The sequence below is a fragment of the Micrasema longulum genome, unplaced genomic scaffold, assembly GCF_059751315.1.
Source record: "Micrasema longulum isolate JH-2025_06_02 unplaced genomic scaffold, ASM5975131v1 h1tg000112l, whole genome shotgun sequence".
NCBI lineage: Eukaryota > Metazoa > Arthropoda > Insecta > Trichoptera > Brachycentridae > Micrasema > Micrasema longulum.
In genome coordinates, this window is record NW_028277318.1 from 25,007 (window position 1) to 96,418 (window position 71,412).

The 71,412-nt window shown below is 35.4% G+C and overlaps 7 protein-coding genes across 8 annotated transcripts; 2 read left to right on the forward strand and 5 right to left on the reverse strand.

Annotated features, from left to right (window-relative positions):
- Positions 1-8,984: 8,984 nt before the first annotated feature.
- Positions 8,985-14,973, reverse strand: LOC148284526 (uncharacterized). Its single transcript, XM_088238726.1, has 3 exons — positions 14,505-14,973; positions 10,946-14,048; positions 8,985-10,770 (listed from the first exon to the last, which is right to left on the reverse strand). The coding sequence occupies exons 1-3, from the start codon at positions 14,971-14,973 to the stop codon at positions 8,985-8,987; spliced, it is 5,358 nt and encodes a 1,785-aa protein (XP_088094852.1).
- Positions 14,974-16,488: 1,515 nt separating this feature from the next.
- LOC148284527 (TBC1 domain family member 31) lies at positions 16,489-18,939 on the reverse strand. The gene has a single exon (XM_088238504.1). It carries the CDS (start codon positions 18,656-18,658, stop codon positions 16,706-16,708), a length of 1,953 nt encoding a protein of 650 aa, XP_088094630.1. The 5' UTR covers positions 18,659-18,939; the 3' UTR covers positions 16,489-16,705.
- A 630-nt stretch (positions 18,940-19,569) lies between these two features.
- On the reverse strand, positions 19,570-27,325 carry LOC148284528 (uncharacterized). The gene is made up of 7 exons (XM_088238734.1): positions 27,308-27,325; positions 27,104-27,226; positions 26,896-27,024; positions 23,635-23,699; positions 21,568-21,745; positions 20,489-20,858; positions 19,570-19,859 (listed from the first exon to the last, which is right to left on the reverse strand). Exons 1-7 carry the CDS (start codon positions 27,323-27,325, stop codon positions 19,771-19,773), a joined length of 972 nt encoding a protein of 323 aa, XP_088094860.1. The 3' UTR covers positions 19,570-19,770.
- Positions 27,326-28,019: 694 nt separating this feature from the next.
- On the reverse strand, positions 28,020-34,559 carry Rpt1 (26S proteasome regulatory subunit Rpt1). The gene is made up of 10 exons (XM_088238620.1): positions 34,298-34,559; positions 34,164-34,201; positions 33,887-34,060; positions 33,638-33,777; positions 32,634-32,802; positions 32,396-32,528; positions 32,110-32,236; positions 30,993-31,089; positions 29,822-30,030; positions 28,020-28,256 (listed from the first exon to the last, which is right to left on the reverse strand). The coding sequence occupies exons 1-10, from the start codon at positions 34,371-34,373 to the stop codon at positions 28,112-28,114; spliced, it is 1,308 nt and encodes a 435-aa protein (XP_088094746.1). The 5' UTR covers positions 34,374-34,559; the 3' UTR covers positions 28,020-28,111.
- A 990-nt stretch (positions 34,560-35,549) lies between these two features.
- bur (GMP synthase burgundy) lies at positions 35,550-56,396 on the forward strand. Of its 2 annotated transcripts, none has more exons than XM_088238607.1 (15): positions 35,550-35,692; positions 39,946-40,068; positions 40,527-40,713; positions 40,864-40,981; positions 41,269-41,425; positions 42,238-42,381; positions 43,720-43,816; positions 44,526-44,769; positions 45,829-46,009; positions 46,290-46,424; positions 46,613-46,784; positions 54,021-54,138; positions 54,233-54,347; positions 54,447-54,638; positions 54,975-56,396. In XM_088238607.1, exons 2-15 carry the CDS (start codon positions 39,967-39,969, stop codon positions 55,074-55,076), a joined length of 2,064 nt encoding a protein of 687 aa, XP_088094733.1. In that variant the 5' UTR covers positions 35,550-35,692; positions 39,946-39,966; the 3' UTR covers positions 55,077-56,396. The 2 variants fall into 2 exon arrangements, with proteins under 2 accessions (XP_088094733.1, XP_088094738.1); XM_088238612.1 differs by lacking the exon at positions 35,550-35,692 and adding an exon at positions 39,387-39,452.
- A 116-nt stretch (positions 56,397-56,512) lies between these two features.
- Positions 56,513-58,983, reverse strand: Mcm10 (minichromosome maintenance 10 homolog). Its single transcript, XM_088238594.1, has one exon. The coding sequence runs from the start codon at positions 58,847-58,849 to the stop codon at positions 56,609-56,611; it is 2,241 nt and encodes a 746-aa protein (XP_088094720.1). The 5' UTR covers positions 58,850-58,983; the 3' UTR covers positions 56,513-56,608.
- A 1,935-nt stretch (positions 58,984-60,918) lies between these two features.
- LOC148284532 (uncharacterized) lies at positions 60,919-69,659 on the forward strand. Its single transcript, XM_088238517.1, has 5 exons — positions 60,919-61,472; positions 62,855-62,983; positions 63,319-63,481; positions 65,462-65,770; positions 69,334-69,659. Exons 1-5 carry the CDS (start codon positions 61,198-61,200, stop codon positions 69,505-69,507), a joined length of 1,050 nt encoding a protein of 349 aa, XP_088094643.1. The 5' UTR covers positions 60,919-61,197; the 3' UTR covers positions 69,508-69,659.
- The last annotated feature ends 1,753 nt before the right edge of the window (positions 69,660-71,412 follow it).

The window sequence follows — 71,412 nt, forward strand, 5'->3', positions numbered from 1 at the left end:
GTTTTACCAGACTAGAGCCTTAAGTGTATAGTACGTTCGAATGCTTAATAACCCCATGTTAATGTGTTAATGCCTGCCGGTGAACCAAGTTAAAATACTAATTTTGTTTACGTTACTATGCACACTGGAATAATTTAAATTAAACCTTATTATTACGCACACATAAAGCCGAGGGTATCGAAGATTTGAATAGACTGTACGTGTGCGGACAATCACAGAATTCAACTCTATGTGTAGGTACCAACAATACTTTTCCATTAGTGAAATTCAAAAAATGGAAATTCAGGTAGCTTGAAAAACACCTGATGAATTAATTTCAAAGACAGAAATAAAACACAAAGTTTCAGGGATCATTGACCCGATAATGTGATAAAACTTTTCAATAGCATTTTGCTCAACATAAATACTACATTAATTATAGTCTTAGCAAAAATGCAGTCACGCAATTTGTTACTGAAGAAGTAGTCTTAGTATTACATGCATAATTTGATTGTGGCTAACATACTTATGAATTTTAACGCTAACTGTGTGAATAATCTAATAATATACGGTGTAAAATATATTACTATAATTCGGTACAATTTTTATACACGTGTAAAATACTAACCTGCATTTCTAAAATAATAACGATTTCGTGACATTTGAGTTTATTAGAACAAGCTGAGCCATGTTAGATAGAGAGTAATCTCATCAGATGAAACTCCATATTCATGTTCAAATGCTCTAGTGTTATATATAGGTAGATTCCTTGCTCCCGGTGATAAATATGTATTGCAAATGCAAGAAATTTATAAATATGTCTAAAACATTTAAGTTTGCAAGTGAAAATTCTTGATGGAAGTTCATTGTAATTTATTATATAAATAAAAGACGAGTGATACTCATTAGTTAACCCGAATTTTTTTTTTATAATGATCTTTAAGATAAAAATAACGTTATTTCATTTACTTTCATATAACTTTGAATTATCTATTCTTACCTCTGTTTTGTATAAAAACATTGAACTCCTTAATAAAGAGATACCAGTCTCGAAGATGTCGCGAAAGCGATGAAACCGGTCACTGGATATTCGAAATTTGTGGATTAAAGTATCACTCGTCTTTTATTTATATAATAGATTATAAATATGTAAATTAATTAATAGCATATTTTGATTCTTCCAAAGGGGGTTTTTTGAAACAAACCTTTCTTAATGAATCAAAGAATTCAGTTTTGTGTTTACAATATTTTACGAATCTTTCTGTTTAACGTTCGAAATTAATTAAAATAAGTACATAAGACATAAAAACATTAAAATATACCTAAATATATTACGTAATAAAAAAAAGGTGATTATAAACTTAGTGTAATGTTCACAACTATCGGTAACCTAAGATAAAGCACGGAGTCCACTTTTTGCCGTTTTCAAGTTAAAAACGCAGAAATTATCGCAATAAGCTATTTTATATTTGAATAAAACCCGAAGTCCACTTTCGTCATAAAAATGCGTTTTTATTTTGAAATTAAAATCTGAAATTTACTTTATTTTAATGGAAAAAACATCACTAGTCCCAGACTAGTTTTTATATGTACTATTGTTGTCAAAATAATATTTTTTTTACATTTAAAGTTCATTATACATTGAAATTACCTCATTTGATTCAAAAGTTGTGATGTTTTGGAAATCACAAAATCTTGTTTCCTGAACATTTCGTCCGAAATTTCTTTCGTGGTTTATCCTTTAAGGTACAAATTTTAAAATCCAACTATTTGTCATTTTTCTCACTAGACAAACAAGTTTACACTTGCTATTAAATTAATAGTTTAAGAATACGATTGGTGTTTAATTTGATAGAATCGATAAATTTATAATTTGTAAAAAAAAACATATTCGATTTTAAGACTTTATTTTCTTATAATTTCGTTGATTATCAAAATATTTGAAGTGCGTTTTATTAAAATTGAGTAATTGAATTCAAGACCATTAGAATTGTTGTGAACCCCTTAACTCATATCATAAGGCTGTATGTACCCAGAGGCCTTCAATATCGACATACCAACAATTCCCACAAATAAAGTGAATAATTATTTTTGCTATTTACTCATACCCCGCTAACTTACCTCTTTATCTTTTTTTAGTATAAAATTAATTAAATAATGATACACCCATATAGATGACAACTAAAAGTAACTCATTTTGTTTTTATATATAATCACACTATAACATAAAAAAAGTTACAGGGTAAATTTAATGTCATTTGCATTTACCACTTTTTTTTTAAGTTTACCGATTTGTTCGTATTATATTGTTGATAAAGCGTCCTTTTCATCGTATTCCGTAATAGAGATCATAGTATAATATTGCGTAGGTAAATATTATGCTGAAAATATTGCTAACCAAGAAGTGAATAGACAATAATATATACGTACTATATGTAGAATGAAATTACAATTTTTAATTACTCACATGCAAGCGACGGATCCTTCTGTCGGCTGGTTCCACTCTTCCGGGAAGAAGACGTAACTCCCATCAGGGTAACACTCACTCCCGCTGAGGTGTTGACCTCCGTTGAAGATGAACTCGCTGCAGCAGAGAGACGAGTACCTCCCGCTGTCTTCCTCACACTGACAGCAGCTAGGACAAGCCGCAGGAACGAAGTCCTCGTAGCTCATCTCATCAGGGGGAGGAAGGAACAGAACGGAGGATGGGCGTCCAGCTCTCTCACTATATCCCGTACTCTTGCTTCCAGGATACGTACTCCACACGTTCGTGTCTGAAGAGTAACCCGGAGACGAAGGAACCATCGTGAAATGATCGTTGTATCTCACCATGGTAAACTCGTTGGTGTTTTGAATGAACGTATCCATGTACTCCTGCGTGTATTTCTTGTACAGCTTCTTCTGGCGTTGGTTCTGGATTATGTGCAGACGAAGAATATTTAAAAGACACATTTTTATTTTTATTCTGATAGAACGCTCACTTATATGACATTATTTTCCTACCGAGAAACCGTTACTTTTTTCACAAAGTGGTTTTAGTTAGGTGTCACTGCGGTTCAAAGTTAGATGATAAACACAACCTTCAGCAGACACCGCGCCGCGCCGATACACTTCCACGCGACTTTCCTAGTACTGAAATTTTCCCGCGTACAGAACACGGAAACTGTAGCGCCGTCGCGCGCGTGGGGACTATTTCCCTATCGTATGATAATGACTACAAGAAGCTCGTTCAGACTCTGCACAAGTTCGCATGCCCGGGGAGAAATTATTAGCTGATATTATGCTAATTACCTAATGGTTCACTCGCGACTGTCACCCCGCAGTACGGACATGAGTGCGGCGTTACTCGTTCCGTTCCTTCCACGTTTATCTTCTGCATTCGTGCGTCGGCTGCTTACCGCTTGCTGCTTGGCTCTTCGAGCAAACAATGCATTATTATGGTAATATATTCATAATACATTATAGCATTATTACTTCACTCCAACGAACTGTTCGATATGGCACATCCACACTGTTTTAATTACCTTATTAGTCTTCTAAACGGCACCATTTTCATCAAATGCATCTCATGAAAATGTGGTTTTAGACTAAATTTGATTGTTTACATAAATAATATCACAATATGTTTATATATTGTGTTTATTAGGTATTCAATCGATGTTTTTTTTTTAATTAGACAAATGCGCGCAACGCGTAAGCAACCTTTCGAATTAATGAAAATCATAAGTGAAAATGTCCGTAGGCAAGGGTGGAAGGAACACTCGAACGATTCTCCGAACGTGCCTTTTCCGCCACAGTTACTGTACAAATGATCTGTTAACAGAGCGAGCTACTGGAAGCAGAGCCCATTCCGCCATCGAGCCATAATAATTACAAAAAAGCTAACGCCCAGCTGAGTTTTATCATCGCTTGGCGAACTATCGCGGTTAAAGAGAACGAAATAAATGAATTTATTTTTCCGAGCGTTTCCGAACGCCACGAGTAGCGAGAAAAACAAACGCATCTTTGAAAGTAGATGGATGTTCATCACTAACAGGACAGCCGCGGCATTTATTATTTGCTAAATTATAACAATAGTATAACGGAACGGCGCGATGACTAGGGAAGTCGTTTGCTTTAGAGATTGCAGCAATTACGGCCAAATTCGTGCGACAAAGTGTAGTGTATCGTCTCGTGCTGGTAGATTCGTGTACACGCACGCTTGAAGAGCCACTTACACGTAAGAACATTACTTCGCACAACTCTCCAACAACCTCAATTATTGAGCTTCGTTTGTAGTGTAAACATTCGTATGTTCCAATATTCGCGTATTCTAATTACATTGCACACCAGAAATTTACCGCAATATTCAATTATCCATTAACATGCAATTAATCAAAATATAATATTACGAGTATGTGCGGGTGTCGGTAGTTGGTAATCTGAATCTATTACTAATAATATCATCATGACATACACTGTGGCGCAGTTGATTAGACGGCCAGCTGTGAAACTGACGTCGCGGGTTCGATTCCCACCAGTTGCAAGAAAAAATCCAACAAAGATTTTTCTCATTAGGTCTGGGTGTTGTAGTGTATTTTTAATTACCTCCTTCCATATCCCCTCTATCCCACCTGCTGACAAGCCTCTTAATAGAGGCTTAGCGGGTTATTCCTTTAAAAAAAAATATCATCCTCTTCATCATCCTATCATCATCATCCTCAAAGTTCTTAACCTTTTATATAAGTCCTAAATTTCTAACCCTTGTTCAAATTTAAATTATGGGCAGCTTCTAACTTTTTTTCATCTTGATTCTCTGACAAAACGTAGCGATGTAAAATTTCTCTATGAAATATTAAACTATATAGTAGTTGATACTAGCCTCAATAAAATACAAATAAATGGGGGATTGAGAATACTCAAAAGATCGGGACATATTTAAACTGCCTTTGTTTTCAGGGAAAGGTTTCTCACCACACACCTATGGCCCGCATGTATAGAGAATATAATATATAGGTACTGCCGAGAAAACAGAATTGGCATTTTTCATGATACTCTCCCAACTTTTGCGAATAATCTCTTGGGAATAAATTTTAGGTAATAAGTACACACTTGTTTTCCATTGTATTTTCCACTGTATAAGAAATTGTTTAAAAATACATAAATTTTAAAAACTCAGCAACATATTAATTCTATCTATCTTGTGTAATTCTGTAATTGAAGATATATATGCATGTGAAATTGTATCGACGAATACTATAAAATTATGTGTTTTCTAGTATGCATCTTTGTTGAATTACCTTATAAAATAAAATAAATCATTCACATTCCTATATCTGATCCAAATGGTGCATAGATCACTGAAATGGAACACCAATCGCAGCGTAACTTTATATCATTTTGTTACATGAAGGTAAAATTATGAGTCTTACGCTTCAGGTGCCAGTCGGGGGACAATGAAATATTTCTATGTAAAAACCTTGTCAATAAATATTTCATGTCATCCGTGTCAGAAATCAAACCTGGGACCTCTTGCACGGTAGGCAAACACGCAGACCATTAGACCACGAGGTAGACAAACATTCAACCCTAATTTAATAATTTGTTTGCCGTGTGGTCAATTTTAGCAGGTTTTTTTTCAAAAACATGAGTGTAGGTACAACTCGTTGAAAATTTCAATATGTTTGTGTATCCTAAGAACCCAAATATTTATTTACGTGTAGGAAAAATATCAAAAACAAATATCTTAAAAAAGAATGTAGTATTTCGTTTAAATTATTTATTGACAATTCTTGATGGAATTCCATTGTAATGATGTAATAACTTATATTTACATATAAGTTATTAATTTAAAAAAGACTGGTCAGTCTGAAGATGCCCATTAGAGGGTGAAAGCGCTAATTGGTCAAAATAAATAAGTGGAAGTGTACCAAGTATTTTTTTAATTAATAACTCATAGGTAAATATAAGTTATTACATCATTTCAAGAGTGTAGTAATTTTCATACATTGCAAAACATTTTAATATTAACAAATTGATATTTATAACGGACATAAAGAACATTTTTGAAAAGTTAATATATAAAAGGACATAAACAAGGTATATGACTAATGACCATTTATACTGATAAAAGGATATTCATAAAGTTTTGCTTTTGACCTAACAAAGCTCAGCCCAAATCAAGTGAGGGTTATTACTAGTGCCCTTACAGGGCACTGCAGATTGAAAAAAACATCTTGCTAGAATGAATCTGTCCGAAACTTCTAGATGTAGGTTCTGCAGTGCAGATGAGGAAACATCTAAACACATTATATGTGATTGTGATGCTTTACATCATAAAAGGAGCCTCATCATCGGGGGACCACTGGTTAAATCTGAGGATGTTAAAGAGCTTGCCCCCTACTTAACACTTTGTATCCCGGAGCCGTGTAAACACGTGATTATATAACCATGCTTTGTGTCCCGGTCCCGCGTTTTCAGGTGGTTTACCAGCTGTCTAAAAAGGTGCATTTTATTGACATCTAGTGCTTTTATTAGTACTTTTTCGCTGCTGGTAAACTACGTAAAAACACGGGACCGAGACACAACGCGGGGTTATTATAATCACATGTTTACACGGCTTCCAAATACAAAGCACAAAAAAAGGAGTGAGACCCTGTATATGTGCGAACATTGCAATGTGGCTCTCCATAAAGGCCAATGTTGGCATCATACAAAAATGACTTATTAAATTATTTCAAATAAATATGAGAATTTTTAATTGATTTAACTCAGTATTTTCATAGTTATGTCACTTTTAAGAAACCCTTCACAAAGCATGAACTTTCACAAAAATGGGCCGGGCACAGGGTAAATTCTATGTGTATTCGGCCGGTACTCAAAGTGTTAATAGCCCGACACTTTACGTATCTAGGCTTGGAGGGGGAGATTTAGCAAAATATAAACTTTTGCCTTCCACCAGTAGCCAGGCTTTTTTTTTTTTTACGTGAGCATTTTTTTTTAAACATTCATTTAATTCCCGCCCAGCTCTTTATAGACCTGGGCTTGAGGAGACTAAGGGCGAGAACTATTCACGGGGACCCGTCACAATAGATCTTCACAGGTCGCAGTGATGTCAGGAGCTTGCATAGCACTGACCCCCACCTCTAAGAATGTGAATAAGAATAGCCTGTTATTGGTTGGTTTATGTGATAACTTAATGCACTGTATAACATTCACTTTTCTTCCTACGCTGCATTTTTGGATCATTTTTGCTATACGGGAGGTAAGGTGATCAGTCTTACGATTCAGGTACCAGTCCAGGAGCAGTGAAATACTGCAGTGTAGAGCCATCTTTAAAACAAATATTGAATTTACGTCCACCCTGCCGGGATTGAACCCCGGGATTCAAGCATGATAGGTGAATGCGCCAACCGCTACATTATTAGGCGGACTTATCTCCTATTAATGATATCTTTTATTCGTTCTTAATTTTTTCGTGCGTACCTTATCGTTTCCTGTAATCTTTGTGGTAAATTATAATTGCAAAGGGTCCTTCTCGTATACAAATAATATCGTCATCTTAATTTGTAATACTCGTAAGTACACAAATAGACAAAAATGATATTTTTGCGTTTTCTGTTAGGACTTCAAATAATCTATATATATCAAATTTATGTATTCGTACCACACTTTGCATTATTTAAAAAATGTATCGAAAAATCTTCGTCTAAAGGAAAAACTGTTTGAAAAACTCTTCCCAACAAAAATAAATTTGGGGCTATGGGACCAATTTTTCAAGTTAGGCCTACGATATCACTTACGTGAAAAAATGTAGAAAGAAAATTAAAAGGAAACATGTAAGAGGATAGTTTTCAATCACTGGTCGTGATTTGCTATGTAGATTTAATTTATCAAACATCTACATCAAAATCAAAAACCCAATTTCAGTACCTTAATAAAAGTAAAATGTACACTTTCGTCAATTAACAGGTCGAATATCTCCGACTGTAGGTACTCAGCTAGTGCAGGGCATCATCTGTCCCTCTGTTGTCACGGTACAGCGAACTTGACTCTGTGAGAGAGAAAACAATCGATTGCAAAGCCAATATCAAGGCAAGTACCTGCCCATGCTTAATGGTTAGATATCCACTACGATCTGTGGAGAAAGGAGAATTTCGCTCTCGAGAAAACAAGGCAATATTTATAATGATCCGTCACGTCGCGTCGCCATGTTCCATTAAAATTATAGTCCGCATGAAATTGCGAGCAGTATTCAAGTTTCTTGGCCGATTCAAATTTGCGGTGAATTCCATCTGTAACGTACGCGTTACCACGATGAAAGTTTCGCCGGTTCGTCACCCGCGTCTGCCGCAGTCAAGCTTCCCGGCGTAAGTGGGAAGCCGCCCTCCCAGACAGAGCCAAAGACAAAGTCGGAAGGTAGGAGCACAGCTGCGCCGACCGCAAGTCAACCTCAATAGCCCTGAAAAGGACTTTCCACCCGGTCCAAGTGGTGCAGAGAGGCGAAGGCAGTCAGCAGGCAGAGCGGAGCGAAGAGCGAAGTGCAGGAAGGCGAACAGGACGGAGAACGGAATAAAACACGTGTGAACTGTTCAGAGTTAGGAACTCAACTGATTTAATATCTCCAATTGACCGCCTTATAAAGCGGTGCGCGTCGGGCTCCGTGAGTCGGCCATCCCACCCGCGCCGGCTGCCTCGGAGTGGTGGGGGTAATCTTTCCCCGCCACTCGCTACATGCCGCCGGCCGCAGGTGGCGTAAATACGGGCGCTCAATGCCCGTACGGGCCATTTCGTCGGCAGCCGCGACGCGCGCAACATGACATTTACATAATATATTTTTGTACATTTTATTCATTTTAACCTAGCTATTTTTCCCCGGTAATACTGAGGCCAGGCTCGAAAGTGACCATTTTATCTTTATTGAGAGCCCAGCCATCAGTTCTATACATTTACCGGGGATCCTTTCTAATTATTGTATTATTTTAATTTATTCGATTTTACGCGTCCGGAACACTCCCCCCGTGCAGCTAGTCTGTACTATTTTCCTGCTGGGCGCGTTGTTCCTCTTCCTTCATTAGTACGGCGATCTTCACCGCTGGTCTGGTGTAGGTGCCGTTGGTGGTCCGCACCTCGACGACTCGTACTTGTCCGTCAGCTGCTGGTTCTGCACGGGTGACTCTGCCGCGAGGCCAAGAATTCCGCGGCAGATTTGGGTCCATGATGAGCGCGAGGTCCCCGACCTGTATTGGAGGCGCGGGCTCGCGCCATTTCTTCCTGTGCGCCAAGGTGGGAAGGTACTCCTTCAGCCATCGGCGCCAAAACATGTCGGCCATTTTCTGGGCGATCCTCCATTGCTTATGAAGGCAGGCCCCTTCTTCCTTTTTGTTATAATATGCCAGAGTTGGCTGTGTATTGGCTGACCCGAGCAAGAAGTGGTTCGGGGTCAGCGGTGCTTCGTCGTTGGGCTTGGTTGACACATGCGTGAGCGGGTGATTGTTCACGGTGTACTCTGCTTCAGCCAATATGGTTTTGAGGGTCTCCTCTCTTGGAGCCTGCTCGTTGAGGGTTGCGTGGAGGGCTCGTTTTACAGATCTCACGAGTCTTTCCCACGCTCCCCCCATATGAGGTGATGAGGGCGGAATGAATTTCCACTCAATTTTGCGAACTGTAAGTTCGGCGAGCATTCTGGGGTCCGCCAGGAGCTCGTCTACGGCCTGTTTCAGCTCTTTGTCCGCTCCCCTAAAGTTGGTAGCGTTGTCCGAGTATAACGCGTGTGGGCAGCCTCTGCGGGCGGCCATCCTTCTTATGGCCATTATGGCGGAGTCGCTTTCGAGGGACGACGCTAGCTCCAGGTGGATCGCGCGTGTGGTGAGGCAGGTGAACAGTGCCCCATAGCGCTTTTCTTTTCTTCGGCCGTTGGTGATCATCATCGGCCCGAAGAAGTCAAGCCCGCAGTGCGTGAACGGCGGCGTCCTGAAGGCCAGTCGGGCCTCAGGCAGTTGCCCCATCAGCGGGGGTTGGGGCCGGCTGCGCAGCATTTTACACAGCGGGCACCATCGTGTTATCTTCCTCACAGCCCCGCGGAGTCGCAGGATGAGGTAGCTGGCTCTCAGGTCGGCGATCGTCCTCTCGACTCCCGGGTGGCCACCCTTCCGGTGGCTGTGCGTGATCAGCAGCCGGGTGTATGGGCAGGTCCCGTCCATGATAGGCGGCGCGCTGCAGTCCTCTGCGAAGCTCTGTGCCGCTTGGATGCGCGTTCCCATCCGGATGACTCCCTCTTTGTCTAAGAAGGGTGCCGCTGCATGGAGGCGGCTGTGCGGCGGGATAGGCGCCTTTCGTCTCAGGAGCTCCAGCTCTTCTCCGAAAGCCGTCTCCTGGGACCGCTTCAGCAGCATGATTTCTGCGGCCCGTGTTTCTGAGGCGTGAAGTTCAAAGGTCCCCCCTGGGGACGGTAGGGACTCGTGGCGGCGGCATCGTGCGATGAATCGCAGCACCCATGCCGTCGCCCTGACGAGTCGGGTCCACGACGAGAAGCGCTGCACCTGGGGTAGGGCCTCCGTCCGTCTGATGTGGCCCACGAAGTGGCGGGGTTGTTTCCGCTCCAGCGTCTTCTCGTCCGGTTGTTGTAGTAACTTCTTCTCTTTCGGCCAGTCGGCTTCCCCTTTTCTCAGGAAGCCGGGGCCTCCGAACCATAGTCCCGACCTCGCAAGGTCGGGTGGGCCCTTGTCGCGGGTCCCTATGTCGGCTGGGTTGTCCTTGGTGGGGACCCATTTCCAGTCCCGTACGTCTGTGAGCTCGTCAATCTCGCCCAGCCTGTTTGCGACGAACGTGCTGTACCGCAGTGGGTCGGTTCGCAGCCAACACAGGACCGTGCTCGAGTCCGTCCAGAACACGGTTTGGGTGATGAGAGCTCGACTCTCTTTTTTTTATGGTGGCGGCCATCCTTGCCGCTAGTAGCGCTGCCTGGAGTTCTAGTCTAGGCACTGACAGAGGCTTTAGGGGGGCCACCTTGCACTTCGCCATTGCGAAACTTGTGGTATCGGCCCCCACAAAGTATGCCACTGTGCAGCATGCCTGCTCTGACGCGTCGCAGAACACGTGCAGTGTCACGGGTTCTTTCTGCCCTTGCAGCGAGCATCTCGGTATTGTACAGCCGTTCGCTGCCAGCAGGTCGCGCCATTCCAACCACTTTTCGGCGTGGTCCGGTTGCAGCGGTTGGTCCCAACCTGTGTTTGTCCTCCAGATGGCTTGCAGCAATATCTTCGCCCGTATCGTGAGGCACGCAATGAAGCCTACTGGGTCGAAGATACTCATGGCGGCGCTCAACATGCCGCGCTTGGTGGGTCGCTCCGGGATGGCTGCACTTTCGGCTCCGTGCCGAAATATAAATAGGTCGCTCTTGGGATCCCATACGATCCCGAGGACCCGCTCCGTCATTACTTCTTCCCCTATGGTGACTGCTGTATTGGCCCGGTCGTCGGCCTTTACTTCTTCCAGGACATCTGGTTTGTTTGAAGCCCACCCGGTGAGCCGGAATCCGCCATTGCCGAGTACGAGGCTAACATCTCGTACCAGGCTTGCAGCTGTTTCTTCGCTGTCTGTGGCGTCTAGGTAGTCATCCATGTACATATTGTGCTCGATCGCCTCTGCTGCGGCGGGAAATTCTTTCGCGTGTGCTCGTGCGACTGTGTTTCGCACGAATTGCGCGCTGCTGGGTGAGCACTTCGCTCCAAACATCATGGACGCGAAGACAAACGTGTCGGGCTCCTGCCCGTCCTGCGTCCGCCATAGGAACCGCTGCGATTGCTGGTCGGCTTCCCGGATTCTTATCCGCAGGAACATCTCCCGTATGTCGGCCGCGATGGCTACTCGTCCCTCTCTGAAGCGGATCACGTTTCCGAGGAGGGATGAAAGCAGGTCAGGTCCCGTCAGTAGATGGTCGTTCAACGCCGTCCTCTGGAACTGGGCGGCGGCGTCGAACACGACCCTTATCTTGCCAGGCTTGTTGGGGTTTGTCACCGCGAAGTGGGGCAGGTACCATTTGCGCGAATGGTGGGCGTCTACCTCCTCGCGGCTTAGTTTGACGGCGTATCCCTTTTCAATGTAGTCCGCCATCTTGGCGCGATATGCGATCGCCAGTATCGGATCCTTCCGTAGTTTATTTTCCAGGGAGTGCAGCCGCTTCATGGCTGCTTGCCGGTTGCAGGGCAAAGAATCCCCGTCTTTCGCCCACAGTAAACCGGTCTCCCATCGTCCGGATGGTAGTTGTGTGGTTGAGCTGCTCATGAGCTCCGCCGCTCGCACATCTGCGGCGCGGCAACGTTCCAGGGTGGTTACACCTAGCGAGTCAACGGCGAAGCTCTTCTTTACCAGTTCCGCTAAGTCCCTTTCACCCTGGCCGTCTGGGGGTAATTCAAAGGCGGGGTGCACAGCCCCGCCGTAGGTGACGGCTCCTAGGGCCGTCTCGATGGTTAGCCGCCCGTCCTCTTGTAGGACTGGCGGGCCTGTAGATACCATTAGGGTGGCGTAATCAAGACCGATTAACATCTTCGGCTTGATGCCTGGCCCGTGTGTCTTGGTGCTCTTTCGGTTGCGGTGCGGCAGATCCATGACCCGCACCGTCTGTGCCTGGACACCAAATTCTTTGTTTCCTTTAACGAGGATTACGGATACACGCTGTGATTGTAGCGTGTCCGTGTTCCCACTGGCACCGATGAGTCTCAACTCCTCGCAGGCCCCGGTGGCGCCCACTGCACGGGCGACATCCTCCTCGAGGAGAGTTACCGATGAACCCTCGTCTAGTAGTGCGTGGATCTCCATTGACCCACGCGGGCCCTTCAAGGTTACTGGCACTACCTTGAAGGTCACTGGGACTTCCGTTCGCCTTGTCAATAAGACTTGCTCGTTCGGCGTACTGTCCACTCTCTCGCGGTGTAGCGACCGATGATGCCGCCCGTGGCACTCGTCGCACTTCGCCGCTTCACAGGTGGTCGTTTTGTGTCCCGGTTCTAGGCATCCGTAGCACACGAACTTGGCACGCACAATTGTCCACCTCTCCTCTACCGTTTTCCGGAGAAACTTCCGGCATTGTCCGAATGCGTGTCCACTCATGTCGCAGAACAGGCATTTTTTGTCCTGAGTGAGAAACACGTGCCTTTCTTGGGTACGCCTTTTCTCCACTCGGGCGGGTTCCGTGCTGATCCCGATGCAACCCGCATTCGGTATTGCACCGGTCAGTCTCGCTAGCCACAGTGCCAGATCCCTGGGGGTAGCTTTTCTCACGGTATCCGCTCGTGACATAATCCACATCATCCTCTCGACTCGTGGCAGCTTCTGAGTCATCTCGGACAGAAGCTTCGGGGAGGAGAGGTGGCTTCCATCGAGGCCCTCTACGGTCGATACGACGTTTCTTATCGCGACCGCGTAGTCCGTCAGGGCCTCCAGGGATGCGTTGTCGGCCAGTTTAGGGAGTTTTCTTATCCGCTCCAGTACTCTGTCCACGACGATCTCCGGGTGTCCAAAAGCGGCCTCTAACATCTTCACAATGTCCGGCACATTTCGGGGATCTACCAGCAAAGACGACACTGTGGCCTTGGCCCGTCCTGTGAGGGCTCGTTGCAGACGGAGAATGTTCTCCGCGTTTGTAAGGGAGCACATCTGTGTCGATTGATCAAATTGCGCCTTAAATATTCGCCATTCTAGCGGGTCGCCGGAGAATTGCGGTAGATCCCTAGCGCCGGTTTGCCTCGCCATGAACGTGTGCCACTCCGGCGGCTGTCTGTATTTCGTCACAGGCTCGCCGGTGGCACCCGGCGGCATGTATTCCGTGGGTAGCCCCTGTTGTACCCACGCGCTCACCGGGTCACGAAACTCGTAGCCCCCCAGTGGTATAGTACGTGCCGCTACGGGCTCGCCTGGCCCGGCGGCGTAGCGTACGTCGGCGTCCTCCCTTCGGCTGTGTGCAGGTGGCGCCTCATTGTCCCGATGCCGCTCATTGTAGCGGCCTTGTAGATGTGCGTTTGTCGCTCCGGCGTAGGCCGGCTCAGCGGCGTAGCGTGTGTTGGCGGGCTCCTTCATCCTGGAGTCCGTCTCTGCGACCGGGTGCCTCCGTGGCACCCCGTCTCTCACCCGGCCGCTGTCGTAGTGGCTCGGCGGAAATGTGTACGCCGCTCCGGTGTCCTCCGGATCAGCGGCGTAGCGTGCGGTGGTGGCCTCCCTTGCTCTGAAGGCTGCTTCCGTGTCGGCGACAGGGCGCTTCCATGCGGCCCCGTCTCTCACCCGGCCGCTGTCGTAGTGGCTCGGTGGATGGATGTACGCCGCTCCGGTGTCCTCCGGATCAGCGGCGTAGCGTGTGGTGTGGCGTGCGGCGGCGGCCTCCCTTGTGCTGAAGGCTGCTTCCGCGTCGGTGACAGGGCGCTTCCAAGCGGCCCCGTCTCTCGCCCGGCTGCTGTCGTAGTGGCTCGGCTGCTGGATGTACGCCGCTCCGGTATCCTCCGGATCAGCGGCGTAGCGTGCGGCGTGGCGTGCGGCGGCAGCCTCCCTCGTACTGAGGGCTGCGTCGGTCCTAGACGCGTCTGACGTCAGCGGCAGCGGCTTGTGAGCCGGTTCCGACGTCCCGTGCGATGTGAGGTCCCTCTCGATGGTGGGCGTGAGGGGGGTTGCCATGTCTCGTCTGGCGTCCTCTCTCGCGTTGGCGGCCTTCAGCGCGGCGATGATCTCGTTGAGGCTGCTCACCTGCCTCTCGTGATGCGCCTCGCGTTCCTCCATCTGTCGGCGAAATGTCGCCGATGAGATGGACCGCTCCGAGGGTGCGGATCCCTCGTCCGAGTCCTTTTGTTCCTCCAGAAGTCCTTGATGAGGCTCCTCCTGGCAGTCGTGTGAAGGCCCTGGCTGGGGCTCCTCCTGATGTGCTCGTACAGACCCCGGTTGGGGCTCCTGAAGCTCCTCTTCGTGCTCCGTGCCGGCGTCTCGACGCGTTCCCGAACGCGTCGACACAGGCGATCTGTTGACCGGCATGCTGTAGGTGTGTTGTAGACTGGAGACCACTGGCGACGATCCTTAGCTCCGAAGGACCAAATGTAACGTACGCGTTACCACGATGAAAGTTTCGCCGGTTCGTCACCCGCGTCTGCCGCAGTCAAGCTTCCCGGCGTAAGTGGGAAGCCGCCCTCCCAGACAGAGCCAAAGACAAAGTCGGAAGGTAGGAGCACAGCTGCGCCGACCGCAAGTCAACCTCAATAGCCCTGAAAAGGACTTTCCACCCGGTCCAAGTGGTGCAGAGAGGCGAAGGCAGTCAGCAGGCAGAGCGGAGCGAAGAGCGAAGTGCAGGAAGGCGAACAGGACGGAGAACGGAATAAAACACGTGTGAACTGTTCAGAGTTAGGAACTCAACTGATTTAATATCTCCAATTGACCGCCTTATAAAGCGGTGCGCGTCGGGCTCCGTGAGTCGGCCATCCCACCCGCGCCGGCTGCCTCGGAGTGGTGGGGGTAATCTTTCCCCGCCACTCGCTACATGCCGCCGGCCGCAGGTGGCGTAAATACGGGCGCTCAATGCCCGTACGGGCCATTTCGTCGGCAGCCGCGACGCGCGCAACATGACATTTACATAATATATTTTTGTACATTTTATTCATTTTAACCTAGCTATTTTTCCCCGGTAATACTGAGGCCAGGCTCGAAAGTGACCATTTTATCTTTATTGAGAGCCCAGCCATCAGTTCTATACATTTACCGGGGATCCTTTCTAATTATTGTATTATTTTAATTTATTCGATTTTACGCGTCCGGAACACCATCTAATGACAATAATCCATTGTATTTTCGTTATTTATTTAACGTTTTGTACATGCATATTTGTACATTGGCGGACTTATCGCCAAATTACTTAATGGGATAGAGCAAGTTTTGTTAGAGGCGTTACCTTCAAAATCGTATTTTACCGGCCTTAATAAATAATTCATTTTTATCACGCATGTATGATGTGAGATTATATTTTTATTTTTATTTACTTATTTAATTTTTTGTACATAATGTAAATTGAACGTTGGCGGGCTTATTGCCAAATGCCAATTTCTTCCAATCAACCAATAAAATAAATGTTTTGTTTTATATAATTCAAGTTACAAAACATATTCAATGAAAAATAAAAATAAAGAAAGCTAAAGATATTCAAAAATAGAAATAATTCTATTTGCATATAAATTACCTTAAATCAATACTATTGCTCAGTGGGAAAATGAATAAAGAGAAAACGAGGAGAGATTAAGGAAGAGAAAGGAGAGGTTTCTTCAGACCCGGTAACAGATATACTGTAGAAACATCTTTAATAGTGGATTGGAGATGATTCCATAGTCGAGCCGCATGGACACTATATGAGTTAGAGAAGAAAGAGGAATTGTGGATGGGTATTAAGAGGGTGCTTTGAGAATTAGAACGAAGAGGTAAACCATGAACTGATAAGCGTTGAAATTTTTCATTGAGATATATGTAGTTAAATATAATATTATAGGAATTAATAAAAAAACAATGTTTTCAAAATCAGCTTTTTATATTGATCCAGCGATTTAAAACATACATTGTACTGAGTGTTGCTTGTGTGGATTATATAAAATAAAACAACAAAACATATAAATAAATATACACACACCAATTAGAAAATTACAATTTATTTTTTTGCCTATCTACACTGCTACCTTAAAACACAGTATTGTAAATATTAAAATTCATTTTAGGTATGATATATGGCTTAGCCTGCCCTCAATTTGCATTGTGAATAGCATAGCCCCTTTCTTAAAGGAGAAAAGGATTTTAGGTACTGTCTTGGATGTACGTCTTTGGAAGTACTATTTAGTAAATCGTATGTTTTTTTAATAAAATAATCCATATTGGTACAGTTTTGGGTAAAATAGAAATCTTCGAATTGCTTAGTATTGCAATAACCTTTCAGAGCTTTTCGGTGTACGATCGAGTACGCTACTATGGCCATTAAAATAAACGCGGGCTCATTACTAAGAATGTGATCCCAAAGTTTCAGCCACTCCGCTGAGGAAAGAACTTCGCTGAAGACACTGGTCATCAAGCTAAATGCGTACAGTTGAGTTGTTACTCCCACTGCACATAAATGATTCAATAAAGGCTTGTCATGCTCTTCTAGGATATTTTCGATTATGGCTAAAACGTTTGTTGGAGCCAAGGGGCAACGCTCAAACCAAAGTTGACAATAGTTCTTCAAAATGGTTGCAACCGCCTCAAAACAGTACAACGGATCATGATGCATTATCTTCACAAAGGGAAAGACGAAAATATGCAAGTAACCCAGTTCCGTTAGCATAGGGCACCAGTAATTTAAAGAAGAAACTACTCTCTTCGTATGCTTCAAATAAATACTGTCTTTTATATTTATGCATTTGTCCAATAATCTACAATTTGGATGCACTGGTCTACTTATCAAATCGCAGTACGCTTCGTAATTATTGGGAGTTTTCAGCAGAGCCTTCCAAATCATCATACGGTTTTTATCTGGGTATTCGCAGAACAATTTTAAAATTTTACCCAACCGATACTTATTTAAATATTCATCAATTTTATCTCCTCTTTCCTTCTCGTTGTCCACGGCTACGGGCTCGAATGTAAATTTTCGTTTTTTCTCTTGGCATTTTTCGCTGGATTTCGGACATATTGTTTTGGAATCAAATTTCATGAGCAATTGTTCCGATTTAAATATATTTATTTGTCCAAATTTGAGAATGCACGCCAAATATTTTCCACTTCCGCTAGAAACTATTTTATTAACGCTAGAAACCTCCGTCGGTAGAGAGCAAATTTTTGTAAACTTTTCTACGTCTAGTAAATGTACAACACCCCGGTTCGAGAGGACTGCTATGATTTTATTACACCCACCATCCAGGGGTTGGGGTAAAAAGGCAAGTTGCCTTACCCCATGCACGTCTATCTTGTTTGTCTCGATACATTTAAGTGTTTGCCAGTTATCGGCGTGATGTACACTCAGGGAAGTGCATGTTCCGATGACTAAAACTCTGCCATTTGCGGTGTAAGCAAAGCTTCGAATCTTCCGAAACTGCGTAGGAAGGTTGATATTTGCAGGTTTCAAAGTTTGCCTGCCCCACATTCGAAAAGTATCGTTTTTGAAGCATGCGAGTATGTGGTCAGACACAGGTTGAAACGAAATTTGGATAATTCTTCCAACACAAAAATTAAGTTTGAAATAAAGTGTTTTTCCTGTCAATTCCCATATGATCGCTTCTAGTCCTGTAGAGGTAAGGAGGAGGTCATGTTTAGAAGAAAATGTTACCATCTTTATTTCACTTTTGTGACCGGAAAGTTTGCTTTTTAATTTCCCACTGACGACGTCTATAAATAGTATATTAAAGGGACAGTTGATTGTGGCTAACATTAGAATACTTTTTTCATACGGAGTAAAGGCCATGACAGAGCTTGGTTCGTGACCCGAAAGTGTCCAATATTCACATGCCACCATATCGAACATGAATATATTTCCATGCTGGTCGGAGCAGGCAAATCTGTCGCAGGTATCAAATACAGCTGACAAAAAACGAATACATTTAACTTTGTCAAATGACGGACATATTGTGTGGTGGACTTGAAGAATGTTGCCATCGGATAGTTTATACTTTAATTTGAAACGATGTTTCTTAACTTCTAAGCACTCTGAATTCATTTCTTCCGGATAACAAAAAAAATCGTTTATTCAAATGTACACTTTTTAATTGACTAATTTTGAACGATCAAATAATTTGAGTAGAGAGAACGAAATTTTCAAACATGTCAGTTATTTAACTGTGACCAAAAAATAACACATAACATGAGCATGTTTTAATTCTTAATATTTCACATATTTGTGTAAAGTTGCACGTGATCTTAATTTAACCGGAATTTAGCAATAAACTTTCGATTTCAATATAAAATAATCATTTATCCGATAGCATTCCAGCGGTACATTTCCAATTAGAACTAGAACTGTCAAAATTTAAAACATTCACTACCGCACTCTAGCGGCAGGCATGTAAATACAGTTCCTACATACATATTTTACATGCTTACGTATTATTTTTATAACCTTTTATATTATAACATTTTTAAATAAACGAATAGTTTTTCTTATTAAATTATTATTATGTAAAACGAGATTTTCTAATCTGTGGGTTATGAATTTATTATTTGTTTATTATATATATACGGCCTAAGCCAATTACAACAGTTATGTTTAATATTTACCAAAGGAATGTCTATTTTCTATGCTATGAATAAGTAGTGTAGTGTCGAGAATCCAAAATGAGTAGTTACCTGTATAGATATGTAGTATGTATACTTATACAAGGGGAGAAAATCAGGAATAATAATATTTTTATGTATGTAATAATGTATATTACACATGTTGCGATTGGTTGTGGTTTGTTAGAAATTAGAAGACAAGAAGTAAAACAATTATTAAGCTTTGAGAAATATGTATTTTTCTAATTATGTTTACAATTCATTTAAAAATTACAGTTTAAGACTCAAATATTCACATTTACAATAATGATTACAAATATATTTTTGTTACACAAACAAGATGCTACAAACTAATTATAAATATTGTGTATAAAATTAAATTACTCTTTTACTAGCATTGAATTGTTATTTTAAAAATTAAAATTATACGACAATTCATGTAACATGTGCATTATTTTTACGTATTATCAAAAATGTGTTTAGAAGCAAAAACTTATTGTTAAATCGTCAAACAAAGTAGTAGCTGTAAGTATAAAATGAATAAATAATCTGGAAATTTCATTTTTTTGGTACAGAATATCTAGGAATTGTTGTCTTCACATGAGCATATAAACCAATTTTCTTCTTGGGATCACCATCTTTCTTAGCTGTAAAATATAATAGTTTTTTTTAATGATAATGGAACGCAGTATTATTATTATTTGTATTATTCAGTGCTTTGATATGTCAAATATAAACCAGGCAACTAGGTATATTCTTCATTTAGAGAAAAGTTTTAAAAAATCATTAAATAAAAAAGAGGAAATATATAGTTACAGTCTGTCAAAAAGAGTAAAAAATAATTCAGAATGCTGCGCTGGTGTTCCTATGCTACTACTTAAATCATTGAAATAGAGCAGTTTAACCAATCATAAAATACGTCACATAATTTTATGATGGCCAGCAGAAGCAGTTGTAGTTTTGATTTTCAATGTTTGTACTCTTTTTTCAGACTCTGCATAATGTGCTCATTTAAATTTAAATACTCCGTTTTTTTCTATTTTGACCAACTAACCCTTTTTGCATTTATTTAATTTATTTCACCATTTTCTGTTTTATTATTTTTAACAAGAACCTACACATTTACATCTTGCAAATAAATCAAATACTGATGAGCCAAACATTAAAATATTCTTTGACCATTATTTAATAAAAAAACATTTTAGAAAAATCACAGAATCTTATAACTATTATTGTATATATTTATTTAAGATAATGTACATACAATTAAACTTACCAGATAGTCTTAAAGATGCTCTCTCATTTAAAGACTTGTAGGTTCCTGATATTTGATTCTCTAAAACTGAACCTAAGCCATTATCTTTCCTTCCGCCTAGAGCACCGAAGTTTGGACTTATTCCCGTTAGAGAAGATAACTTCTTTGGAACACTTCTTTTCAAACTGTTTGTTTTGGCAACTTCATTTCGAGTTGATTTGTTAGAACCATATAATTTGTTAGTGGATATACTAATTCTCTTCAAACTGGTACTAGGTATTCGGGACTCTTTGACTCGACTGAGATTTGGACTTGACGCATATGGTAATGACGATCTTCCCGATAATATTGATGTAGATTGACCAATGCTATTTCTTCTATATTCCGTGCCCTAAAAACAAAAAATATTTAAACACATACAAAACATCTTTAGAGAGGAAGAGTTTAAAACTGGTAATCCTAGTATGGAAAAGATCCACCTCTCGTGGGAAGGAGTTCAACAGACCAATCGTCCTCTTCACAGCCATCATCAAAGGTAAATTGATCCGGCATTCAGGAAGAACAAATGGTCTGTGTTGCCTAGCTCTTAAGTAGTTGCTCGGTACATATAATTTTATGCACTTCAAACTGATTATAAATTAACCCGTTCAGAGTTTTAGAAGTCATCATAAACCATCCATATTTAAAAGTAACAGTGATGGGTTCTTTGTTACATCTTGTAAGTGAAAATTGTTTATGAAATCCTTAAGGATAAATAGATTTACTCGTCAATACAAAGACATGGTTGATCACCTGTACATAATTAACAGGTTTAAGTTATGAATATAACATACACATTTAAAAATAGTATCCATTACCTACTGATATCAAAAGTTTTTTTTGAATCACTACAATAATAAATAAACTTAGATAAAAGTCAAATATTTTTTTTATTTTTTATAAATCATTAAAATCTTTTTTTTTTCGTTTACATGATTAAGTTTTGCGTGATAAAATGACATTTTAAAAACAATATTCTGAGCACAGAGAATTCTTTATATAATACTAATAGACTGCAGGTTACATACGATTGTTTTAAATATAACGTTTCATTAACATACCTTGGGCTGTGATATTTTGGAAACATCTATAAGTGATCCTGCTGGAGACATAGTAGATTGTATATTATCATCTTCAAGCATTCTCGTAGCCTGTTTAATAATAGATATTAATTCTTCTGATAACTTTTGAGCGTCATATAGTTTGTTCAGGGCAATTTTCTCCATATTTTGAACAGGACTAAAACAAATAATAAAAATAATTAAATATTCATTTTTTAAAAACAATTTGTAAGAAAATAAAAACATGTTTTTTATATTATATTAATAATTTATTGATTAATTGTGGTAATAGGGTATATTATACAAAGGAGAATGTAATTATTATTGTTATTTGGGTTTTATAAAAAAATAATGGTGAACTTCTTATTAATGATGGAAAAAATACATTTTATGTATGTAAAATTTTAATCACTTTAAACAATGAAAATATCATTTTTTAATTACTTAATCCATACCTAGAAGTTCGGGCTTTGACAAAATCATTTGTGGTACACATGTCTAAAGTAGGGCTAGTGGTGTATGTATTTTGCCTAGTCACCATACTAGTTTTCTGAAAACAATTCAAAATCATGTGATTGAAATATTTCATAAGTTATTATAAACCTCTATACTAGTAGGTATTACCATTTTTTAAAACTATGTTTCTTTAATACAAAATAAGTGTTTTGTGTTTTTTCTCGTGTTACTAGAAATATATGTATATTTTTTAAATTAATTTATTTATAAATCCTTGCGGATTACATTCATTTGACAAAATAATTAATTTTTTTAAATTCATATTCTATGGGTAATGATAATATTTTTAACATCTTTTGTGAAGGTTGTCCGAGTCTTCTGTTTAGTTTTGTCTGGTAGTTTATTGTACTATTTCAGTCCCTTGTTTATTAGTCTCAACTGTCCTTGTCTCGTTTTAGAATGTTTATTTTTTTTTTTACGGTTCCATACAATAAAAAATATTATAATATTAAAAAAATAACAAAAACATCGAGAAAAGTATACAATGGTAGACAGTATTTATATATAAAAAAGAAATATTACATCTGTAACAAATATAAATATTTACCTTTATAAAAGAAAGGTAAATAAAAGAAAATAGCAGTTTTTAAAAAAGAGGAAGAGAAGAAAAAAAAAAGTGCTTTAAAAGGAAAGTTAAAAAGTTTACTTCATGGTTTATATAAATATTAATATTAAACAATAATAAATTTAAAAAATAATTATACACACAAGAGTAAAGAATTAAAACAAAAGTGAAGAACTAATCATTATTTTAATTGTTAATTAATGTTGTATACGATATTGTTCTGATATTCTCGTATTGGGTCCATGTTTACTACATTTTTTTTCAAGTTTTAGTTTTTCATCTACAATTACATCAGTAGCTAATTTATGAATAAATTTTAAGGATTCCAGTTGAAAGAGTTACTTTTTTCTTTGAAAGCAATGTACCAGGTTTCGGGACTATTGGATCAAGTTCCACGTTAATCAGTGCATCCAATGAACGATATCGACTTGGAGTTTCTGCTTTAATTTGTTGTAATCTGAAAAAAAATCAAAGGTACATATTAATGTGAAATTATAAAACATTGAAAAAAATGAAAATAAAAATCGTCGGGTTTCTAGCACAAGTTGGTAACTAAAAATTTTCCAAAAATGAGATGTGTTCATAAATAGAATTAATCTTTATTAATAAAAATATTTCGAATTTTAAAAATACAAAAAATAAAATTTCATAATGTCCAACTTCCAGTTTTATTTGAATTATTGATTTGGGTGAGCTTTTAACTTTGAATGTGCAATATCTTACAACTAGTAAAATGAAGTTACCAACTTACTTACTAGAAACCCGACAAAATGGGGGCCAGTCCCAAACAAGCTCCTAACGTCACTGCCACCTGTGTAGATCTATTGTGACGATTTCCCGTAAATTAATTATTGACGTCCAAGCCCAACTCTTTGATGAGCAGGAGAGAGTTCTCATATTTATTGTTAAATCTTCTCCTCCAAGCCAGAGCCTCCAAGCCAAAAGTCAAAGTAAACGAGTTATTAGGTAGGGGGGAGAGCTCTCACATCCTCAGGTTTATCCAAAGGTCCACCGAGTACGCGACTTTTTTCGTGATATAACCCTTTCGCTCCTGGCCAACACGTTTGTGTGGGTACAAACAAAAATTCTAATTGCCTTCCATATTCTTTTAGATCCTGGCCACAACGATTGTTCATGTTACTGGCCACTTAGAACATAACATATTTTTTATATGATGGCTCCAGTATCCAAAGTGGAGAGATGGTCCAAAAAAAAGGAGAGTAAAAAAAATTCTGAAAAATATCTCAAGAGCGAAAGAGATATAGCATTAAACTTACATAACATGTGTAAAAGTCATCATCTGCACTTTAGAACCTACATCTAGAAGTTTCAGAGATGTGCCTTTTAATAAAACCTTGGTCTTAAAAGTATTTCAATCAAATAAATTTACACAATTAATTTGATTTGAAACCAGTAAAATTTTTGGAAAACAAGTAATTGTTTGTTTCTATGATTTACTGAAATATTTTTATTTGGAGTAATTTTTAACAAGTCTGAAATAACTTTAATTTATATTGGATTTCTGATCTGCGATCTTTGACACTACCACAGGACCACAACTCGGTTCCTATGATTTGATAAGTACTTATTTATATCTTTTTTTATTTTCATCATTATACTTGAAATGTTAGACTCCTGTCTGCGTATTCTATAAATGTGAAAGCACTACAATCAATCATATGAATCATAAACGTATTGATTGTCCATTATTGTGATATTTTTTTATCAAAGTAATCATATTTGATTAGATTGAATATGAATGAATCATTTGAAACATATAAATTAGAATTGTGGATATACTTACTTGGAAACTGTAAAAAATAAAGCAAAAAAATGCCCTGGCCTAATTGACTTTCATATTCCCTTCTCAAAGAATTGCATTAAATATTTGTATCTGTATACAATGTTTATAAAAGGTACAGAAATATTTACTTAATACTATTTTTTTATTTGATTTATTTGGAAAAAACAACAGCTATATAAGAATGTAAAATATAAAAAATAGTACATACATCCAGTTAAAGTTTTTCGCAAGTATAATAAGAGAACATGTCACACAGTAAAGAGAAAAAAAAATAGATGAGGCAAGAGAAAAAAAGAGCATTAAGGGATGAGGAAATAAAGTGATGGAGAGGAGGAGAGGGATTTTCATAATATAGTTGACCGATTCAAAATTTTCATATGATAATAACATGAATATAATTAAAGAAACATAAACTTATTTATTACACACAGACAAATGTTTCATTTTACAGTGTTTCAAAAAGTTTTTTTTTGAAGTTACAAAATTTTAACATATTACATTTTCAAATTCTTAACTTTATTTTAGTTACGCTAATTTGGATTTACACAGGAACAGATACTTACATGTTTGGAGGTGTAATATTAATGTTTGTAGAACTTTGTGACAAATGACATTGCACATTCGCTTGGTTTAAATTGCATTCATCTTTAATTTTATTTAACTTAGCGTCAATTTCATCAAATTTATCTAAATTTCTTTCTCTGGGTGGGGAGATCAAGGCGGATGATGTACCACGCACAACATCAACGAGAGATTCAACAGTTTTTTCAATAAAATACATAACATTCTTGGGAAGCTTCTTATTAGTAGCAACCCCAGTTTCCTGTTAAAAAATACATGTACAAGAAGAAGTACCTTTGTAGTAGCTCATCACAGTCATAATAACCATAGTAACAAATAATAAGAATGATAATCCAAAAATTTGTATTAGACATAGAATTAAGAATAGTCCAGAAGGAGCGTAGAATCATATTTGAATACATCAGACTGTGTCCAATAATCCTCCCACCATGCCCTATTTTCGCCGCGCGCATTCGTGATGTCGCCGTGTAATGTTGCTTTGCGGGAAAAAAAATAATCATAATACAAATGTAAGGTAAAAAAAAAGAAATCTATTAATTTCACTAAAATTTTATTGTGCACGCGGAAACATTGATTGACACAACAGACTAGATAAGTAAAGGGTCATTCAATAAGAGTAATTGAATTAAAGAACTTTGATCTTGAAATATAAAACAAATTTTATTTTACATAAAACGGATATTTTTATATCATGTTAAATAATATTTGATGTTTTAAAGATAATGTCGTTCAAATGTCCCCCACGGCGTTGTTTAATTCAATATCTAATTTTCATTAGTTCTTCCATTAGATGAGCAAAGTAGGGTAAAAAAAATTCCATTTTGTTTCTTCGACAATCTGACAGATGGAAAAATAATTCAATTTTTAAGTAATGCATTTGCTACTTAAACATTCGTTTGCTAATTACACATGAAATGTGATACCATCCTGTTTCTTTAAGATCCTAGCAGTATTTCTACACTTTAAAAGGACACAACACGGCATAGTTGAATTCAAATCAGGAGTTGTGTACTGAGCGACGTTTACAATGAAACTAATGGGTCAAAACGTAAACCTACTCATTTATGAGTAGTTTAGTCGCCTTCTGTTTAATGTGCGTATTCGATTTCTGGACTATTCTTAAATCTATGCTATCAGATCTCTTTTTGGTGCATTTTTGTGTGTATTTGTATATTTATTTGTTATTTAAAGCAGGCATATAGGTAATTATGAACTAAGATTCAAATTCAATAGAAAGCAAAAGTATAACCAAATATGTGTGATATGCTTCGAGTAATAATACTCCAACCGCTTATGGTCGCCCATATGGACAAAAACCATTCTATGATTATCAATTACAAAGATAGCTACAGTTTACAGCAATTCAACCGAAAGTGTCTGTTACACGTTTGTTGTTAAATCAAAAACCAAACTAAAAATTTAAAAAGCTTTTGCTTGGTTCAATAGAGCGATAGGGCTTCTCTATAAGCGGGCGTATTATCACTCTGAGGTATAAATATCAAAATATTACACTTATGAGTAAAAAATATTGACAATTATATTGACACGTAAAGAATAATAACATTTTAAAAAAACATACTATCTTGAAAATGTTAGAAAGTAAAAAAGACTTCATAAAGCCATTACGAAAGAAAACTCAAAATTTGTATCCCAACTATATCCATCGACCTATTCTAATATCCTATGTTATTCTGCATGCGACTAAATATTATAGGCACTCAAGTATTTCACTAACTTAAAGCACACAAAAAAATATCTGACTGCAGACCAGAACAAAATACAGTGTTTTATTCTAATCGATTCTCAGTCATCTTCACAATGAAAATCAATTTTTAAAATATAAACAAAGTTTCTTATTTACCAGTTTTTTGGTCTCTATTCCCCCACTAGTTCCAGACATTTCCCACTTTTCAATGTCTTCTTTTCCTCCATCACGCCAACAATAACAATCATCGCTACTGGATTCTAAATGAATTTTTTTCCCAGAAACCTAATAAGAATCATCATAAAATAACTTATTTATTTCATTTTAGTTTGAAGACACATGTTTGAAGATAATTTCTACTTACATTACATGTGATATAAATGGATCTCCCAACAACTTTATGATCTTGTGAATCATTTTCATCTTTTAATTCAAAGCCCACATTTTGCAATATAGTACACAAATCGTATATATCCAAAGGCAGGTTCTAAAATAAAATTACTGTTTTAAAATATTTCTGTGTATATTAGCAAAGTATTTGCATTAAACACACAATATTTTAACTTACTGATTTATTTGAATCCATCACTTTTTATCTATATCTCGAATAAATTGTATAAATAATAAACTCTGCACATAGCTGAATTACAAACACTATGTTACCATTTCTGATCTGTCTTAATCTACCCACGATATTGATTAGTTGATCAAATCAAAAATGTCATAAACAATTCATGATTTATTTGGCATGTTAAAAAATAATTTATTCAAGAAAATATCATAAACAATTTAAGTGATTAAATGTTTTCTTATTTTAATAAAAAGAATAAGGGACATGACTAAAAACATGTGATTGATTTGTTATTGATTATTGAAAATTTAAATATTAAAAACGAATGTATATATTTCTTTTTGCACTTTACATAATTTACATTTTGCAATTTTTAGATATTTTCGGTCTATCTGCTGCAAAATAGATTGAAAAATAAAATTAAACGGGGTTTTATTTTTTTTTAAACTTGAAATAATATTTACTATCGGGAAAGAGAGGGTTACGTGGGAAAATAAAAAAGAAAGAAAATATAAAATAAAGAGTAAAAATATTATTGTAATAAAAAAAAAGTATTTAAAACTTTTTAATATTTATTGAAAAAGTAAGACATTTACTTATATTTTTAATTTACTTCACATGTTAAAATTCATTTTTAGGAAGTTGTTTATAGTTTTAAAAAAAAAACAATTTTAGGTTTTGTGAATGAGCGTAAATAATACAATTATTGTTAGCATTTGAAATATTTATTTGAAATGCAAATGATTACATTACATAATATACTTAATAATTATTATATAAAGCTTATGACATAAAAATTATTTAGTTATATGTCATGTATCTGGGAGTAGCTGAGAACTTAGCATAGGATTTGATGACTTTATTTACAGCTTCCAGGAAATCCTTCTCGGTAGCGACCTTCCTCCTCGCTCTGATGGCAAACATACCAGCTTCAGTGCAGACAGACCTGAGTAAAAAAAAAACAATACTCATTACCAAATTTTTGGGAAATTATGGATCAATTAATCAAAATAAATTTGTGATAAAATGGAATCAGGTATAAACTGTAAACAACAAGACAGTATAATCATAAAAAAAGAGATATCAATTTATTCCACTTGTCTTGTATTTTTACATAAAAAACTAATTTCTCTCAAACAAATTTAGTACACCGGGGCCCGTATTACAATGGGAAGTTAATATTTATCTTCAATTTTATCTACAAAGTAAAATTCCGTTTTCTGTATGAAAAGCAGAATATCCATACATTTTTTTCTTTTAAACATGTTCAATTTTAGGTTACCGATGAAGATACTCCAAATGTTTATGAAAATATACTCATTTTCGTACACAAATATCGGTTTTTCTTTATAGACAGTCGAAGATAACTCTGTTAACTTCCCATTGTAAACGAGGCCCAGGGAAATCTATTTTAAAACATAATATCTCACAAAAAATTGTTTTTTTCTTGAAATTAACTATTACGTTTACCGTTTTAGGTCTGAATTTTATTTATAATTTTAAAATTATTTAACATTCATATTTAATGAACACTAGATCACAAACTAATAATAAATCGATCAAGTTTCTGAAATATATGTTTTTATCTTACAATACATGTTTATTCTTCAGAGTAATAATTTGCTCCCGCTTAAAAGATCCCGCCTAAAGCTCTATAAAAAAATGTTTGAAATTTTTGGTTTGGTCTTTAGTTTAACAACAAACAACCTGTTTCGGTGTGAGCTTGCAATTCTCAGTACCTACGGCCTGTTGTATTGCTATAAACTGTAGCTAACTTTGTGGTTGATAATCATAGAATGATTTTTGTCCATATGGGCGACTCTATTAGCCAGTGGCGTATTATTACTCTGAGGTTTATTTAATCGAATTAGTTTCATTTTAGTGAAATAAAATAAATACTTGGCTTAAAAGTCATATTTCTGACAAGAATTTGCTCTAAAACAAACCAACCAACCAGAAGCCAAATTTCAAACTAAAAAAACCTTTTCCGTGTTATGCTGACTAATTAGCATAAAATACAGGCATACTTAGGGATACCAGTAATTAAAAAGTGAACTCGCCGCTTTTTAATTTCAGAAGGTACTGGAGTAAATAAATCTTACATTTTGTGTATATTCATATACATAATATACACAAAATTGAAGTGATTTATTTTACAATATAAGGCATTTAAATATTTAATAATATCTTATAGTATTTAAGTATTAGATAAAGTACGTATGTAAAGGAAAATTTTGCATGATTTTGTTATTGCATAACCTGCACGAATTGAAATTATCAGACCATATTAATGAAAACTGTACTATTGGAGGGGTTGTATTACTGCAGCCCGCAATGGAATAACTAAAAAGCTTGCCTCGCACACAAGCGTTCTGGGTTCAATTCCCATGAGATTACAATAATTAACCATTTTTTTTTTTAGGCTTAATGTTCTGTACTGTAATTCACCACTATAACTGGACCTCTCGGATGGTTAAATTTTAAAATAAATAGATACAGTAATAATATTACCTGATCTCAGCTCCAGTAGAGTTCGGACAGAGGCGAGCGAGCAAGTCAAATCGGATATCGCGCTCCACACTCATGGACCTGGCGTGAATCCTGAATATGTGTGTACGTCCCTCCAGATCGGGGAGACCAAATTCCACCTTACGGTCAAGACGGCCTGGTCGCATCAACGCAGGGTCAAGTGTGTCGGGTCGGTTCGTCGCCATGAGAACCTAGTTTTTTTTTTAAATAGATTATTATAACTTTTAAGGAAGATTATCTTATCTATTTATTTAAATGTACAATACAGCACTACTGCCAATTACAATGTACATAAATTTTATTATTAGGTAATTACAAAAACATGTTTAAAAAAAAAAGGACAATAGTTAAGGTCTAACATATAGTCCATAAAAACAATTGTAAAACGAATAAGTCACTAATACATATTATGATACATAGTTAGAGAGGGAGAGTCTAAAGCTGGTAATCCAAGCATGGAAAAGATCCACCTCTCTCGATAGGCTATTCAACAGACCAATAATTCTCCCCACAGGCATCATCAACGGTAAATTTGCCCTGCATTCAGGAAGAACAAATGGTATGTGTTGCCTAGCTCTTAAATAGTTGCTCGGTACATATAATTTAATGCCCTCCAAAATGTTGGAATTGTAAATGAACCCGTTCAGAAGTATAAAGACCATCATAAGTGCGGCAACGCTCCTTCTGGCCTGCAAACTTGTGATAGCAAGCATACCTAAAAGGAACAATACTGGGTACTGCAATGGGTAGTATCCATACTCTCTCATGTAGAGGTAAAGAAGAAACTTTTTATGTGTAAACTCTAGGAGACTTCTGCGTTTGGTTTATTATAGATCAAGAACTGTTATATTCATGTAGAGCAAAGATGTTATGAAATGTACAAAACACAACTTTATTCTTAAAAGGTAATTAAATTAATATTTTATGCACTATGAAATGAACGCAGCCGATCACAAAAACATGCAGCGAATTGTTTCAATATAATAAAATTAGCTTCTAAAAATTAGACACTAAAATGGTAGGTATAATGTTAATATTGACCATATCTGAAGCCACTTTTTTCGGTTAAATCGGTCATGTGCATAATTAATTTAAAACAAATATTTGTCATTACCGAATGTTCATTCTCATGTTTGAAATACATTTTGCAAACCTTAATATTTCCACGAGGATCGAATCCATCCAACTGATTAATAAGCTCCAACATGGTACGCTGAACTTCATTATCGCCTCCCGCTCCATCATCAAACCTTAAACAAGGGGCATAGATAATATCTCCAGAAACGTAATGAAATTAGTTAGCAATGAATAATAATAATTATAATTATGGATAACTTATATAGCGCCATTTTCGTAATATAATACCTCAAGGGCGCTTTACAAAGTGATTATATAAAGATATAAATTTAATTTTAACTTTTTAATTTAAGAAAAATAATGTACTTTTTCATACTACTTTTCCACCACATGTTAAGAATTTATTCAAATGATTTAGAGAACAAGTGGGTTTTAAGTTTCTTCCGAAACATCACTTCACTCTCACAGTTTCGGATTTCTGCTGGGAGAGCATTCCATGCCGTAGGGCCTGCGACCGCAAATGCACGTTCGCCGAATTTAGTGCGCTGTTTGCGTAGAGGCATAATAACTTTTCCTTTCGACGTAGATGTAGCTGATCTAAGTGTAAGACGTCTGTCAGCCAGTTCATCTGGAATGCAGAGCTCCCTTAGATATTCTGGAGCAGAGCTGTGCAGTGACTTATACATAAGCCAACAGAGTTTGTATTCCACCCTCTGTGGAAAACGTAGCCAGTGCAATTCCCGAAGTAGTGGAGTGATATGACTGAATTTAGAGATGAATGAATGCGGCATTGAAAGCCCCGCCCCACCCACTTACCCGGATACTTTGGAACTTGTGGCCTCTTTTCAGATCAGCACAATATGTAGCAAAAACTTTTTTTTAAATTATAATTTAAATGATAATGAATGGTAAATTATATATCTTTTAATTCTTTATTCATTTTGGGATTTTTTTAGAAATTTTATTTACTGCTTTCAATGCCCCTATCGCCGTCAGAGCAACCGAAGTATATGTAGTTAATTTTTCAGTCACCCTCAATCTAATTTTCCCGATTCTGACAGCGATAGGGCATGTTAGTTCATTAGCTTGTTAATAAACCGGAAAAAACAAGTCCAACCGGGAGGGTCAGAACCATCACCACCACCCCTTCACCGACCAAATAATTCAATAAAAAAACTGGATTGAAAGTTTACCTGGCTCCGCCGATGGCATCAATTTCATCAAAGAAAATTAGGCAAGCCTTTTTGCTACGAGCCATCTCGAAGAGTTCTCTCACCATCCTGGCTCCCTCTCCAACATATTTTTGCACCAACTCGGATCCTACACAACAGAGATTCATTAGTACTATAGATATTTTGGCATGTCAAAAAAAATACTAAAAAATAAGTCCTTGAAAAGTTTCTTGAAAAATAAGATAATTTATCTAGGATGACAGATACAGATTTTTTAATCAAAATATTTATTAATCTAACTGCTTACCAATAACCCTAATGAAGCATGCATCCGTTCTGTTTGCTACAGCACGAGCACAGAGTGTCTTTCCTGTTCCAGGAGGCCCAAAGAGAAGAACACCCTTCGGTGGCTCAATGCCCAAGTTAACAAACTTCTCGGGCTGAAAAATTAAAAAAATTATGTTGGTACTTATTCCATTTTCATATATTAACTTTAAAATCATTTGAGTAAGCAATTATAATCTCTAAGTAGTAAAAATACTTACATGAAGCAATGGAGTTTCCACAACTTCTCTCAGTTTCTCTATTTGCTCCTTACACCCGCCAACATCGCTGTAGGTTACATCGGGCTTATCTTCTACCTGCATCATGGTCACAGTTGGATCTATCTTGGGAGGGAGAGGGATGTGGATTTGGTACTTGTTTCGATCCACTCTAAAATTGCAAGAAAAAAAAAAGCATAAATTGCTTCCTTTGGCATTGGATATCACAATAAGGGAACATTGTTATAAATAAATAAAAGTATATCGGAAAATGAAAAAGTTAATTCATCCTATACTCAGTTTATTTTGTTTTGAAATTGAAATGGAGTTTTGTGAAACTTGTGATAGTGACGGAAATGTGTGTTTAATCAGTTCATACATTTTGGATTTAAAGCGTTCTGGCAGTTTTTACGATGATGTTACAAAAGCATAATATTTAACAAAAGGAGGCGCGTAATTTTGACATACAAATAAGTTAAAAAACGGACTTTATTATTTTGAACTTGTAAACAAAGTTATCGGCCACTTCAGGTATTCAATACTTGGCTTGTAATATATAATATAAATTTAGCATTTATTTGGATATTCGATGTGGCTTAGGTAATTTCAACAATAACTACAAGGCAACAACATAGTGATTCAAACTAATGTGACGAGTGAAGGAAACTGTTTGGTAAGATATATTACTTAAATAAAACATACTTTTTTTTCTACTGCCTACCCTAGTTTAAAACTCTGTGCAAGCGACTGTATGCATGTGTATATAAAATAGCTAAATACATCTTTTTCAATTGACATTGACCCTGTACAAAATAATAGCAGGATAAAAATGAAATCTGACACTGTCCTTTTAAATCTAAACCACAGCAATATTAGTACAAGTCGGAAATGTATTATGCACCCATAAAGTTATATATTTATAATTATATTCTCCTGGCATATAAAGAGAAATTTGGTACAAACAATAAATACACACGCATTGATTATAATAATAAAACTAAGCTTACCCAACTCTCATCCCTTCCTCGATATCAGTCGGTGCAACAGAATCCGCCAAATCAACCACAAACTTGGCAAATTGCTTAACGTTAATTATATATTTTGGATTATCAGAGTCAGCATTGATTATTTTAGTACATCTGGCCACCTAAAATTGGAAGAAAAACAAAGACAAATGAGTATCAAACATTTTAATGTTTTCATAGAGTAAAAATATTCGCAGATTCATTTATTTTTATATGTGCTAGATAAGTTACCTGTAAAGGTTGTTCGTTTTGCAAGGTCTGTTTATCAGCGGCCAAGTCCCATAGAGCAGGAGGAGCCAATCCCGTATCAGACTCCTTAATACCAGTTAATTCGTTCACAAGTTTTATGACTGTTTGGATGTCATCTTCTATAGCTTTTATGCTCTTCGTATACTGACCTTGGCCCTGTAATTAAATCATTATTGAAATTGTAAAAAATTCATCAGAAAAACCTTTTTGTAAACATTGCAACTATATAAGGTTTTTTGGTCAGAATAAATACACTTACATATGATTTTAAAAGTGCTATATCACCTTCGTCGAGAGCTGAAACAAACAAAAATTGGCAGATAGTACAAAATGCGGAAAATACAAGACAAAATTCTGAGTTTTAGAATTAAAATGCACAAAATGTGGGCTTACATTTTATTTCCTTTTCTGGTTCTTCTTTAGAATCGGTTTTGATTTTCCTCATATCATCTCCTAAATGATCAGGCATCTTGCTATTTGCAGAGCAACAAATCGACAAGAAATAAAAATCAAATTGACAAAACTTAAAACAAAAGCTATGTATCTCAATTCACTAAAGTGACAAGTAATATTAATATGTAAGATTACAGGCAAATTTGACATTGACGTGAAGTTGTTGCAGATGACCATAGAGCAGACCACAGACACTGTCATTACTGACCTAGAGAATGACCATAAATAATTTTTCTTCATGCTTATTAGTTCGGAGTTGGAAAAAGCATATAAAAAAATAAGAAAAATGTTTTTATTTTTTATACAGAGCAATATCAAACTTTATTCTGAAATTTATCAAATTTTTTGTCTCTCACCAAACACAGAAATAATTTTTAAAAATTGATGTAATATACGTTTTTTATGCATTTATTTTTTTCGTCAACGTTTGCTTTTAAAAAATGCAAGATCAAGAGGTTAGAATAAAAATAATATAATACTTAATAGAAATGTTAATATGCTACAGCGCAATCAAATGGCCAAAAAAAGTCCAAATTAAAAAACTTTGGGATCATTTAAAATCTCAAATGGAGAAGTTTTTAAATTAAGCAAAGGTTGCATGGTTTGATCGGTATAAACAACGATCACACTTGGATTGCCTTAAAATGATAGGTGGATTGGCTAATGCAGACATAGAAACAGCAAAAATATCCAATAGAGTTCCGTCAAAAATTCCCCGTTGATCGTGAAATTTCGTTTATCGTGGCCATGTCCAAAACATATCCTCCGCAATCAACGGTACCTATACCCCACTAAAATCTTCCTTTGTTTTTTATTTTTCTGACTTCTCTTACTGTTCACTGTTTTTTTTTTTTTTTCTCAGTTAGTTGCGTTATTTTTTTAGGAGCGGTCAGGGGTAGATTATGTTATTTATATGACATGATAATATTAAATTATATAAATACTTAAATACACATTCATAAATGTTTATACTATACTATTTGTTTGTAACAGTCCGTTTCAAAATTAATTCTCAATTTGAATTTGCAAATACACCAGAATGAAAAGACAAGGAAACGTTTGGAATTTAAATTTTTACAATGTCTTTTTTCTGCAATTTTTTTATCGAGTAGGCCATCTGCCGACACATTTTGTGACTATTCTCTTCGAAATGACTGTTCTGAATTTTGTACAGAATGTGCAAAAACGAATTGACGCTTTCTGCCGGTAGATTATGATGTAGTTTATTTATGGTAGTTATTGTACTTTATTAAATTCGTATTCGTCGTGTACGACCGCCACATTTTTCTGTTTTGCATGAGTAAATCGATTTAAATCTCGTTTTTGTGATATTCGGTAAGTGCTCTCAATTATATTAACGATCCCTTTAGGTTACCCATAGTTCTAGTTTTGAGTTATCTACGTCTCGTAGTCTCTTGCGGCATTTTGGATTTTGCATAATGTGACCCAGAAATGACATTTCTAAACCGATTTTAATATTTTCACATTACATATATATCTAGTTTATCACTTGCGGTGTCATAAATACGCATTTCGGTATATTTTCTCCACAATCGTTTTGTGGTGATCATCAACGACGAAGGGCGTATAAAGGTTTGATGTAACATGATTTTGATCTTATTTACAAGGTTATAAAACGCGTAAATTTTGTGATATAGCAGTATATTTTATAAATTAAGCGGTATTTTTAAGTTATGCTCAGTCATTAAGATATTTCGGATGGCCAAAACATGACTACCAAAAAAATGACGTATAGATAACATTCACAAAGAATATTTACTAACATTTTATCGGCATGTGCTAGTCATAACCATAATATATAATTTGATTGAAAATATTTCGTTTATTAAGTTAAAAGTCTCGGTAGACGTTAAATTTTATTCGGTTTAATTAAGAAATTAAAAACATGTAATATTTTTCACAACAATTTGAATAAAACGGACTGAGACTGGTTCTATTGCTCCAATATATTCAAGATTTGTTTCCTGATTTAAAAAAAATATTATAGTTAAATTATTTTCCCCCTTTTTTGTAATTATAATCGCTTAATTAGCCATGTAAACAATTAATGTGTACATTGCACAGATATTTATTTAAAAAATAAAATTACTATGCTTAAAAAAAAATCTATATTATAATACTCAAATAACAGAACATTTTTACTACTTTTTTCAAGTGTCGTTGATATTAACAGCATAAATATTTAATTTTCTTTCTAACAATGCATTTATATTCTCATGTCAATTACAAATAACAATAGCAAACAAATTTACTAAAAAAGAATCCCTTTATTACAGTCCAATATTTTGCTGATACTGATCATATAAATCACATTTTAATTACGTATTTAACTGCTTTATGACACGTTTTCCATTTAAATATAACCTAACTAAAGATAATCCAATTACTTGATAAAAATCGAATAGAAAACAGAACTAGTCGTGTGTAAAGATTTTGACATTTTGTCTAGTGAATGGATAAGCCGTGTGGGTGTGTGTAAGTATATATTATGTGTTAGTGACAGACTGAACTCAGGAATAGATTTCTGGCTAGCAGTACAATAACACTTGTCCAACAGTCCATACATACGCAAATTAGATCCTCATATCGTAGTATGGGAGTAAAAATAATTTCATCAAATTAATAAATTCGGTGGGATTCAGCGCCGATTGGTACTTGCATTTGTCCCTCTCTGATTGGTCTATTTGCATTTGGTATGAAATGAGGAAGTTCAGTGCTATGGGATATTGGATATAAAAATAAAATGTTTTCTTAGAAGTAAAAATTAGAGCATTTAATTGTACTGCAGTCTCTCAAAAATCCCTGTGAATCAACCAAGGATAGTGTTGTGATAGATTTCCGGTTTATGGGAAGCCGATTCACCAATCAGCAGAACTCACAGAAAACTTGTAATGTCACAGGCAGAGTAAGTTGAAAACTTTAAAAAATCACAGCGCTGATACTATGATACATAAAAATATTTAAACTTTTTGGTTAACACCGATTGGTCTATTTGCATTCAAATATTTTAACCGGGTTGTGGTCCTGTGGCTAATGTTACGCGGACTCAAGGATCAAAAGTCCGAGGTTTGAACCCCAATCTACAACAACTTGATTCCCGTTTTCTAATAGTGAGTTTACAACTTGTTGAAGATGGCCCTAAAAATTGAAATATTTGGGTAAATCATAAGAATCTAAATATATATATATTTTTTTAAATGTATGTTCCAAACCATATTTTGTTTTCTTTAAAATTAACTTATTCTTATTCCTTAATTTTTGCATTGATTTTCTACATTCTGACTTGCATTCAAATGGGAGTTAAATTTATCAAAAATTACTACACATAATGTGAAGGCAATATCACACATTTATACAGTTGCCACCCATTACCGAGCCCTCTGTCCTGACAAGATCTGTAATGTCCCCTATTAAATGTGCACAATGCAACAACGCTATTAACTGCTAAACATCTTCCATGGCTGTACTGACTACAAACAAGTAGATTGGGTGGCAAATGCATAAAGCACTTCACTTCATTCATCTTGTCTCGATAGATTCGCCAGAAGAAAAGTGGATTTATTTTTGTCAATAATTGTTGAAATTATGCGAGTATTTTTTTTAATTCCTGCCCACAACGCCACATGGAAAGAGTAAATTTATCTTTGTCAGCCCAGTGGACCGATGAAAGGTATCATCTGCTGCCAGGGACTGTAGAATCAATATCGAAGAATTAAGTTAAGTTTAAAATTACTAGCACGGAGTTCTACAGATGGGCAAAAAGAACTAGGTAATAATGATTAACAAGTTTTACGCTTCAGATCCACTCCCGGGCTGGTATTCTAAACGAAATTATAGCGCGGTATAGCGCGTTTTTACGTACTAAATACGCATTATAGCGCGCTGTAAACGCGTTCGGAATACCAGCCCAGGGACTTTGAAATATTATAGTATATTACCTGAAGTATAAGACTGAACATCTTGCCTTTAGGTATACAACAAATTATCGAGATAGGCTTTGACTGGAGTACCAATTCAGTGCCGTATGCACCATAAGGTGTGAATACCAGATGATGATAAATAATTATTTTCCTTTGTAAAATTTTAAGTGTCAAATCTAAATTTAAAATCACTTGCAAACAAGTCGTCATCATCATTCCATGTCAGCTCCCTAGTTGGAGCATATGGTGTCCGCAAATGAGTAAAGGCTTAAAACAAAATTTACCTTAGTAATTTTTCCTTCAAATATTTTGACTTGAAATGGATATTTTAAAATACTATCATAAACTTGAATGGCTTCTCTGACTAACTTCATCTGAGTTACTACTGGATAGAATGTACATATGTATCTAAATTTATGTGAAAATAAAATGCCTGTGGATTTTAAGACGGTTAATTTTTATTATTTTATTTCTCTGTCATGCTTTTAAAACAAATTGAAAGAAAATTATATTTCGACATGTCACAAGTTGTCATCGGTGAGTTCTGCTAACATTTAAAAGTAGAGCCCCGTAGTGACAACGCTGTAATTGATTGTTCGACTCACAAGAAACAAGAACCTTTAACAAAACTTTATACTTCTAGTTCATTTTTACTGTGTGAGAAAACATTTTTTATGTTCAATTTCCCGTAGCACTGATTTTCCTCATTGTGTCATGGAGTGAAGGGGGTGGATCTTTCCAGTAATTCCTGAATTAAAGGAATCCCCTTTCAAGTAATCTACACAAGTTATGATTACACTGATTTCTCTTATCATATTATATCTTATGATAGGTAGATGTAGATATAAACTGCTAATGTTTGCACTTTATAATTTCATCCTTAAAAGTTCAAACAAATTTCCATTCTTTATACCATCAGCATAAAAATAAACTCATTAGAATCTGAGACATCATTAAACTCATGCAATCTCTACCCATAAAGCTTTGGTATTGTAAGAATGGAATTTTTATTGACATATTTGAGATAAGACATCTGACTGTCTCTGTGAACTCTATAATCTAATGAAAAGCGAGGACTCATTCAACTCATTCTCATTTGAACTCTTCAGGAGTTTGGTCAGTGTGGTGAAATTCAGTAATAATATATTAACTGGGTATGTGTATTGAAAATCGTTTCAAATCAATCCAAATTTCATTAAAATCTGTCATCGTTGTTATCACATTGTATTAGACAGCGTATAAATTAAATTAATAGCTTATGTGAAATAAAACCAGTATCCTTTTTGACTCAATGGCTACTCTCAGTCAAAAATCCTGAAAAAGGAAATCGAGTGAAGATAAGTCCACCCTGTAGAGAAGTGGATTCCTTGGAAGGTCGACATGAAATATTGATTTGAAGGGTGGCTCTACACTACAATATTTAATATTCCTGGACTGGCACCTGAAGCATAATGCTGATCACCTAACATTCTAGATGATCGATATACGCTACATTAGTGTACCTACCAATGCAGTGCCCTGTGTACAACCAGTTTGACGATGAAAAGGATCTGTGTACTTATATTATAGAATCCTCTTGTAACTGGTATATAGTACTGAATGTACCCTTCCCCCCTCCAGTTTTAATATTAAATTGTTCATTTGCAGTGTCGGTGGGGATAAGCAAATATGCACAGCTCCAGCCCCGAGGGTAGGTACCGCAGCACTAATGGCGGTGCTCATGGGAATGACCGAGTGGCCATCTTGGATGCCGGCTCTCAGTACGGGAAGGTATAGAAAATCTAATGTAGTAATTAGTAATACATATTTATAGACATCTTCCATCTGTACTGAGATAGTAAATATATTTTTCAAAAAGAAGTTAGTCTTCAATTTAAAGAAAAAAGTGTTTTTTATTTCAAAATTGTTAAACGGCTCAATGAAAATATAAAATGTATACTTGTTATTTATTGCAACAATTATCTTTAACCGAGAGGGACAACATTTTAGAGAAGGGGATATGTAAGTCTAGGCATTTACAGGGCTTATGACCTACATTAGCTGAGTAAGTGGAAAACTTTACGTAGTTTACTAACAAGCTAATGAACCAACATACCCCATTGCCGTCAGAATTGGGAAAATTAGATCGATTTTGCAGACAAATTGACTACATATCCTGAGGTGCACTGACAGTGATAGATATATATCCTGAGGTGTCATTTTTTAAAATATATAAAATATGTTTTCAGGTGATCGACCGCAAGGTGCGTGAACTATGCGTAGAGTCGGACATACTGCCCCTAGATACCCCCGCCTACATCCTAAAGGAGGCTGGCTATGGCGCACTTCTTATATCGGGAGGTCCTAACTCCGTCTATGCCGAGGATGCCCCTAGATATGACGCTGAAATATTTAAAATCGGCCTTCCTGTATTAGGTACATTTATCTTGTTATGCATGATTTAGTTTAAGCATTTTTTTGTGCATTAATTGTGATTTGTTATTTCTTATTTTTAATCATCTATCTTAATTGGAATAATAGTATCAATTTGATATAAATATAAAACGCGTTTTTTGTTTGTTTTAGGTATCTGTTATGGAATGCAAATGCTAAATAAAGAATTTGCTGGCACAGTACATCGAAAAGACACCAGAGAAGATGGACAGTCAGAGATAGATATAGACACAACATGTCCTTTATTTAAGTAGGTTTTTTTAACTATACTAAAATTATATTTACAAAGATATTTTCTAACTTTAAATAAAACTAAGCACTCCAAAATAAATGTTGCTTCTTTTTTTTTTAATCTAAATGACATTTTTTTCTGACTAAAAAAATTGTAATTCACATTTTTCTTTGTAGATGTAGGCACTCACAAAAATGAGTATTTTTACCAAAATTAAATAACATTTTTTAATAGTCGTTTTAAATGTATTATTCTGCAAGTAAATTGTGTAATTACCTAAATAATAAGGTAGCATAATGTTTCAGTCGTTTAGATGCTCGGGAAACAGTTTTGTTGACTCATGGAGACAGTGTGGAGAGGGTGGGAGACAGGCTGAAGCCCGCCGCCCATTCCCACACAGATATTGTGGCGGCCATATACAACGAGCAACTCCGACTGTACGGAGTACAGTTCCACCCCGAGGTAAATCTTACCTTTTTAAAAGAAATATATACATTATTATAATTTACTTCTTAAAAAATTAGGCCGTTTTTCAACAGTCGTAAATATTTGAAAGCTAGTAAATTAGTAGCAAGTTGTGGTTCAGCCAGGATCAGTGATCTGGAGTCCATCATAATACCACAAGTTTTTAGATACATCAAACCCCTAAATTACATTTTTCAATGCAACCACACAAACTGTCTTTAAAATTACAACTAATAAAACACAAATGGCGGCAATAATTGTCCATAAAACACAATATACTGTCTGATGAATTTTAGGTTTTATCTATTGATAAAACATAAAAACACGTTGGTATAATGATAGAGACTAAGTTTAGACGCTTGTACTGTCAATTTTCAGTGTGGATTGCAAATTTCTCTGATGTTATTTGCGGAAATAAATGTAAAACTGGGTTTAAAATGTACCAAAAAATACAAAATTCAATAGTTATACGTAAATTTTGGTAAAATGCAATTTATTTAATTTTGGGATTTCACTATATCTTCAAAAGAAAATCTAGGCATTTAAATGGTTTATTATTTACATACATGTTCGAACATCATCTACTGATATTTTTGTAATATGAATAGAGCCGTTTTACCATGTTTCATTTTATCTTATTATAGCTCGATCCTTCCAACCACCAAATTGTGTGTATACAGTATGAAGAATGAAAAGTAATATAACAAATATTTGCATAGTCATGTAATGGGGCAGGAAGCCATAAACTTTATTCATAAAGTTTTGCTTTATATGTACATAATATGTAGACATTATTAATATTATTTTAGGTTGATTTAACTCCTAAAGGAAAGCAGATGTTGTCAAACTTTTTGTTTGATATCTCAGGACTGACGAAGACGTATACACTATCCAACCGTAAAGAGTCGTGCATTAACTATATAAAGGAAACTGTTGGCAATAATAAAGTTTTGGTATGTATGCAACTTTTTGTGGGAATGTAATGTCTCTTGTCTCTATTTTATACAAAAACAATAAATTGTTTAGATTTACTAAACCATTAGTTTTTTTTATTAAAAGTAAATTATTTTATACCATTGTACTTTCTACGCTAAAATAATTGTTGTGTATTGAGAGAAAGATGAGTTTATAAATAAAGTCAAATGGAATTTAATTTATCAAGATTTTTTCAAGTATTCGGGTTCTGAAAACATTATATAATTCCTTGGTAAGAAGTTGCTTGGAATTTAGTTCCATCATTTGGTTGCCAAATGAACCCACGTATTCCTTAATGATAGAGAGGGTACAGAAAAAATTTCTGCATTATCTGTATCTCGGGGAGTATGGATTTTACCCGTGGCTTTTCCCGACTGACTTCTTACTAAGAGTGCTGGGCTACCAATCATTGTTGGGGAGAAGGAATATTCATTTGGGTGTTCACTTTTTTCAACTCATTGGTGGTCGCATACATAATTCTGATATTCTGAATGAATTCGGTCTATTTGTCCCTGATAATTATCTTCGGCAAAGGCAACACAGGTTGTTCTACCTACCACGATGCAGAACCAATCTGCCAATGGTTACACCGGTAGGTAGAGCAATCGTGTTATTCAATCGTATCGCCTCGGATGTCGATATATTTCATGACAGTGGGATTACTTTTAGGAGGGCAATTTCCAAATTGTATTATGTATGTCAATTTTACATGACAATTTTCATTTTTTTTTTTCTTTTCTATTTAATGAATCTGATATGTATATTTTGTGTTGAGAACTAATTGGATACTCTCAATGTAACTAAAAATAAATAAATGAAATGAAATAATCCCAATATAATAGTTTTTTTTTAAATTTTATTATAATCTATTTAATCAAAATGAGAATATTTATTTACAAACATTAAATATTTGAAAATGTAGAATTACATTTAAGTGTACTAAATACAATATAGGTACACCAACTGTTTTTTGCATATCGACATGATCGTAGAACAACAACGCATGTTATTTTCTTCAACTTTACAGAGAGCACTTTAAATTTTATTTTGATACGTTATTATAACTTGATAAATGCAAAAGTAAATCCTTTGATACTTAGATTAGTTGTGTATATATTTTTGTTTCAAACCTGGCATATAAAGCCTTTATAAAACCTTTTCAAGATCAAATATGAAAAAAAGGCAATGTCACATTTTTCGCACATCCATCGCTGTTCTACAATCACGACGATATGTGTTATGGTTAAAATTCTTATTCTAAACAAAAAAGTTTTCAATAATTTATGTTATTAGCAAATGATATGTTTGATTCTCAGGTATTAGTGAGCGGTGGCGTGGACTCTACAGTATGCGCCGCCTTGTTAAAGCATGCCTTGAAGGATGACCAAATTATAGGTCTACACATAGATAATGGTAATTGTTTATTAACTGACATTGCATTTATTTACACAAATTCAGCGGGGAATTTAAAAACAGGGCCATCACTATGCCTAATTCCTCCTCAGAAAAACTTCCCTTTCAACAAGAGTGATTTTAGACTGTATGGCCTGGTCAGGAAATTTCAAAATTTAACAACCATAAAAAAAATTGGGTCTCCTCTCCCCCCAGCTGGGTCGAAAAATAAGGTATTTAAATTACAATCAGTTAGGAAATTGTCGAAATGTGTTTTAATCTTAATTTTATGACCATAGTGAATATCGATTTTATAACTTAGTAGATCAATGATACCTATCTAGTGATATATTCAATGTACTAATCCATGAAAACTCATTTCCTATTTGTATCAAAAACACATTTTTCAATTAAATTATTCACATACAAGATTCACTACAACTGGAATAATTTCCGAACGTAATTGCCTATCCCACTACAGCTTGCTAACCAATTTAGGAAGATTTGCTAAATGAAAGGCGGGTGTATGGTAAGGGCAGCCTGTGTGGTATGTGGCTATTACGCTCGCCTCGTACAGAGAGGTTTCGGGTTCGAGTTACGATGAGATCACAATAGGAATTTCTCAAGCCTGCATTTTCATGCTTTAATTTGCCATAGGTTCTTGTGATGCAAAATAAAAGATAATAATGAAGTTCCTAAATGGCCTATATATTTTTTTCTCTGTATGTAGGTTTCATGCGGATGGAGGAATCACAACAGGTGGAAAAATCCCTCCGTGACATCGGTCTCAACCTTCACGTGGTACATGCAGGGCACCACTTCTCCGAGGGGCAGACCACAATACGTAATGAACAAGGTCACTGTCGGGACAGCCCGATGCTCTGCCAGGCTTTGGCTCCTGAAGAGAAGAGGAAGATCATCGGAGATGTGTTTGTCAATGTAGCGCAGGACTTTGTCAAAGAACTGAACCTAAGGTAATATTAGAAAATATTTATCTTATTTTCACAAGTATTAATATATATAAAGTTTTTTTTTGACCGAGATGAATGTTAGCATTAAACTATGGTTCCCTAAGAGAGCGGTGCCGACCTCACCTCGTAGGATGACCTCATTAAAACTTAGTTAAGAAGGACAAGAAAGGAAAAAAATAGCTGTGGAATGATTTTTCTCATGCAGCGGTAAACATTTTTTTTCTCTTAGAAAAGATGCTAACTAGATTTTGTCTAGTGAAAATGATGAAATTTTAATTCATATTGCAATTGAAATTTGCATTAAAATTAAAAATGCACCCTCTAAAGCACAATTTATACGTCTCAATCTCCTCCAAATTGTAATTTTTGTCTTCTGTTGACTCCTCATCCCAAATATACTAATACTGCTAAGTATGTCTATTGTCCATTCTCTGCCCCGGTACAACAGTTGTATAAAAATAAGTTGATAACATTCGGTAATCATTTCAGCCGCTAAAAAACAGCACCGCTCTCTTTAAATTGACATCTCTGATCACCGTTAAGATGGCCCTCTTGTTACGCCCCCCATGTCCCATCATATGTCCTGTCATATCATGGTCGCTAGAAAACAGCACCACCCAGGAAACAATAGCTTTATTGTTCATAAAAATATTTATTGAGAATGTTTTTTTACTAAAACAAGATTTATTTTCAGCTCATGCCAACTAACTTGAATTTTTCTGAAATACAGAATTACTGCCTAACCAGGTGAAACATTTATGCAGCAATTAATTAATCACCAAATCCGACCAATAATAATAATAATTTTAAATAATTAAAACATTTACAAACATCGGGCAACATAACAAACATCTTGGAACCTAAAAATTCAAAGCTTCTTTGGCCGAATGAAGAATTTGTATTCATAATATAGTACTATTCATATAAGTGGTCCACGAAAATTTCTTACTTGTTTTTATTAATTGGAAAGTCATTGAATTTTAAATGTGTTTCTCTGAAAAAATCATTAATTTTTATTGGCGGGATGCAATAAGCTGTTATCTTATAAATATTTATTTGCAGGCCAGAAGACGTGTACCTTGCACAAGGCACTCTCCGACCAGACCTGATAGAGTCCGCATCCACACTCGCCAGTAGTAAGGCGGCCACCATTAAGACACACCACAACGACACAGAACTGGTGCGCATGCTTCGTGGTGCCGGAAGGGTTGTCGAACCATTAAAAGATTTCCACAAAGATGAGGTATAATTTAATAAAAAGAATAGTACTAATATTACAAAGCAATCACATCTTAGAAGTTAATAGGAAATAAAAACAAAATATTATGGTTTATAATAAACTATGGTATCAGAGCAGTTAACAGAGGACATGATATATTGTATCAAATACCCACTAACTTAACAACAAAAAAAATTAATTCCTGCCTCGATACAGGCTTTGTGAGTTAGGTAATTAGAAAGTAAAATTATTTTACTTCCTGAAATAAATCTTCTCAATTTGATCACAATTTTTTAAATTACAGGTTCGCACTTTAGGTATAGAGTTAGGTCTTCCTCCATCTCTAGTGGCACGTCATCCTTTCCCTGGCCCCGGATTGGCTATCCGAGTACTCTGTCAAGAGGAGCCATTTATGGAAAGGGACTTTTCTGAAACACAGGTAAATTCCACTGCAGGTTTTATATTCTCATTTGTGCATTGACATTTACAAAATATTGAATAACTGCAGCTGTCAGAAATTTGAAGTCATTTGAAAGGCAATAAGTTAAATTGGAGCACCTTTATGAACATTGCAAAGCGGGAGAAACACTTTAAATGCCTGAATGAATGAATTTAGTATTATTTCAGGTGATAGTGAAAATAATTGTGGAATTTGATCAAATGTCGGAAAAGAAGCACGCTCTTCTGCAAAGAGTTGTTGGGGCCACGGGGAGACTAGAACAACAGGAACTGCGGCGTATCAGCTCACAACACTCCCTCACGGCCACCCTGCTACCCATTCGCAGTGTTGGAGTACAAGGTAAAAAACTTCTACCGTATTGAGTTGATATAAAATAATATGGCCTTAGTCTTTTAATAATACAGTAAAACCCCTTTTTTACACCCTTCGATTTAACATTTTTCCGCTTTTTACGCTGAAATGTTCAAGTCCCATTTTTTTTACATATGTTCTCATACAAATTTACCGCTAATTAACGTTTTTAAATTTTTTCTAAACCTCGATTTTACGTTCAAGAGTTTTAGAAATACATTCCTTGTGTCATAAAACTTAAGTAGGTCAACACCAAAATGCCGTGTTATTGCATTATTATACCAAACACAATAAAAACAGGTAAACAACGCAACCTTTCTAACCGAATCTATTATAGACGTAACTATAGTATGAATGGACAAAGATCTCCGTAGTCAATAAGGGTGAGTTTGCTATCTGCATTATCATCACTGATTTCAAGGTCGTAAAATTTCCGAAACTGTCCTGAACATTCTAGAGGAAATAACAATGTTTCGCGAGAAAACATAAAAAGGCTAAACTATTGTTTGAAACTAAATTCAAAAGGACTGTAGAGCAATCGATCTTTTTTTACTGTTTGGTTAATGTTGTTAAGGGTCAATTTCTCATATGTTTTAAAATTAAATTCGCCATACTGACATGTTACTAAAAATGATTTTCTGCTCGTCTGGTTAAGGACATATGGACTATTTTTAACGCATTCCCGTATGTTATTAGAACAAATTCGTCCTAATGGTATTAGTTTTGTATCTGTGCACGTTCATTTCATAGTGTACAAATACAGCCGCTGAAAGCAACCGGCTTCTGGATTTACCAAGCTCTTAATTGTTGAGGTGTTTATTCTCGCTTTGTCACCGCGCTTGTCGTACGTGTCGTTTTATCGCTCTGTATTCAGTCAAGTTATTTCATTTTCCAACTATTTTATTTCTTATAAAATATTAGGTACAGTTTATTTTTAGCTTTTACAGTTCATTATATTTTCTTTTATAATATTAGGTAGAGTTTATTTTTAACTTTTATCTAGTTAGTGAATTATTTCACTTCCTTTTATTTTACATTTAACTAGCATTGAGTTTTTTTCCTTTTCTAACAATTTCTTACTTTTACATTTAAATTTAGTTAAGCAATATTTTTTACACATTTTTCTTCTTTTTAGGATTTTAATTCAATATAAGTTTTAAATTTTTCTTTGTTTTAATTTTTTTTTCTATTTTTCTTCTTGCGTCTTTTCTATTAGTTATAAATGCCGCGTGAAAGAAATACTTCGAGTATTGACGATAAAATGAAGATTTAAAAAAAAAAAATTTAATCATAAATCATGTGGGTTCGCCTAATTGACCTAGCGAAAGAACTAAACATCCCATGTTCGACCTTAAATACAATCGTGAGAAATCGTAAGTCGATAATGGACAGTGTTGATCAGTGTGGACCTTCTTGGAATGGAAAAGATACTAACAGAATGGTTCTTGTCTGCAAGAATGGCAAATATTCCAGTGGGTGGCATTGTTTCAAAGGAGAAGGCTCTGCAGATCGCATCCAGGCTGAACATTCCGGATTTCAAGGCGTCAAATGGGTGGATTGACTGCTTTAAAAGGCGTCACAATATTGTCTACAAATCAGTTTGTGGTGAAAGCCAAAGTGTCAATTTGGACCAAGTGGAAGATTGGAAAATAACATATCTACCAGAATTGATTGCAGGGTATGAACCAAAAAATATTTTTCATGCAGATGAAACAGGATTATTTTACAACGTATTGCCAGCTAAAACCTTGTGTTTCAAAGGTGAGAACTGCCACGGTGGAAAATTGAGTCAGATTACAGTCCTGCTGATGGTCAATTCCGATGGCAGTGAAACATAACAGACATCGGAAAAGCGGGGAAGCCCCGCTGCTTTAAAGGTGTTAGAAGCTTCCCTACCAAATATAATTTTAACAAAAATGCATGGATGACCTCAAAAATATTTCAGCAGCAGTTAATTGCGCTAGACAGGGAAATGGTTCCATATAACCGTAAAATAATTATGTTTTTAGATAGGTGCCCTGCTCATCCTACTAAATTTGAGCTAAAAGTTAGCATTTTTCCCTCCTAACTGCACCAGTGAACTCCAGCCGTTGGACCTAGGCATAATTAGGTCCTTCAAATTTATATATAGGAGGAATCCGGTGAATAAAGCCATAAGCTTGTTGGACAGAAATTTAGATCCAAACAATATGAAAATAAATGTGTTAGACGCCCTGCATTCTTTCTCCAAGTCATGGCATAAGGTAAAACAATCCACTATAATAAATTGTTTTGAAAATCTGGTATCAGTCCTGACAGTGTACACATAGAAGAATCACCGGATAATGCTTTCAGTGACTGTGACCAGTTAAATTGTCATGTCAACTTGGAGACATACGTTGATGTAGACAGGGATGTTCAGACATTTGAACATCTTCGGTAGAAGATATAATGCATACGGAGGATGAGAGTGATGAAGATGATGATGATGATGATGTTGTTGATGTTGAAAGTAGTGTTAGCCACCAAGAGGCTCAGTTATGTAAAGACAAATGGAAGTTGGTTTTTTCAAAAGTGGAAGGACGGACGGAAGGAAGGAATGAGGCTGACGTAAAAGGTCTCTGCAATGTAGATACCATAGTGCAAAAAGTGAAAAACAAAGCCAAGGAACAAAAAAAATTACAAACTTTTTCTTTAAAAAATAAATGTATATTTTATTTTATTGAATTAAACGGCACTTAGTGCCTTTTACATATTAGTTACAAATACAGTTAAATATACATACACGTAAGTATAATTATAAGTAATACAGAGCATTTAAAACAATATTTTAAATTTACAAATTAAGAAAGTCTAAAAAAGATATACTATATAACAAAAAATATTACCAGTTATAGAATTATCGATAAAAAATCATCATTTGGTATTAGAAATACTTTGAACCAGTTGAAAAAAAAAACTAAGAAAACAATTTTAAATAACACTAAATATACTTTTAATTTTAAATATAAATTGTGAAAAATCTTTAGTGTTTTTACTATAATACCTTACATATTAGCGATGAAAGTAGTCGACTACATTCAATTACTAAATCAGTTCAATCAAATGAAAGCCCGAATGCAGTAATGTAGTCGAATGAATTCACTCGAATGCAAATAGACCAATAGGCGTGTGTAAAATTCATTTGACTACAAATAGACCAATGGGCGAACTTTACGCCGACTACTTTCATTCGACTATTTTTATCGCCAACTAATTCGTAATGACGTAATGGGCGCTGGGATCTAGCAGACGTGTGATGATTGAAATAAAATGCTTCTGTTTTTTGTAGTTATGTCAGCACAGGTAAAATAAAAATGTATATTATACCTATAATACAATTCATCATTCAACAATAAAATAAAGTGACGTTTGTTTATGGGTCTATTTGTCTAGCCTATTTGTGTACTTAATAACACAGATTATACAGTAATTGATATCAAATCCGACCGATCTGAAATATCAACACAATAACAGCTGATAGTTTTACATGCGTGACCTAAACAATAAATATAAAACAAAAATATATTAATTTTCATCTTTTGTTTGACAGATAAATATTAGGTTATGTCAAGTAATGATAACCACAGACCATGATTATACCCATGTAAATATTTCTAAATACCATAAAGTAAGGATCATGGTTTACATTATTATTGCCATAGTTAAAAAAAAAAAAAACTAACCTATCTAGGTTTATAATTTGTTGCTTTTTAAATCCGTAATACAGGTGGTATTTTTTAACCATGTTTCCATTTTCCCATTTGTTTGTTTAAAAATCAGTATTAATTTGTTTTAAAAAATATTTTTTTTTGTATTAATTTTTTATTACGATTACTTACAATTAGCACACAACTTTTTTCATATTTGCGTCCCGGCTTTCTAGAAATAAAATCCGTATTAGAACGTGACTTCTGTTTTTCATATTATATTATTAGTTTTAGTAAAATAAAAATTCCAAACATTTGAAAATATTCTAGAATGTAACTAACTTGAAGTTTTCATACAATGTAGGTATCGTTTTTGCTTGTGTTCATATTGTTTTTCTTTCTGTTTGTGTTGTTTTTAATTTTAATTTGTAAATCTATGTAACTTGTTTTTGGCCGATGTTATCACATTTTGGTAGAAGGCTCTTTCTAATAAAGGAAAAAAAGTACCTAGTATTCCCAAAGCATGGATATTTCTCCCGAAAAACGGAATTTGTCTTTGAATAAATTTCTGTGTCTATTGTCTATCGTATACTGGAAATGAATTATTCATTCGATTATTTAATTCATTCAATTACTAATCATTTGATTAGTAAATTTCGTCGATTATTTTCATCTCTACTACATATATGTATTACTATATTAGTAAATTATTGTGTATATAAATCTGTTGTATTATGGCACTTCCTAAATGTGTTAATCATTAATGAAAATATTAGGTAATATATAGTGTAAATAGTGAATATAATTAATGAAAATGTACATATGAAACAGTGAATATTATAAATTAGGATATCAAGTGTGTAATAGTGATAAATAATGTTAGAATAAGTATAGATGTAAATATTGTGTTGTAAATTATAAGACTATGTTAATCATAGAACTAAATAAAATAAAAATAAAATAAATAAATAAAGGTAAATATGTTTTCGAAAAAAAAAAAAACTAATTAAAAACATTATTTAAAAAAAAATCATACAAGTTTACTCACATTTCTTGATGAAATCGCATATTAGTTAAATAAATAAAAACACGTGTTTTTTAATAATATGTACTATTTTTCATACATTTTTCATTTCCTCACTTTAAAGTTTTCCTTAGTTTTACACCTTTTTTCATTGCTCCTTTGAAAAGTGTAAAAAGGGGTTTTACTATAAGATAATAATGTCATTAAATTTTATAATCGTCAATAAAACAACCCTAAATAAATTTATTCGATGCTAGAAATTGTTTCCTGCATAATTAATTAATTCATTGTCCATTCCACTTCAGTCAGCCAATTTAAAAATCACTTGGATAATAAAAAAGACAATAATGCGTGTAACAGACGCGGCGGGTCACCTTCTCCCTCTTGGCGATCGTGCCTGCCATAAGGAACTGTATTTTGTAGGTGCAGGTATGACCGCAGAATGACCGGGGTTTGGTAGCCGCGGCCGGCGTAGGATAAGCTCCTAGGGAGATTATCACTGACTAGAGACCCCTTGCAGGCTCGTCAATAGGTAGTACTGACGGCTGCAACCTGAAACAGGCAATCGGGGTGTAAAGCCAGCAGAAATGACGATGTGTTCTGGGAGGTAACCAAAGTCTCATTCAACCGGGGTCCAAAATCTAGTCCAATAAATATCTGTATTTCAAGTAGGGTAGCGACGGTCGAATATTCCAAGTGGCGGAGAGGTCCGGGTTGAAGCGAAGTAGGGAAGCGGAGAGACGAAATGGAGATAAAAAAGCCCGTACTGAGGTTGACGATAGACTACTTTATTATTTGCCCGTCAGGCCTATTTATACAAGATATTTTACCGCATGCCTGCTCCGCTCGACCAATAAAGGGCAGTGCTAGGTTAGCCAATACCGCCGCGAGAGGGAGAGCGAGCGCATTTGCCCACATTATCTGTCACATATAAGGACGGCCCCACCCCTCAACCCAGTCGCTTTTTTATTTTTTTTTATTGGGGATATCAACAGTAATACATATAAAAAAAATATAACAAATAAAATATACAGAGAATAAAACCAATGACAAATATCCACAGAAATACATGAAATACCCGTACAATACACGCTAGTGTGTTTGTGTGAGTGTAAGTGTGTGAGAGGGTGGGTGAGTGGGTGTTATAATGTAATGAGGGTGGACATGTGTGTAAATATTATTGCACAAGTGTCAAAAATATATAAAATATTAAGAATTAGAGATAAAATAAGATTTTATTATAGAAACTAAGTATAAGATAAAAAAGTGTGTTTTAAAACGCGCATTTCAAATGTTAATTTGTTACAATAAAACAGATCAATAAGGGGAAAGTTCAAATTATATTCACGAGCTAAATGTATAAGTGGAGAGTTCTGGGCATAGTTCGTACGAACTGCTGGCACATGAAATAGAGAGCTCGACGTGTGACGGGTGCGGTAGCCAAGGACATCAAATGATTACTCCGACATAAGAGCCGGACTATCAAGGCGTCCACTAAGTATGTTATGAAGGACCCCCATGTCTAATAGTAGACGGCAATCTTCAAAACTAAGCAAGTGGTGCTTTTTGCAGGAAGACATATAATTGAGATCGGTATTCCTGCATCTCCAGTTAAGATGTCTAAGAAATGTCCATTGAATTTTCTCAAACCTTTCTTTATGGTGGAGACCAAACAGAAGAGGCATACTCGAGCTTTCAGCGCAAACCGCGCTGCAGTTAGTTAACATTCAGACAGAAATTAAATGGTCGTCATCATCAAATAATAGTATTTTATTTTATATACGTATTTAATAATATCTATTCTATGTGCTTCGGTATGGCGATGACCACCCCCGAAAGTGACAAATACTAGTCCTTATTGTGGGGGCAGTGCGCTAACACATATCTAGGTCGTTAGGTTTTCAATATGCGGCGTTACATCGGCAACAATGCGTGTACTATATGTAGACAAACCAGCAAAATATGCTTTCCTATATGAAATCCAATTATATTATAAAATTACTTTTAAATCATGAGATCTACTATCAGTCACTCTTGCAATAACACTGAAACAGACCAATCAGCAGGTTGAGATAGTTTGTTATGTTAGTTCTCATTATTATTGTGTCTAGAGTCTCATTATAATCGTACAAAACTATTAAGTTAGCAGTATTGATTGCATTATGGAATCAATCTTTTGGTGACTTTTATGAAGTGCATCGGAGTTTAGTATTTTTTCAGAATAATGCTAATAACAATGAACAGTATTTACATAATACTACAGAGGTTATGGATTTTTGTAACTAGTGAATTGTTTTTGCTACTGTTTGTGTAATTTGCAATATGATAAAAAATGACAATATACGACATAAGCCTTCTATACAATTTTTCAAACTCACAGTGAACGGCACAATTAAAGCATTTGAGTTAAATTAGATTAAAATAGCGGTTTATCAAATTTATATTTTAAAAAGTATCTCGTTTATAGATAAATTTCAGTATGAGCAAAACCGATAGGAAGAACCTCAGTCTTTAAAGTTGATTTTATTGTAGGTGACGGAAGAACATACAGTTATGTAGTGGGTTTATCAAGTAAGCAGTTTCCTCCACCCTGGGCAGATCTCTTGTACCTGGCCAAACTTATTCCTAGAGTATGCCACAATGTAAACAGGTAATCACTTTGTACATTAATATTATCTACGATACAACTTAATATTTGAAACGTTTATAAAGAACTCAAATTACAATTTTTATTATTGTTTCAGAGTATGTTATATATTTGGCAGTCCGATCAAAGATCAAGTTTTGGATATCACACCAACCTACCTGACCAATCACGTTCTCTCTATCATTAGACAAGCTGATGATCTTGCAACACAAGTATGGAACATCAATTTATTTTGAAATATTTCTACTCCTTTTTTTTGCACTATATTAATATGACGAACAGTTTTAACCTATCCAAATGTTTTCATGTAGGTGCTGATGTCATCGGGGTATGGGAATAACATAGCGCAGATGCCAGTGGTGCTAATCCCAGTGCACTTTGATCGAGACTCCGCCACCCGCCTCCCGTCATGTCAACGCTCCGTGGTACTGCGTCCCTTCCTCACAGCCGACTTCATGACTGGACTCCCCGCTGTGCCGGGCTCTTCCAAGCTCCCTCTAGATGTGAGTAGCCCATACACCGACCCGTTCCATTTTTATAATGTGGGTCCAATAGTAAAACTCCATATATTTATATATATGTATGTACGTTTTTATTTAGTAAATTCACTCCATATCCATGTAGAAGAATACATACAGTTCTGTGTGTGCAATAGAACCGAACCCCTGGACGAATGTTTTCGACTCGGTGGCTTCTCTCAGGTAAACATCCCGAAAAAATAAATTGAGTGGAGATAAGTCCTTGTTGTGTAGTGGTTGGCGCGTTTGAAAATTTTCTAATTATAATACGAGGATAGGAAGTCTATTTGTCATCCATGACTCATGTTGTATCTTCCTCAGGTGGTGGAAAGGATGGCCAAGGAAATCTCATCGGTAGCCGGTATCTCCCGAGTACTATATGACCTGACGTCCAAACCTCCCGGGACTACAGAGTGGGAATGATGAATGAGTTGGAGCCTAGAGTTGCATGTAAATCTATTTAACACTTATTTCAGTGCGCATTGTGACGGCCGAGGACGCCCTTGGGCGACTAACCGTGGCTGTAAATGTGTAAAATCCGTATTCCTTTCACGCTGTTCTTATTGTCATTTTAAAACATTTTACGCACTCGAGTCTCTCTGTTGTCGCCTTCGATGTCTACTGACAAAATATAAAGATAAATAGCATATTTCCATCTACAGTAGTTTGGGAGGGGAATTTTACTTCTTTCTGTTTACTATGTAAGAGCCAGAACCCCTTGTCTTGATTCTGTATTTAATTGATATTTATTTCCTATAAGGTTAAGGCGAAATCATTTTTCCATTTATTTAACTTATTATTTTATCCATATATAAGCCTAATTATTACTTTTTATGTTAACACGAATTTTAACAGCTGTTTTAATTAATTTAAAAAATAATTTGAACCTTATGTCAGCTGTGATTTTTTAATTTTAATGAAGTCTAATAGTTGAGCTATTTAGTAAATTATTTCCAGTTTCGTTGTAAATTTCAATTGTTTTCTAACCGGTTCTGATATATTTTGTAATAGACACTAACCCAGATACAATTATCATTTGAGAGAATGAAAATACTTATACGATGCTTTCCTAGGTCAGTGCCTAGTAACATATGGAATGATGTTAATCTCTGCAATATTATTTACAGTACTGTGATAAATATTCCTTAAAATGGTTACATACATATTTATGCCATTCCTTATATTATTTTTAAATACATATTGACATAATATGCAGCAACACCAATTAAAAAAAAATTAAAACACCTTTTATTTTATTATATTGAATCACAATTCATATATACACACGTATGCATTATATTTTTGTGTACATTTCTGAATAAAAAAAGCAATATAAAGATAGTGAAATCTTGTGCTGTATAAGAAATATTGCAGGGCACACATTCTAATTATTGGGCAAATATTTCATTGGTTGGCTTTAGTGATACTTGTGTATAAATTTTACATGTTATGAACTGAATATTAACTATAAATATTTTTTATATCGCAGAATATTTACTTGTACCAGTTAAATAGTATTCCCGTAACCAGTCTTAACTGACACCATTGTGTTACTATATAGAAAGAACATATTTAAATAGAAGAAAACCTTAATGCATACACCGCAGATTTGTCATTTGTTACTTTAACATGCAGATTGATATTTACAGGTTTTAACATTAACAAATACTGTATAATATGTAAATTTATTTATGGCAACAAATCGATTCGTTCTGTTGAAAATAAAGCATACTTTCATAAGACTATGAGATTTTTATTATCCTCACCCAGTATTTGGTATAGCATCATAATCCCCATAATATCCCATCATCTTAACTACAGATTTATTGTGTGGGTAACTAAATAAAACTGAATAACGATTTATCTGATTCTTTGTAATACATATGTTAAAAAAATTCACGAATATTGACATTTCATATAAGTTTTCTAGAATATTAAAAAAAGGTTTAAAATAATCAAGCACCGTCTTCTGGAACTAGGAGGTTAATACTAGCTCCGTGTTGCACATGGCCTAAATGTTCTTCTTCTCCTGTAATAGATAAAGTACTAGCGAGTGTGACGGCTTTCTTCTCGGCCATCATGCCAGTCCTTTGCCATCGACTACTTTTGCAATTTTTACACGAATGCGTGGGAATCACATCCAAAGAAATCTGTCGATTTCCACAATGTAAACACTTAAAGAATCGCTTAAAGGCATCGAATACTTTCAACGGGTGCTTTTCCTGTTTGCACCTGTCTGCTGCAGAAAAACTTGTGTAGGAACACTTCAAACATCTCACAGCTTTACATGAAAGTTTAAATGTGTTCATCATTTTTTCTTCCATCATTTCTTTCTTCTCCAACTTGGCAAAATATTTGTCTACTTCTGTGTCATCATGCTGAACAATAAGATCAGTATGAGCGGAAGTAGCGGCGAGCATATTCTGAAACCTTTCGGATGCGATGCCAGTTTTAGGCTTCTTCTGAGTTTGCTCGGATTCTTCACAATTTTCATCTGAAGTATTCAATACACTCAAGCTCCGCTTTTTACCCTCTGTAGTTCCTCTAACATTATGAGGATTAGCCTTATTCAACGGCCCATTTTCTTTGATCCATTTCAAGGCATTGCCCTTGGCTCTTTCGCTTTGTTTTTTACTAAAAGGTAAAGTCAGATCTACCAGTGATGATTTCTTCAAACCAAATCCCAATGTAGGTATACCTAACATTGGACTTTTTAATTTAAGGTCTGTGTTAGGACTTGCATTCTTATTATCCACTACATGTGATGAATTAGACAATTTAGAGGTCTGAACAGGAGATTGTTTGGGACTAAATGAAGTTGTTGATGAGACATTTACATGTTTAGAGGATCCAGCACTCAGGAACTCTAATCTCTCCAGGTCTTTTAGCCTCTGAGATCTACTAGCTTCAACCCTTGGAGCCATCTTCTTGACAGCGGTATTTGCAATTGGTGCCTTGTTGACAATCAGAGATTCCCGATCGGCAGTTTTAAAGTAATCGCTCAAAGTCTGCAATCTGTTGTTGTCTTTCGCAGTTTGTTTTTTACTCTTCACGGCGGGAATTGCAGAAAAAGATTGTCCTCCATAAATGAAAGTATTTTTACCAAGAACTTTATTTCTTAAATCAACAAGTCCTCGTCCCGCTGTAGCGGACTGCAAGTCAGATCTTCGAGAACATTTTTGGTATTCCTGTTTTACGTGATATACGCAATATTCGCATTGGTTCAGGTTTACAAACGCTGCGCATGGGTCGCCATTCTTTTTTTTACTTTTACAAAATCCGAAATCTTTAGAGTTTCCAAATATCATAACTTTTTCTGGATTATCGACTGATAAACACGCTTGATCGGTACTATCATCTCTCTTATCCAGAACATTTGGGTTGAGGATACCTATAACCATTCCTTGATTAGTTTTCCACAGCTGTTTGTATGCATTACGAAATAGGAACACGGACACAGTTTTTAAATCATCTCTGAGATCACTCAATGTCCATATAGAGTACTGCGAGCCCTTTTGCGATTCTTTAGGAATGCTCTTTCTTACAATGGTCCCCGCTACGACCCAGTCCTTGTTCAAGTCTCCGTGAGCCACGTGCCTCTTGATGTGTCCCAAGGTGATGGCTTCCCTCCCCTGCATGCGCTCCTTGAGGGCAGAACTAGATAAGAGAGGTTTAATTATTCGCATACCAAATATAGGATCAGTATAAATATCTTTTGCAATTGTATTACTATTCGGCGTAGAATTTTTTGAAATATTAAGCGATGGTCTAATTTTTGCTGCTTTGAATGATTGTGTAGAACCGGTATCATTCCGTACAAAGTCACTCTTTCTTTCATCTCTGTGCTGAAGAATTTTCTTTACATCCAATCCATAATCAGTATATTTTCTTTCTAGAAAGTTTTTTTTTTCTTCATCATCTGAAGAATCTGTATCACCCATATGAATATGGCTTACGCCCGGTTTCGAACTATCACATAAATCTATCTTTAAACCACTATCGATATTTTTTTTTCCGTTTAGTAAAATTTCATATTCCTTTTGTTCTTCCTCTTGAAGAAACTGAGGTTGCTTAGCTTCTGATATTAATTGTCTCGCAGGTTCATTTTGTTGTTCGCGTGAATCCTCGTCTGAGCTATCCGCCGCCAACAACTCTTCTAATTTGCTAAGATCGTCGGTATCTTCTGTTGATTCCATCTTGGAAAGATTTGAAGTTAATTTTAAAAATGTGTATTTTAAGTGATATAAACAGGCCCGGGATTTCGTTTTTGAAGTTTTGAGTAGAAAGCACAGATTATATAGTACGCACGTCTGTGCTAAAGACCACAGACTACTAAGCCTTATCTTTTTTAGTGGCTTTTTTATCCGCGCTATTGCGGTGGTCTAGCCAGTGTAATGTTTCCTTTTATTTATTTTTTTGTCATTCATTTTTTCACCTACTTATTTTTATGGTAGCGTATTATATAAATATATACAAGTAAGTATGTTAGTTTCTTATATTACGCTATCTAAAACACATTTACAACTTACATAAGTTACAAGATATTTACACACAATTTTATATGCAGGTTTATTGCGTGACGATGATGCAAGCAATAAATAATAAATAAAAATAAATAAGCAGGAGTTTTCATAATTCACCATAAAGTCAAGCTTTATTTGTATTTAAAAATAACGTGGCGATATTTGAAAATATTTTTCAATACAAACGCATTCGTGATATCAAGGGTCGATTACTTCAATTAAATATATGTCAGCTTACCTAAATATAAAATAGAGCGATTGCGGTCCATTCTAAATGCAGCTTCTTAATCTTTGGTGTATCAAAAATTACGATCACATTACAAATCATGAATGATTATAAAAAATATCTTTCCGGCGGACCACGCGGCTGCATTTACAAAACTGTGAGCACGGATTATATTATATACTAATTATTATGAGCGTAAACCATATAATATTATATTGCAATAGACCGGGGATATATTCGACATAATTTTAATCAAAATCTCAGACTGATTATGGTCCTTACTCGCAGTGAAAATAAAGTCGTAAGTTCACGGCACTTCAAAAACACAGCGGTGTGTTAGTCGCGCGGAAAGAAAAACGAGTCGAAACGCCGTGGTATGTTATCCGCGGCCAAGACATTAAACTACTCGTGAAATTGAGCCCCTTAGGAAACATGACATTATTTTTATATTACTTTGTCAATGTGTTATTATGTAAATTTAAAATCCTTTTCAAAATTTGGTTTTCATTATTCAAGGAATGTGTGTTTATGGGGTGCTAATTACAAATTATTATTTTTAAAAATTAACGGCAGCGCCGGTATTTCAATGAAATTATTGTTATCTGATTAAGTGCCTCATTACTATACGAAAATTCTTATGATATTGTGTGGCGTATGGATGGATGAGTGAAAAACGTAAAAAATATTACCCATTAAAATTTAAAGAGGATTTCTTTGAAACACAGTTTTTTTTCAATGGGTAGGCTGACATTTTTTTGGAACAGTGTAGTTTTTTTTAATAAAAACAAATATATGCGTTCTTATGATTTACCAAAATATTTAATATTGAGGGTCATTTTCAACAAGTTGTAAATAACTCACTATTAGAAAATGGGAATCAAGTTGTGGTAGAGTGGAATTCGAACCACGGACCTTTAAGCTGTGAGTCCCAGGCACTAGCCGCGGGACTTTCTTTCGGATTTTCCTGTTTTTTTTTTAATGTCTTAAAAGTTACAACTGATTATGACACTGTTTCAGACACTGTTTCAGTATAATTTGCTAGTCCGTTGTGGAAACACTTTCAGTTTTCGGTATCCTTTAACAACGGTAACGACTTCGGACTGTTTAAAATTTATTTTTCCCGATACGGATGGACAAGGAAACTGTGTGGTATGGGAAGGAGTGGAGACGGACCGGGGAGATTTCGTGCGTATATGTGTGTGTAATCTCCTTACTAGTAGGTAGGTATTATGGATAAAGATATGAAGTTTGAGTTTGAAGGGCGGAACGTGGTATGGAGTGCGGCGAGCGTTGAATTTTTCGTGCGAGGTGAAATGTTTTTTTTATTTACTTCTGCGCCTGATCATTTAGTTTTTGTTTTTTAAACGATTTAAATTATTTTTGTGAAACTGTTTCGGGAGGGTAAACGTTTTAAAACAGAAGTTACATTTTTTTTACTACCTTTTATATTCATGCATAATGTATAGTTTCTGGTTGTGTTCAAGTCACAGACTACAGATATCGTTCTGGGTTCTATGGTTCTATGGCCGTATCTGTCAAAGTCAAAAGAACGCCGTCAGCCGTCAGTTGGTCAGTTTGATAATTCTGAATTTGACCAAATCTGACAAACGAGTAGGGAATTTGCAATTTCGTCGATTTTCAGTGCTGTACAATTTGTTTCGTATTTTTAAAAATTGGAACTTTAGATTTACCCATATATCTACAACGCGCCGTTTTTAGATACCAAGTTAGAAAAATATATTTGTTCCGCTATTTTATCTAATCTATTTCGTGTTGATTTTAAAAATTATCAGCAATGGATCCCAATGCCGGTATGTCAGGAGATGCTCAGATCAAAATTGATACAAATCTAGAAGACAACGCAAAAGTCGAAGATGCAATAGCGTTAAACAAAGAACATTCCAATGAAATAGTTCGTGTCCAAGAGTCTGCCACTATCGTCGGTGAAAAGGCCGAAGATGAATCGTCTCAAGAAATTGTAGTCATAGATGTCGATGCATTAGAATTGGATTTGAACCATGGCAGAATTGGAAAGATTGAAAACCTAGAACCCCTACAGTGTATAGAAAGGTTATTATCATATTTTTTTACTATTCTTAATGGAACTAATATTTTTACAGTTCTTAATGCAACTAATATTTTTACTATTATACTTTAAAGGACTTCTTCTTCTTCGTTTTTTTTTATGGTCTTTTCACCTCTCAACTCGGGTGTTCTGGCCAGTGTTGAGTTTTCTGTTTTTACGTTTATTTACATGTGTTAGTAATACATTCAGGTTAGTAAGTTAGTGTTTTGTATATTGAGAACTTAACATTTAATATTATAATATAACATATTTACATCTAACACCATTACTAACTAGATATTTACATAGAATTTTAAATACATGTTTATTGGGTAGGGACAGAAAAGTTAGAATATTAATATAGAAAGGGATATTAATATCAGAGAGGTCGGATAGGAAATCAGGATAACAATCATTTGTGGGGCATCCAAAAAAAACATGGTTTAAATCTTCCTCATCAAGCTGACATTCGCAAATGGCAGAGTCCTGGACATGGATTCCAAACAGGTCAGAACCATTGCAGCAGTGCCTAATGCGCATTCTGCTGTTTAATGAGGTGTTGAAAGGAGGCTGTCTGTCGTATCCTTTTGTGGTGTGTCTATAGTATTCACTAAAAATAAATATTTGTACTAATAGTGTCTGCAGAAAAAAGCTATTGGAAAAATTTAAACTATTGTATTCATTTTTATTTTATTTTACTTGTTATTAAATGTAAATGTTTATATTATGTCACAATTTTAACAAATACGTAACACATCAATATTTAATGAAAAAAAAAGCAATATATAATATCATTTATATTCCTAAGATTAATGAGGAATCAATTATGTTTCAGTGTTCTTTCTTTGTCAACTTATTTTGTCGTAAATTGCAATTCAAATGTTCATTTTTCTTAGTTCATTTTTTTTTTAGTTTACTGCCTGAATCCCCGAGATTCTCTTAAGTTCATTTAATAAATATCCTTATTAGAGTTGTACAAAATGAATTCGTTCTGAGCAAATGAAAATACAAATCTAATTGTGCCAGTTTTACACTGAACTTGAAAGAAAACTGTGATATTCGTATGAATTCATTAATTTGAATGCAAATGGATCGATTGAAGAATTGCTTCAACTTTACACTGAATTAAAATAATTAGTGAAATTGATCCAGCTTGACCCTTGATCAATGAATTAGAATAGAAATAGACCAATCAGCATTGGACAAATTGCTGCAGCTTCATACCGAAAGCAAATAAACCAATCGCCAATGGACGATTGCTCAAACTTCACCTTGAAGTAATTCATTTGATTATTGAAATCATGACTAAATTAATTTCATTCTCATTAATACGAACTAACTTATCAGAGTTATTGCAAGGGTATGAAATAAAATGACTTGTTTGCAGACTGTATCTACGCTGGAACCTAATAAAAACCATAGAAAATTTGGAGACTCTCGTTACGTTAGTGGAGTTGGAATTGTATGACAACCAAATTACTCGTATTGAAAATTTGGATTGTCTCGTTAACCTTGAGTGAGTACCTAATAGTTTTATGTATTCTTAATGTTTATTTCAATTCAATTATTTATTACACAACAGCCATTACAATATATAAATTTTAAGACATACATAAAACAATAATATTTCATATTTTTACATAAATACTAGATTTAACACTAGGAAGTTTATAAAAATATAGACATGTATTTCAAGAAGAATAAAGTCTCTGAGAAGGGACTATGGAAGTTTGCCTATTCTTCTATTTTCTCAAACTCTTTTTTTTCTCAGCATTGGAATGAAAAATATGTTTTCTAAATATGTTTGCTCTTATTGTTTGATGTTAATAATAATTTTATTTCGGTTTCTAGAATTTTGGATATCTCATTCAACAGAATTAAGGAAATAAGTGGTCTCGAAAAATTGGTAAATCTCCGAAAATTATTTTTGAGTTCTAACAAAATAACTGAGATTGAAAATGTCAAACATCTAGAACAGTTGGAGCTCTTGGAACTTGGCGATAACAAAATAAGGGTGAATAATAATGTTAATTTTTTACTTATTACCTAGTTTTCAAATACTGGGTCTTACAGGCCAAGTGCTTATCCGTTTAATCTAATAAAAATATAAGTTATTACTTCAATTCAATAGAATTCCATTAATAATTCTCAATAAATTTAACACGTGTCAGTTTATATGTCTACCATGTGGTATGGTAGTTAGCAGGTTCGATTCCCGATATATTTATCCAAAAGCCTTGGACTAAATATCTCGAGCCTAAGTCTAATCATCTTATTTTCATGTATACTCTGTAATTTTGTCACAATTAGGGTTACCATTTCAAAATTAATGGGGTGCCTAAAATGCCTGATTTTTTATAAAAATGCCTGTCTTAGGTAAAAAGCGGTAGATTCTGAAAAATAAGTCAGTACATACTGGGGAAAGAGGGGTACTATTGGGTCAAAAAAAGCTTGGATGACCGATGACTATTCATATGCTTAGAAATCAGGCGAAATTAAAAAATGTCTGTCTCAGAGCAATGCTGGCCGCACGCCTGTCTAGACCTTAAAATGCCTGTCAAATGCGGGAAACTCCTGTCATATGGTAACCCTAGTCACGATGCAATTTATTTATTTATTTATTTATTTATTTACGGACAAAGTCCATTATAAACATTACAATTAAAAGAAATTTTTACAAAGGAATAAAAAAATATAAGGAACAGAAATAAGCAGCAAAGACAGATGATAGATTTTTTAGATTAAGTAAAAAGCATAGGCTAACTATACAGATTCTTTAGCTGATTTGTAAAGAAAGACATCCTTACACCATAATAATCAAGATCTTGATGATCGTTCACCCGCCTGATCATTCTGGGCAAAGGCGACTGTGCACCATAATTGGTCCTGATGCATCATTAAAGAAACATAAGGGTTCAAGTTTATTTAAATAGCAATCTTAAATTTATTGTAAAACAGTTCAGTGAACCTCAATTTATTATATAACGATAGATTTAACGAGGTCGATATTTTTCTTGTCAATGAATATAAATCAAGGCTACAAGTCAAAGAAATATGAAAAGGAGCACATATTTAGGTTTTTGTTATTATTGCATATATTTATTTATAAATTTATTGCATATATATGCATATTTATTGCCAGATATTATAGAATATTACATTATTTTTCTTTAACACAGTTTGTATTATTAAAATTACATCATCGGTACAAGCATTATTTTTGGCGTGTGTGCATAGGTGCACATTTAAAAATGAAGAAAAAGAACTCAAAAAAAAATTATCTTCATATATTTTTTTTACAAGCTGTTTGTTTCCCTTGTAAAATAAGAAAAAACAATAATAAAGTAATCATGAAAATGATAACAAAATCAAGAAAAAGCATTAACAGTATTTTAGTGTATGACATAGTTACGAATGATGAAATCAGGCGAGAGTGTAAATCTAAGTCAGGTATAATTTATAAGATAGTCTCTGGGATGGATTGGTCATCTAGAACAAATGGATGATGAAAGAATGGTAAACAGGTATATATGGCGAGAATGAACAGTAACGTGGGAGGAGGACAAAAGCAGGCAGAACCGAAGGACATGTATTACAAGATGTATGAATATAGAAGAAGCTAGGAATGTATGCTAGGATAGATGTGTGTGGCGGTGCATCCTCTCTGCCCATGGCACAGTGGTAGTAGTAATGGGTATGTCTAAAATTCCCAATTTTGCCTGACAGTATTGATATCAATATTAGATATTTTTTCAACAGAAATGAAGCTTTTGATAATATGGAAGTCTAGGCATTTACAGACCTTGTCACCTGTCATTGGGTGGATTCACTTTTTTATTTATTAATATAATATCTCTTTTATTTTATATTTCCTGATAACGATCCAGATATTTGGCAATCCGGATAACTGTAGTTCGGATAAACGGAGTTCTATTGTACTGTTAATTTATAAACAAAAATAAATGTTAAATTGTTTCAATTTGTTATTTTTCAGGAAATCAAAAATCTCAATGGTTTGCTTGAACTTAAACAACTGTACTTGGCAAAAAACAAAATATCAAAAATCCAAAATCTGGATGACTTGCCACAGTTGGAATGTCTGAGTTTACAAAACAATCGTCTGGTGAAAATTGAAAACCTAAATAATTTGTTGAAATTGGATCAATTGTATCTGTCTGAAAACCAGTTGACAGTCATCGAGAATTTGGATAACAATGTGTTGATTACAACACTGGATCTTGCTATGAACAAAATATCTATTATCGAGAATGTTAGTCACTTGGTTGATCTGGAAGAATTTTGGGTAAGAGATTCAAATAATAACTGTTCTGTACCCAGGCAAAAAAAATGAAACTGAGTGGGGATAAGTTGGTCTCGTAGTTTAGTGGTCGGCGGTTTCCTCTACCATGCTTGAAGTCGCCGACTCCATTCCTTGAAGGTTTAATGTGAAAAATTGGATTTTAAGGTGGTTTAATACTATGCCTACAGGGAGATGGACTCACTCTTTTTTCCCGAGCATTCATAGCAGAATGGAGTTTAAGTCCCTTAACATGAGTCACTACATAATCCAGCTAGTAACGGGTCATGGAGAACTCAGGGGCAAACTATGAATTCGTCCTTGCTGAAAATCTGGACTGCGTGTGCAGATTGGGCATGCAGGCAGCTGAACACATCCTTCGGAGATGTCCTATTCTTGACGTGGAAAGAGAGACGATGCTTGATGGCTTGACGGAGGTAACGAGACCGGCATGGAATTCCAATTTCTTCTGCAGTACGAACAATTTGAGTAAACTTGTAAAATTTGCTTGCGTATGGGTGGAAAAGTGGGATGCCCTTCGAGGATTCTAAATGCGCATTGTTGTTTTTGGCCCTAACCGGATTTGAATAGGATGATCTTCATGGTGGCAATACAGAACTGAACTCAAGTCATGTGTTGTCTATTTCCATAAAAGGGAAAAGGGTTTATCTACTAATACACTAACGAGTAAGGCTGGGAGGTGTGTATCGGTCGGGGGTCGAGCTGGGCTGCTACTTTGCCGCCGTAGTGTGTTATTGAGGACACTGTCCTTGTATGTAAGATTGTATTTTCATATTACGTGTGGTTAATAAGGTTGGTTGTTAGATTGGTTGATAGGTCTTGACTAAGATGCTAGATTTTGAGTAGGTTGATGCTAGGTTTTCGTCTTAAATGGTGCTAGAAATAAAGCGAATTTATGAACAATGATTTTCTTTTAGGCTTAATAGGTATGAATTATTGGGCCCCTGGAGAGGTGGTAATGGTTCTGGTTCTCTCGATCGGACTTGTTTCTTCCGGTTTACTGACAAGCTAATGAACTAACATACCCTATCCCCATTAGAATCGAGAAAATTTGGTTGAAGGTGACAGACGAATTGACTGTATATACTTAGGTTGCTCTGACGGCATTGAAAACATTAAATGTCAATTCAAAAAATAAAAAAACACGAATCTTTTGTAAATTTGATCACCTGATCTGATAAAGACTGATCACCTTACCTTCGTGTAATAGATGATCGAAGTACGCTTCATTTGGTGTTTTAATATGGTGCCTTATCCACAATCGGGTGCGGAGTAAGATATGCTATGGTTATCTCAAGGCTAGTTAGTACTCAGACCACTCCTCTATCTCCTATACTCTAAAGATATAGATAATATTATCAAAGAATGTGGATTGTGGTCTCACTATTATGTGTTTGGTACTAAGATTTATTTTTATTGTAAACCAGGCGAGAGGAGTGTGTTTGTTAATTAATTTGATGAATGCATTGAGAATATAGGAAACTGAATGGCTGAAAATAGACTCACATTTCATTGTCTATCTTTCAAAAAGGTGTATCTCGTTTTGTGTGAAAATGGAATTATGAATATTTTAGTAAAAATAAAAAGTTATATTTATGGAATAAATGGACATCATACTGTCTTAAAATAACAAATAAAAACCAGCAAAATACAGTAAGATTATTATTTGCAAAGGTGAAAATTTTCCAAGCAAATTCTTAAAAAGTCATAAAAATCAACAAATTCGAGATACACCTTTTTGAAAGATGGACAGCAATTAAACCCATCTAAAACAGAACAACTGTGGATATCATAAGTCAGACAATAGAATTTGATTCAGGGTACGGCGCTACCTGATATAAGGAGTACCGCTTTACCCACCGTTGGGATTCTTCCTTTTCTGACCTCTCTCTTGACGCTCAAATTAGTTCATGCTTTAACCAGCTGAGACAAATTAAATACATCTGAAAAATTTACTGGTTGATGCCGCCCGTCAATTATTAAATGGGTTTGAATTTCTAGAGTTGATTATTGTAATGGTATGTACGCAGGTTTACCAATGAATAAAATTACTCGCCTACAGTCTGTATTAAATGCTGCAGTGAGACTTATTTTAGGAATCTCTAAGTTCAGTCATGTCACTCCCAGGAATTACACTAACTACATTTTCCACAGAGGGTGGAATACAAACTATGTTGGCTTATGTATAGGTCACTGCATAATTCTACTCTGGAATATATGAGGGAACATACTTGTAACTACGTTCAATTATAATAATGGTTGTTATTTTCATGTTCCAAAAAAATTATCAATTTTCGTATGTCATGGTCTAGTGATCAGTGTATTTACCTCCCGTGCGAGAGGTCTCAGATTCAATTTCCGACATGGATGACATGAAATATTTGAAAAATATGTTTTTACGCTGCAATATTTAATAGTCCTTGACTATCACCTGAAGCATAAGCCTATCTTGCCATCATGCATATCATAGATATATCAAGTTTTTAATTCTGTAAAGACTTATTTGATATTGTTCCGGATGCGCAGATTTAATGTAAAAATTAGCTAGGAACCCCAGTATCTGTTAGTTGAGTGCTGGACCCTCAATAAAGAAAAATGTTCGCTTTCGGGTCTGGCCTCAGCGATACCGAAGAAATTATAACCTATAAGCTATTGTAAAAAAATATAAATTATAATAATTAGCCATGTTACAAGCCCAAAAATGGCCGCTATTAATAAAATATATTTGCTGTGCACGTCGCGGCTATCAACGAAATAGCTCGTACGGGTGGAGCGTGCCGGTATTTACTATACCTGCAGCCGACCTGGTGCCTAGAGTGTCGGGGGGTAGTGCGACCCCCTCCACTCTGGGCCATTTGGCCAACATTATGACTAGCTCCGCCGAGCCCGAGATGCAAAGCTTTATAAGGTTTGTTTTTTTAAATATTAAACCAGTTGAGCTCAGTCCCTAAACAGTGAACATCGTGTTTTATTCCGTCTGTCTGCCCTGTGTGTGCTCCCGCTCTCCAGTCTTCGCTCCGCTCTGCCGCTGACTGCCTTCGCCTCTCTGGACCACTTGGACTGGGTGGGAAGTCCTTTTTAGGGGTATTGAGGTTGACTTGTAGTCAGTGCAGTCGTGCCCCTACCTTCCGGCTTTGCCGCTCGGCTCTGCTTGGGAGGGCGGCCTCCCGTTTACGCCGGGAAGCCTGACTGTTTTTGTAATATCAGCATATGTTAATTTTGTTTTTCTTTTCTTTTCTTTTAATGGTCATATCATACCATATTTATATGCTTAAACTTATCAATAATTAAAAAAAGGAATAGCCCACGCTCAGACGCTGAAGTCTTTGTGGGCATTATTTCCAATTTATGTTATAGCTTAATTTTAAGATGTATTTTTTTAAAGTGTATTTTTGTAATTAAAATTCTATGTAAATATATGTATGGAAAAATAAACAGATAATTTTTTTAAAAAAAAGGATAGCCAACAAGAGTTCAATTATTTACCAACAGTGTTATTATGTGCAACCATTTAAAAAAAAAACTTTTAACCCTTTTTTTTCTTGCAGATGAATGACAATCAAGTTGTAGAGTGGAGTAACGTAGATAACTTATCAAAAAACAAGAAGATTGCAACAGTTTACTTGTACAAGAATCCAATTTCAGAAGATCCCGCTTACCGCAGAAAACTTAAAATGATGTTACCATCCCTGCAGCAAATAGATGCTACACTTTGCAGATAAATTAATTTTTAGATCTTTAAAATATTAAATAGTTTTTAGAACCCTAAAATATTTAACAATCAATAACCTGTTTGAAATAGATGATAGATAAATAGACCAGTCTAAATATGATAATTTTTATTTTAACAAATAAATTTTGCCGTAGATGGGTAAGTTTTATTGCATTTTTGTCGTGTCGAAATATTTCACATGTTTTATAATTGTGTACATAATAAAAATATTTACTGTGAGTTCAACTTTTACGGAATGTATTTTTTGTTTCAATCACTTGCAACGAATATAAAACATGTCAATTTTAATTGGAATGCATACTTATATTTTTAATAGATTTTTAAATTAACTAATATGGTACGTAGTTTGTTAAAAATATTTATTTTACAGTATTCTATTCCGCAGATATTTTGAAATGTATTTTTGATGTAGCATATTGAAATATGCTAAGGTTATATTAAATTTACTAAAAATTAGGTCTTTTTACATTTTGTTTGTGATTTACTCGTTGTTTTAGTAATAACATATCGACGGTATAAAAGTTACTGATGCGCCACTATTGCAGAATTTGAGTTATATATACCACTTTTCTCGGAGTTTCAAGCTGTTATGTTGTCCTATGAGTCGACACCCATGAATATCGTGCGTAAATTTTGATGTTTTCATAAAAATCGTAAAAACAGATTTATCATATTAGACTTATTTTTACAAATTGGCGTAAAAAGTTTAGACGAACATTAAAATCTGTTTTTGGTCTCCTACATAACTTTAATAGTTTTACATAACACCCGTCGTACCTACATTGTTTTGGAATTGATTCAAAATAAAAGTTATGCCCTTTTTTCATTTTAAGAAGTCTTCAATTGACTCCTGCCAGATGCCCTTTATGGCGCATTTATCCCTTTTACCGTCAATATAAATATAATTTTAAAATGGCTTCTTTTAACATGCATTTTCAAAATACTTATACCATCTCGTTTTTAATGTGCTACTTTAGCTCTTTTCACCTTTATTATGTTAGTAAGATCTACAATAAATTATTTACTTTTGTATTTATAATAATATTATACCATATTATGGTATTGTGTACTGTCGTTTATTCTCTCCTGTCTCTAAGATCATAAAGTATTTTTTTTATATAATTTAATGCTTTAGATATACGAGTAATAATGTTTTTATTGTTAACTGATAACAAAAGTAATTGAAAGGTAGTTTCAAACTGGAATAAATTGCCAAGCCTAGTTGTCCATTCCATTTCAGTCAACCAGTTAAAAAACCATTTGGATGCTTTTTTTTAAGGAAGAAGAACACAGGTGAAAAGCAGTACACGAGATATAGGTGCATCAGCAAATGCTGCCTGCCTATAATGAATAATAATAATAATAATCATAATAATTCATAAAATATACACACCAGGGGTTGATTGGGTGTGGCTGAGGGAGAAGAGAGGGGGGTTTAAGTGTGGGTTTGGGGAGAGCAAATATATTATAAATAGGACTGTTGCTTAGATTTATTTGATTATGAGTAATATTCCAATTGTTATTTACTGCCTTTCTAATATGTCTAAATTATTAAATGCACTTTCTTTTTGATTTGTATGTAAAATTTCATTATTATCTTCAAAGTTAAATGAGTGATTATTTGTAAGGATATGTTCTGCAAACTATGTTTTTTTTTTTTTTTAAGACAATTCATATGTTCTTCAACTAGTTTTAAATGTATGTGATGTTTTTTTTTTTTAAAAAGCATAATATAAGCTGATTAGAATAATTACATCTACTAAAGATGATCCTGCTAATTTTTTTGGTAAAAGTATCGAATAATGTTGAAATAAATTTGTTGCATTACTCATTTTTACTATCGTCTATTTTATAATTTAACTTGGCAGTACACTGCAATTATACACATACTAAT

What these genes read in the sequence shown, in the direction of transcription:
- Mcm10 (XM_088238594.1), bottom strand. Translation starts at nt 58,849, where the DNA reads ATGGAATCAACAGAAGATACCGACGATCTTAGCAAATTAGAAGAGTTG.
- bur (XM_088238607.1), top strand. Translation starts at nt 39,967, where the DNA reads ATGCACAGCTCCAGCCCCGAGGGTAGGTACCGCAGCACTAATGGCGGT. An exon ending in GTCAAAGAACTGAACCTAAG is followed by an intron (nt 44,770 to 45,828) that starts GTAATATTAGAA and finishes ATTTATTTGCAG; the next exon opens with GCCAGAAGACGTGTACCTTG. An exon ending in AAGATTTCCACAAAGATGAG is followed by an intron (nt 46,010 to 46,289) that starts GTATAATTTAAT and finishes TTTAAATTACAG; the next exon opens with GTTCGCACTTTAGGTATAGA.
- Rpt1 (XM_088238620.1), bottom strand. Translation starts at nt 34,373, where the DNA reads ATGCCTGATCATTTAGGAGATGATATGAGGAAAATCAAAACCGATTCT. An exon ending in GAGGAAGGGATGAGAGTTGG is followed by an intron (nt 32,803 to 33,637) that starts GTAAGCTTAGTT and finishes TTGCAATTTTAG; the next exon opens with AGTGGATCGAAACAAGTACC. An exon ending in ATGCTTCATTAGGGTTATTG is followed by an intron (nt 32,237 to 32,395) that starts GTAAGCAGTTAG and finishes TCTGTTGTGTAG; the next exon opens with GATCCGAGTTGGTGCAAAAA.
- LOC148284532 (XM_088238517.1), top strand. Translation starts at nt 61,198, where the DNA reads ATGGATCCCAATGCCGGTATGTCAGGAGATGCTCAGATCAAAATTGAT. An exon ending in CCCCTACAGTGTATAGAAAG is followed by an intron (nt 61,473 to 62,854) that starts GTTATTATCATA and finishes ACTTGTTTGCAG; the next exon opens with ACTGTATCTACGCTGGAACC. An exon ending in TTGGCGATAACAAAATAAGG is followed by an intron (nt 63,482 to 65,461) that starts GTGAATAATAAT and finishes GTTATTTTTCAG; the next exon opens with GAAATCAAAAATCTCAATGG.
- LOC148284527 (XM_088238504.1), bottom strand. Translation starts at nt 18,658, where the DNA reads ATGAATTCAGAGTGCTTAGAAGTTAAGAAACATCGTTTCAAATTAAAG.
- LOC148284526 (XM_088238726.1), bottom strand. Translation starts at nt 14,973, where the DNA reads ATGCCGGTCAACAGATCGCCTGTGTCGACGCGTTCGGGAACGCGTCGA. An exon ending in TAGGACCGACGCAGCCCTCA is followed by an intron (nt 14,049 to 14,504) that starts GTACGAGGGAGG and finishes ACCCGGTCGCAG; the next exon opens with AGACGGACTCCAGGATGAAG. An exon ending in GTGGCCCCCCTAAAGCCTCT is followed by an intron (nt 10,771 to 10,945) that starts GTCAGTGCCTAG and finishes CGTCGCAAACAG; the next exon opens with GCTGGGCGAGATTGACGAGC.
- LOC148284528 (XM_088238734.1), bottom strand. An exon ending in CCATTTATATCACATGTAAT is followed by an intron (nt 27,025 to 27,103) that starts GTAAGTAGAAAT and finishes GATTCTTATTAG; the next exon opens with GTTTCTGGGAAAAAAATTCA. An exon ending in CTTTGGATAAACCTGAGGAT is followed by an intron (nt 21,746 to 23,634) that starts GTGAGAGCTCTC and finishes TATTTGTTTTAG; the next exon opens with TCCTGTTCAAAATATGGAGA.